Here is a 72,089-nt window from a genome sequence, read left to right as displayed (position 1 = left end):
TATTGGGAACAGGCACAAGAGGAGGAGATACACAGAAAAGAAATGCCACAGAATTGATGGTACCTGACACTGTCTGTTGTTCAATGTCTTGGATTAAGTATGAGAAAAACTTAAAAAGAGGAATTTGAAATTTTGAACCTGAGAAATCGATAGGTGATGGCATTGGCTGACTTAGGGTATGCAAAGACAACACATGTAGAATCAAAAAATAGATTTTATAGGGCATTAAAGTCAAAATTCCTGGGAAGTAGAATTTATTGATGGTTTTAGAGCTTATGGAGGAATGGATTAGAACTTTGTGGGATACCCTGTGAAGAAGTCAAGTGGTGGTGCAGCTTCACCACAGATAGCTCAGGCTCCTGGGTGTTCAAAGAGTATAGAACTGAGTCATGACCTCTGCACAGCATTGTCCCACTTGAATGCCCAAACCCCTCCTTCCTTCCTTCCTTCCTTCCTTCCTTCCTTCCTTCCTTCCTGCCTTCCTGCCTTCCTGCCTTCCTGCCTTCCTGCCTTCCTCCCTTCCTTCCTCCCTTCCTTCCTTCCTCCCTCCCTTCCTTCCTTCCTTCCTTCCTTCCTTCCTTCCTTCCTTCCTTCCTTCCTTCCTCCCTCTCTCCCTCTCTCTCCCTTTCTTTCTTTCTTTCTTTCTTTCTTTCTTTCTTTCTTTCTTTCTTTCTTTCTTTCTTTCTTCTTTCTTTCTTTCTTCTTAAATTTCTGTTCAAAAAAGTCATACATATTTCTCCTAGCAAATTTGGAAAGAACAGAGTTTAGTAGTAGAAAAAATTTCCCTGAATCTCTCCATTTAAAATTTTGGCATATTTCCTTCTCTCTCTCTCTCTGTTTGTCTCTCTCTCTCTCTCTTTTTTTTTTTTTAATTTCAAAACAGTTGATGAAGCTGGGGGTTGGTAAAAAGGGTGAACATGGTCAAAGGTGCAAACTTCCAGTTATAAAATAAATACATCATGGGCATGTAATGTACAACATAGTAACTATAGTTAATAATACTGTATTGCTAAGTTGCTAAGAGAATAGATCTTGAAAGTTATCACAAGGAAAATAATTTATAACTACTTGTAGTAATGAATGTTAACTAGACTTACTAGGTAATTATTTCACAATGTATACATACGTCAAATCATTATTTGTATACCTGAAACTAATATCATGCTATTTTTCAATTATATCTCAATAAAAATAAATAAAACCTGGAACACACACACACATGCAGTTGAGATGTCTATCATTGCATATACAATTTTTGTATTAATTTTCCCCTTGATGATACAGCATAAGCATCAACAGTGTTATTTTAAGCCTTTTGTATGAAGAGAAAAGAATGCTAAGTAAAGAAAGAAAAGAGGAAGAAAGAAAAAAAGGGGAAGAGGGAAATAACACTGAATCTGTTTTGTCTTTGTTATATAATAAAGAATTAATTTTGTCCCAGTTCCTGGCACAGAACTTCTCAGGTGATAGAAGAGTCTTTGTTAATCATGAGCCCATTGGATCGCTATGCTTTCACTATCATTATGTTAATAAAGTAAGTTAGGGTTGGCCTCTAGGATTGGGGATTTAGTCACCAGGAAAACTATTCACAGAACTAGAAGATTGGAACTTTGAGCCAACCCAACCTCCAGGGATGGGGGTGGAAGTGGACGTTGAGTTCAAACAAGGGGCCAATGACTTAATCAATCATGTGTCTGTAATGAAACTCCAGTAAAAGTCCTGAACATGAGGCTCATTAGGGCTTCCTGGTTGTTGAACACACAGGAGAGTGATATGCTGCCCTGATTTAATTAAAAGGCTTAGAAACTCTGCATCCCTCCTCGACCTTGTATTATGCATCTCTTCATTTGGCTGGTCCTCCTGATTTGCATCCTTTATGAATAGAGCTGTAAGTGTAAGTATAGCATTTTCCTGAATTTTGTGAATTGTTCTAGCAAATTATGAAACCTGTGGGGGCTATAGTAACTCCAAAATTTATAGCCAGTCAGCCAGAAGCATGGGTGGCTTGGGAACACCTAATGTATTCCTGACCCATAAAATAAGGGCAGTCTTGTTGGGGATCTTAATATGTGGGGTCTGTGCTTTCTCTGGGTGGTTAGTGCCAGAATTGAATTGTGTTACAACCAGTTGGGTTTCTACCAGATTAGCCTATTTTAGGAAGGACCAGGAGAAGGAAGTCAGGCTAACATATGAGGTATATCCAGTTTTGAAATAAAGTCACAAAAAGAGATTTCTTTATTTCGACAGCTTCCTCCTTGCTTTAAAATACTCACTTTCTAAATACCATGAAAGTGCATGTCCTCAGGGCAAAAACGCCTTCAGAAATTGCATATTTAGGTATACTGCCTTCAAAATGTTAGTTTCCACAATGAATCCTAATGTTCATTTACTGCAGCTTGAGTTGGAAAGCAGATGATTTTATCCGAAGAACTGACAGCATTTCCAATCTACGTAACATCTAGGTTTTTCTTTTTCATTATTAAAAATAATCGTATAAACCAGAAAATCCAGCAGGGGGGTGTAGAATTCCAGTTTCTGAGATATTACACATTTCTTTGAAAAACAAGTTCTTTCTTTATTGCTACAACTCAGTAATCCTGCTAAATATTGACCACAGAATAAAACGAGCTTCTTAAATGTCATTGTTCCTGAGCAGTGATTGAAAGGCTCTTCTCCCTAAAAGGGCTCATTTCCTTTTTTTAGTTACTATTAACAGGTGTGTTCTTGTAGCTGCTTTGCAAGCAAATATTGGTCAAGCTGAAATTTCTTGTAAGTATTCATTACTAATACTTATGAAAATAATTGAGTGTAATACAATTTTTATAAAAGCAGAGGCTCTTTTCAGAGAGGAAGTCCTATGTTACTTAAAATGTATCACATTATGGACACATACTATATTCTTAATAAGAAACTTCTTGGATACATACCTAAGTGTGTATATGTACATTTATCAAAATAAATATACAGAGGTAAAATAAACTATTTCCCACAAAATATTTGCAAAGGAAAAAATCAAATATTCTTCAGAAATAAATAATATTTTCATAATAAATGTAAATTAGAAAATTGAGAGAAAGTGTGGTCATATTCCTGGGAAACAAAACTGTCCATTTTTAGAAATGTCTCCCCTCTGGACCATTAGAGCTGTTAATATTCCTTTCTAATATTTTATCCTCCTGGACCAACAAAGTTTAACTATATGGACTATCAATACAAGCTAGAAAAATAATACTGGAAGGCTAAACCAAAGCAAAGTTAAGGACATGCCTGAAACACATGCCCATAATCAAAAGCTGAATCCGTAGTCGTACCATGTTTTTGCTTCGCATGTCTGTCCCTCTTTTCCCTCGAACACAGGCATTTATAAAGAGCAATATTATAAGTGATAAAATTGAAGGAAGAATCAATTACTGCCCTTTCTTTGGAATCAAAAAGCCCCACTCAGGCTACCAGGACAGTTTCCTGCTCTTATAGCCACCTCCACCTGGGTGCCCTCACTTCACATTTCTGCTATCTGCCTACCTCGGTAATAGGGTTATGCCTGGCGTCAAATGGGAAGAAGTGGGGGAAACTGAAGAGAGGAGGAATTTGCTAGGTCTTAGTGAGCAGCCCTGGTTTGTAGGGAGGAGACTTGGAAGACATAGACAATCCTTTCCCGTGCCCATCAGGTTAGAAGCCAACCGTTGTCTAAAACCCACTCCTTCCATGAAGTAAGGTGAGGAGGGATCCTGATTCCTTGGGTATGGGTAAGTCTTAATTTCTTGTCTTTAGAAGAAATGTGCTATTTCATACTGTATTAGAAGAAATATATCTTTAGAGGTCTCTATAAAGCATTTTCAATTATTGTATCACACTTCAATTATTTTTCCCTTTGGTCATTTGGCTGGGGCCAAGAAGTGCTCTAAGCCTGTCTGCATTCTGCCCCTTGTGTATTCCACTACCTCCTTATAAGACTTCTGAAGTTTTGATAACTTCCCAGCATCTCATTTTCTTCTCCTATAACATCTTCTCATCTCCTGGGGTTTATGAGAATTCAGTGAGTTAATCTTGAATGTGAAACATTTGACACAAGGACAGACATGGAGTAATTATTCAATGAGGTGAGTTTCCCTCCTTCAAATGGAAACTCCTTGTGGAGGGGATACACCGGTTCTCAAGGAAGTCCTTGTTTTGGAGCCCAGTGTGTGGTGGTGGGGAAAACATAGGAATTAAAATCACACAGCCCTGTCCAAATTCCGCCTTACCAGCTCTGCAACTAGAGAAATGTAATTTAAGTTGTTCGGGTTTTGACATCCTCACCTTTAAAATGGGTATAATAATCCTTATCTCTCAGATGGTTGTAGAATTTAGTGAATTTGTAATGTGTCAATGTGGCTAAGCTCAGCTATGTGCCCCAGAATCTCTTCATATGTTTCCAGCTGGAGTGGGCATCAAGGAATATTTTGCATGGATTTGGAGGGCAGAAGTGAAGCAGTAGTTGTGTGTTTCTGTATAAGCTATTACACTTCCAAACTATCATGCTTGGGTCACTTAACTGCTGGCTTTCTTGTTGGTGTGCAGCAGCGGTCAAGCCTGCAGCTGATTTTCCATTAGCTTCTCCAACTCCTGGGTCAGGTAGATGTTTAGTTACACAGCGAAGGGTGTCAGCTTCTCCTTCACCACCTACATCATGAAAATTGGAGGCAGTGAGAAACTGATACACAGAGGTATATTAAGTGTTTTAAAGTCAACTCTCCTGAAAAAAACAAAAGCTCTGATTTGCTGTGTTTGCCAATTTACATCATGTAAATACTCCCTATTTGGATGATTTCAAGCTACCAATGTGGTCTGACTGAATGCGAAGTTGGGAAGAGATATGTACAATGGACTCTGGTGAGCTGGATTGAGAGGGCTTGGGCACACCACTTCTGGCATGGGCCCAGTCCATTTTATCATTTTCAACATATGCCTGTGATTTCTGGCTTGTCCTTACCCTTCCTATCTTTGCAAGCATCTTCCTGCTCTGCAAACTTTAAGCTGAAGATTTAGATGAGAAGACACAAGCCTTTCAGAGACTATTAACCAATTCTCATAGTTGCCTAAGATCAATCTCTAGACTAATCCCTTTTTTTTATTTTTATACATGGATATTTCCTAATGGTTTCACTTCTCTGATTGAACAGTGACTCTTGTCTGATACACAAAGCTTGAGAAATATGTGAAACACGCAGCAGTGGACACTAAAAAATGTTGACTTCATTTATGAGCAATTGCCAACTATTTTAAATTTAGTGATATGCACATTTCTTTTCCTGATATCACAGCACTCAGAAATATTTATTCCATATTCCATATTCATATGGAATAATGTTCCCTTTATATTTTTTCTAAGGAGATGAATGATGCAGACTAGCAATATCTAAGAAATATAATGTAAGACACATATGTAATATGAAATTTTCTAGTGCCCCATTAGAAAAAGCAAAAAGAAATAAATAACATTAATTAATATATTTAATTGAACTCAATATATCCAAAATATTATTTCAGCATGTAATAAATATAAAATACTATTAATGAGATTTTTTTCTTCCAAGCCAAACTGTATCCGGCTTTATTAAAGATGCTTTTCATAAACAATCATGGTATTTCAGGCAGGACATGGGCAGACAATCGTTAACAGTATACAACAACTTTCCAACCCCTTTCTTCAATGGACTACCAAAATCAGAAAGCCACTATAAAACCCAGTGAAGTCTTCATGTGATGCTCTGAACAGGGAAAGTTTAGAGTGAGGGTTGACAGTTCTCATTTAGCATGTTGCTTAACAACTTTTCACAAGCTGACACTGACTGTCAGGAAACGAAATGAAAATTGTAGAATTATCAATCTGAAGATCCCCAAGCTAAAAGAGGAACTCTTGAGGGACGCCCTGTCAGTGGTGACACTGTAAAGTCCAGATTGCCTAACATACTGGGAACCAGTAGGTCTCTGGGTTTAAGGGAGTCAAGTCTATGTTGAAGGCAGAGAGGGAGCAGAGGGCATAAAAAATGAATTTTAGTCTTTCCATACCACCAAGGTGTTGTGCCAAGGTGGCTCATGTGTGTCAACCTCAAGGAATCCCTCCTCCGCCAAGGGGAAGTTTCTCAAAACTAGAAGAGAAAGGTGTTTTTCCCTTTGTGTCAATCTAGCTTCAGAGATATTCTATTAGTGACATATGCCCTTCACCCCAAAACAACAATGCAGTGTTCTGTGTGCTAACAACATGGCTTAAGAAAAAAAAAAAGTAAAACAAGGTTCTGCATTTTTATAAAACTTGATAAAAAAATACTATTTCAAATTGTAGAGTCACCGGAAGTACACAGTTACCAAAAATGCACACATTTCACTTGGCATCTCCAGCACCTTCAGCTTTCTGTGCCTGGTCTGTTTTGGCATCTCTGTTTTTTGCAGGGTTATTCCCCTCCTTGCCAGCATCAGCTTTTTCCCTTTGGATACCTTCTCTCCCTTCTTTGCAGGGGCCTTTTTGGGCTTGGGCTCTGGCTTTGAAGCAGCAGGGTTAGCAGATAACCTTGCAGATCTTCTCTGTAACTCATCCTTCACCTTGGCTTTACCTCCTTTAGCATCCACTTCAGCCTTTCTCTTGGGCATGATCCTCAATTTCAAGAAGTCACAATCAAGAACTACACTGTGGTGAGTGACCACCATGGGACAGTGTAGATACAGACCCATATCAAATGTAAATAGCAGGTAATACATTTTTATCATGTCTAATTATCTGTGTATTTAAAATGTATGTATTTGATCTCAATATAGGCTACAAAAGTGGTAGTGCCATTCATTGTGGGGTTACAAGGGTTATTAGTAACTCGTACCAGGTTTTTCTGGCTTCAGAAGGGCTGCCTTCTGCTGCATTCATGGATCACAGGTGTCGAGAATTAGAACACAATGGGGCACCTGGCTGGCTCTGTTGGTAGAGCATGTGACTCTTGATCTCAGGGTCATGAGTTTAAGCCCCGCATTGGGCACAGAGCTTACGTAAATAAATAAATATTTTTTAAAAAAGGAGTTAGGAGATATTAAGCTCTCTCATCCCTCCAACCACCCTGCAGTTAATGTATTCAGTAATTTGCAAAGCACATCAGGTCCTCCTAGCTATCTGGACAGAGCTGTGGACAACAAAGTTTTTGGCACTGGCCTGAATTCCTATTAACCTTAATCATGCTCTGAAAATTGCTTAAAAACAAACAACAGCAAAAACCACAATTTACATGTTACTTGTTTAGTAAAAGTAGAATACAGTAATTTTTTATCCTGTTTTACCACAATATACAATGGCATATGTATTTTTTTGACTGCCAATAAGATTTGGAATACAGCTATAGTATATCCAGAATTGTGTCACATCTGTGCAAAACTTCTTCCCTGTTATCTCTTTCATCTTTGGTTATGTTAATGTAGAAATCTCACCACCAATAATGACTGCACAATAAGTCTTTCTTGTCCTAAGCCATCTGCAGAGCTTGCTTATTTGCCATAGAGACTCCTATGGTGAACATAAGTTTTCGTGTTACAAACTTCGGTGTGAAAAGGAAAATGTGAGCTATTTTACCATGGTTCAGTTTAATCCCTATTTCAAGTCTGCATTTTATTTTATGACTGCCCCTTCAAAAAAAGAAATACATCAATTTTGGGTTTTCAAGATTTCTTCTCCCTTTCTTCTTTGAAGAATAGATTTAATTGGTGGGGGCTTCCTGTGGCTTGAGGGGCAGGGCTGAGGCTCTCTTCCACACTGTGTCTGCATCATGGATGTTTTCACCATGAGAACTCCTCCAACTCCTGATGAGTATTCATGGAATGGATCGTCTGTAGGGCATGGTCAACGCCACTCTCTAGGTAGTGTGTCCTGGTCTTAACTGGAAGGCCTTCCAGGATGTTGGCCCTCAGCCCCATACTTGAGTGCCTCCAGGTGATGCAAGAAAATGTGTGCCGTTTTCCTACACCCTTACAGAGAGCTGAGAAACTCCACAGCTTTACACTGTGATACTAGTGTGAGTAGGAGAACTGTGGGTGTCTTGGCGTAGAAGAACCCCTCTACAACTAACCCTTACTCAGCTCTCTTGTTTATTCCCAAATACTTTCTTTGTCTCTCTTTCCAGTTTATAAGATCTTTTGCAAGTATATTCCTAAAGCCTTTCTGTCTTCATATGCCTCTGGGGTTTCTTATTATTTCTAAATCTTAAAAGCCCAAAAATTGACAGCCTTATGTCTTGAGCTGGCCAAGCTCAAGGGCCATGGCAGACTCATGTCCAGCTGCCGGGGCCATGGGGAAGGGCTTCAGACTACTGCCAACTAAGGCAATGAATGAAGCAATGGGGTGGGGTATGACAGTTAATCATTGTAAGTTACAATTCAGGGGCACGAAATCAGGTGACTCATTCATCTTCATAAATGAGTGCTGCGCAAATAACTGAAGTTATTGATGGCATTGTACTATTTCAAAACTAGGTCACTGTAGCATGCAAATATATTTCAGTAAACCATTTTATTATGATCAAATTTTGAAGAACAGTTTCAGAAAATCATGGCAAGATCTACAGTGAGTTGACTTATTCTGCTCTGGCAAAATAGAGGCTATTGGAATGTTTCTGCTTTAGTCAAAATAAACTTGGATTTGAAATAAAAGATGGTTCACTCACTTTTTCACATGAGCAAGAGATTGACTTGAACAGGTTTGCTCCTGGACCTGGTTTTAAGGAACTCTTAAGTTTTCTGAGCAATTTTACACTTCCTTGAAACAGTAATGGCTGCACGAGACATTTAGGTTGAGGTTGGCTTGGGTGTCAGAGCCAGTGTACAATTGTTTCCTTGATGTTTCCTTAGTTCTGTGATTCTCACAGATCTTGAGAAACACTAGAATTTCTGTGGATCTCTAGTACCACATTGATAGCCCAAGTCAAGCAAAATTTGTTATCAGCCTAGACAAAATAATTTTTGATTTAGAGAAATGATACTGATTTGATTCCACAACTATTCAGAAATGATGTCACTTTCTGTGCAATGTCCTCAGGTACTTCAACCTGTCTGCAGGTATATGGGTTTGAAGGAAGAACTGAAGACCAGAGATTCCTGTTGGAACCACTTTGGATGCCCATTTTTTGTGCTAGTTCCATGATTTGAAATCATGGTTGTTTTTTAAACTGAGGTTGCAAAGGAACATAGTGAGGAGCCTGAGAGAATGGGGTCCATTTCTTCCACTTGGAGAATGACATTATCTTAGAGTGGCTTACTAAACTTTCTGTACCTCTGTACTAAAGCTAGTGTACTGTTACGCATGATTCATCCTTTATGGGTTTGGTTTTGTTCTGCAGAAATGGATTACTGTGTTCTCTAGGTTATTTGCTATCCTTAGGATTCTACAGCTGCCTCACGTATATTCAACCTTCTCTCTGAAAACATGTAGGCATTGGTGTCCCTATCCTCTTGAGAATGTGGTTGAGAAATCAAATGCTGAACTGCAAATTTTCTTATCCATCATTCTTGGCCTCTAGTCATGGGTTTGTGCCTTACACAATGAGGGAGGGGCACAGCTGCAGCATTGAACTCTATGGACCCATGTCAGGTGTCCTGCCCTTGGAGGTCAGGAGGGGAAGAACACATTTGCCTGCTGTTTGGGGAGAGGTCACTGAGGCCTAGCTGCTGGCATACACAGCCCACCTCTTAAGCTGGGCTTCAAGGTGTCATGTTGCCATTGCTTCTTTTTGCCGTATATTCTTTTGTCCCTCAGCTTGCCTTATGAAACCTTGCACACTCAACAGTCAGCTAGCATTTTTATGGGCTCTAAGACCTTGGTTTAAGTCCTGTCTTTGTGTTGATAGTGTCTGTGGAGTGCTCTAGCACCCGGTCTTTCTCTCTGTAGTCCATTTTTTTCAAGGACTGACAGAAGACCTTTAAAGGCAGATCTGATCATGTCCCCTTTCCTTCTATTGCACCATGGGCACCCCTGCTTGGCCTCCTGTTCACCAGTCTTTCTCTTTCTGAGTTCTAGCCACACTGGCTTCCTTCGATGTGCTCATACACTGTGTTCCCTCCTCTCCAAGCTGTTTCTTCTGGACAAAAACTCCCCTTCCAGGGGTTCTTATCAGATGTATCTTAACTCAGGTGTGATCAATCAGGCCAGCTCAGATCCCTCCATTACTCATTCTCCCAAGTCCCATTGATTGTTCGGATGACGTTCAACTAACCAGTGTGATAATATCACATGAGCTAGCTGGTGCTTCTTCACTGGCCTGAATCCTTTCTGAGGGCAAAGACCACATCTGTTTTTGCTCATGACTGAATCCTTTATGCTTGGCATTGAGTTTGTCTGTAATAAATGTCTAGTATATTAGATGGAGGAGCCAGTACACTGTACATTGTATCCCAGCACAGCGTATACCCCACTCCAGGCCTGGTGTGCTTGGAATATCTTGGTTGCTTGTAAATTAATTGTACCACTGTGATGAATACATGATAAAAATATTTAAGGAATCACATATGACGCCATCAGATATTCCAAAGTCATTTATAGTAAATGCTATGTTATTTGGTATTCTATTATTAGGACTTCTAAAAATCCCCTTCTCCCATCAATATGTAATAGTTGCTATCAGAAGCCTCATGAACCCAGTCGATACCTAATGTATGTTTATTGATGACCATGATGACAGCATCTTTAGTACAGAGGTGATTGATTTTCACAGTGACAAGCCTGAGTCTCCATGATGAATGAGCAGAGGAGGCACTGAAGATGCTGAAATGCTTTCCAAATAAAAGCAATTGTTTCCATGTGGTTTTACTAAGTGCTTTCATTGGATTTCAAATTTTTTAAATTAGTAATTCCTATGGGGCATACACAGCAACTGCACTGAGCAGGATATTTGATTGATGTAGTGACTCGGTCTTAGCTGTGCCAGCTCGCAGCACTGGTGCCAAGCGCCGGGCACAGTCACACATTCACACTTGAACTTTGCCCTGGAACTCAAGGTTCAAGTTCTAACACCTCCCCTCAGTTCTCTGTTGCAACTACTGGCTTTCCTGAACCTTTTTGTGTTTTTAAAAATAATCACTGTAAGACTGGGCAGTGGTTGACAAATCAATGATTTAATTAATGAATACCTGCTTTACACTTTCCTTTTCTGATGGTTATCTTAATGAAGTGGGGCTTTTTGTCGACAATTTCAGAGTGAATAGGGCCAGATAGAGTGCCTCGGATTAAATTCAACTCCCCCTGCCACAAGGGTGCTTTCTCCAAATGCACCATTCCATTCAGTCCTTAGACACCCTGGTGATCAGGAATCCCTGTGCACATTTTTCAAGTGCGGAAGCTGAGAACTGAAGGTCAGAGAACTTACCAAGGTCAGGTCTGGTAATTCTGTCTTCTGACTGAGAGGCTTCCACTGCTCAGCTAATCCTTGCAATTTTTTTTTTTTTTTTGTAGAATTCTAAGAGACATGAGTGGCCTCAACTTTTACCAAAGATGAGAGAAAGTGACCAGAGGTATGTAAATCTTGACTTCTCAAATACAGAGTGAGGGTGGTTCTGTTATGGCGGTATACAAACTGAGTCAATAAAACTCCATTTCAACCACAACAAGAGTGCAGTTGGGTAAATCCTTCTAGCATCTTAATTGTTCATGCAGTAATTGGTGGCTCTTATCTGCTATAATTTGTCAATTGAAAAAGCAAACCATTTGAATTCAATTGTGGCAAACTGCAGTCAGGAAAGAGTAACAGAATAATTATGAGGCAAAATGTTATTGGAAACCATTAAGCAAGAATTTACAAGAAGACGAAAGACAAGCTGTCCCCTAATCCTACGCTATTGAGTGTTCCCTGGAAACGGCCAGCTGCCAATGAAAATTAAGTTGGAATGCAAAGTCAGCCAATCAAATAGCTTATCAGTAAGGAAATGCAGGCAAGATGGTGGTATTCTGTCTGAAGGGAACAGGGAGGGGAGATGCCTGGGGGCTCAAGTTGCATTGTGTGCTGAATCTAAACTGGCAGAAGGGGAGAGAATGTACTGGCTACTGAGCAAAAAGCAGTTATATTTCATCTGAAAATTAGGACAGAGTACAGGGCAAATCCAACTTAAAAACACTTCCTTCTGCAAAACACATTTTACAATAAAAGGTAATCAAACCCAATGACATCTGACACATGTTTTAAGAAATAGACTTATAACATTTTTCTTTCTGTTCTCCCCCCCCCACCTTTCTCTCTCTGTTCCTCCGTCCATCCATTTCTTTGCATAATTCTCTCTCTCCCTCTTCTTAACTCTGTCTCTCCATCCATTTCTTCATCTATCTGTCCAACCATTCATCCATCCATCCATCCACCCACTAGCATACATTCAACAATTATCTTTTTATTGCCTATGATGGTCCAGGGACTAGGTTCTAGGAATACAACAGTTTATAAGAGCATCGTGGTCTCTGGTCTTCTTGGAGTGTACAGTTTCAGGTGGGTACAGACACATGACCACCCACTAGAGTTCTTCCTGACATGTGCAGGATGTACCTCCTTGGCAGGGATTTTATAGCACTAAATGTAGAGTTCCTAGCTACTGAAGCTATTGCTGCTGAAGGCTGCACTTGGATAAAGCCTCTGGAATGCCTCTCTGTTCTGAAGACTTCATGTACAGTGATTTATTTAAGACTATATTAACCCTATGTAAGTTCGTTCTGTTTTATGCCTTAACTAATAAGGAAACTGAGCTGCAGAGAGATTGAATGATTTGCTGAGGTGCCCTAACTCATGGTAGAGGGGCCAACACACTGGATACAGGTGGATCTTCTTTCTGTTCTCCCTTCAGGGCTTTGTGCTGTATCTCTTCCCCAGAGGAATTTGGGACGTGTGTACTCACTGCATTAAAATACTGTTGAGCTAGCTTGAAAAGAACATAAAATATCATCAACATTGTGGTTCCCTGTGTAAAAATTAATAAAAGGAAACTTTACTCAAAATGGAGTCAGGAGGCCAGAAGGGGAACTTTCATGCCCTACCCTCCTAGTCAATTGCAGACCAAACAGGAAGAGAGGTATCTTGCATTCCCAACAGGAAGAGCCTGCACTTTACTATCTTAGCAGGAGGAAGAAAGATTTTCTCCTGGGGGGAAACAGCCCAGCCAACGACAATCTGTCTCAACTCAGCTAATGAGAAGCCTCTTGAACTCCTAGTTGACTCCAGTGGGCTTTCGTTTGTAACAGTCCCAGTCCTTCCTAATACCTCCTTTCCTCTATAAAAGAGCCTTCCTCTCCTTTGCTCTGTGGACTTGCCTATGGTTTTACTGTAGCTTGCTTGTCCCAGATTGTAATTCTCTGCTATTCCTGAATAAACACATTTTTGCTGGTATAATAACTAATAGTTTTCTGTTTAGGGTTAATACCCACAACTCATTTTGTGTCCTTATTCTTATAAATTCCTCCTCTGTATACAGTGGAAGGGATTGGAGAAGTGACATGTTCAAGTCATGGGGCAAAAGCCTTCAGAGAACTGATGAAACCTCCCCTCAGGAATGCCTTCTGGCAAGTCCTGATCAGCACTTGCCAAAAGCAACATCTGGCAAAAATAACCAAGAAGCCAGGGATCAAGAGCTAAGCAGGGGTTGTTATTACCACACAGGTGCCCTAAAAGGTAAAAGGACTGCTCACATCCTACTGCCACAGGTCAACAAAGCAAGAAGGAGATTCTAAGCCTCATATTTCTAGACAGATCTTCTGCACAGGCCTGCTCGCAATGACTCCACCCCACAGTGGTCTGCTTATTCTTGCATCATCTTACCTCCTTCTGTCTTAAGGACAGAGTTCTCTGCTCTCTCTGTGCTTCACATGACTCCTCACTTCTGCTGAGTCCTTATCACTCCTGTCATTCAAGCATGTTGCTCTGCTTGAGTACAGATTGCATGCTCTCTGCCCCCTAAGTAGAACGTTTTTGCTTTCCTGATAAACCTTGGTCCACCCTCTAGTTTAGTCTGTCCATCTCTTTTCCAGGGAGAATTCTCCATTGACTAATCTCCATATTTACCATCCTCTGATCTGCATCCCGTACCTATAGAAACTATACTCTCTCAGATCATCTGTGACACATATTATCAAATACTATGAACTTTTCCGTGTTATTTTTTTTCTTATTTGTTTTCGGCATTCAATCTGATCTTTGAAATGTTTTCCATTCTTGGCTTGAAATTATGTTACTCTGGTGGTCCAACTAACATTTTAAGGGTCCTTCTTTGCCCCTTCTTTTCTCCTACTTCCTGACTATGGGCATTCTTAATGAGTCTCTTTTACTGGTTGGTTGTCTCTGTGTGTGTGCCTTCCCTCAGAAACAGTCTCACAGCTTAAGTTATTATTTCTATGAACATGATTCCAAGATTTCTATTTCTAGCATGTCTTCTTTTTAAAGCACAAGCCCTGTACTTCCTTTCTGTTGTGTTTTTGCATTAGACTCAAAATAACTACAAACCAAACTTCCCCTTTCCACTTCAGCCTGGCTTCCTCTCTAGAATTCTGTTTCTGACGGTTGTGTCATTCTTTTCCTATGGGCTCATGTCTTTATTTCTCTAGCTGTTTGCCCGCATGATCATGCATCACATCTTATCTTCCCTGTCCCACTCCTCTTGCTGCTTTTGCTTCTTCCTTTCCATTCACTGACACCACACTAATCTGGGATATCATTATTTCAAGTCTTTATTGCAATAAACTTTGTGTTAGTATCTCTGCTTTGAGCCCTGACTATACACCTTGTTATCAGATTTACACTTTAAAACTCCCTAGAATAACACCTTCATCACACATATCCCTCTTTTTTTAAACACCATTACCTTTTTTGTCATTGAAAGCTCTAGGAAATACGGCTCCAACTCACAATTCCATCCATGTCTTCCTCAGTTACCTCTACCTCATCCAAATTGGTAAACTCTCTCTGGTCCCTACATACCCAGTACTTATTCCTACCATTATGATTTCACAAATAGTTCATCTTACCTGAATGCTTTCCCCATTCTCCAAATCCCAACTGTTTTTCAGAAACTACTTTACATCTTCCTTCTTCCATGATTACTTTTCTCATTTTCCCATCCATCAGTCTTCTAAAATATTTCTGAACAGGTAGCCCATTTGCTCCCTAAATTAGTCTGTGGAACAGCCTGAACTGTTATATAAGTACACCTGAGATCTTGTTAAGAATATAGTGTTTGTGGTTCTATTGTGGGAGCTGGGAATTTTATTTTTTATGAACCTACCTACAGGATTCTGATGTGCAGTATGCAGAGACTTATTTGACAATTATTCTCAATCTAATTTATGTTTAACTTTTTACATATCAGATGTCATTTACTCAGCTAAGGTGTATAAGTTGCTTCAGGGAGGAGCCCATGGTTCATTCACAGTAATGGCATGCCACTGGGAACACAGAAACCACTAGGGAGAGAGGCTGGAGTTAGTTACATTTACAAAAAGCCCCCAAATTGACTTTGTCCTTATAATTCTTATTGTCTATGAATAGTACTATACATTAATTCATTTGTTTTTCCATTAATTCCATTCATTCACTTAGGAAGCACTTACTGACCATTGCCATACGCCCTGTGAGAGTGACGGGAGACACTCCCCATTCCATGTGATAAAAATTCTGCTGCCACTATGAACAGAATGCTATGGAAACCCAGAAAAGAAAGCAATTAATTTTTTCCCTGGCAAGTCCATAAATTCTTCAAAAAAGAGGTGACATAGATGACATATGAGCTACGCAGTGAAGGTTGAGCAGAGAGAGACAGAATTGGCAAGCATTCCAAGATAAGAAAAAGCATGATAGAAAGGAGCCAAGGTCAAAAGGTGACACTACTTGCAGAGAAGAATGAATGGTTCCAAGTGGCTAGAGTGAGGGTAAAGGGGAGGATGGTACACAGAGAGATGGTAATAAGAGAGGAGGACAGGGATCCGAGAGAAGGAGAGGGTCAGACTATGGCCTTCATCTTGGGGGGGGGGGGGTCATCTAAAGGTTCTTAGGAAGGATAATTATTCTATTAGAAATGTGTTTTGGGTTTTTGGGATCGTGAATTTGGCCACAGTATAGAAAGAATAAGTAATAGGAGAGAACTTGTTGGCTCAGAACATGACCATGAAGGTGTCACAAGCAACCAAAGAAAGGCAGATGAGGTCTTGGTCTTCTGAAGTGACTGTGAAGATTCAGAGTAGAAGGTAGTGGTCAGATGGACTGAGCTTTGTCCCTGCTTCTCTCCTGCTGCCTCTCCATCCATCAGCAATCCCTAGAGATTCCTCTCAAGTTGTCAACTTAGGCTACTGGGTGAATAATGATGTCATTAACCAAGACAGATACCAAAAAGAAGTACAGATTTGTGGAGGAGAAATATGAGCATGGCTTTTGAAGAAAAGAACTTTAATTGCCTGTAAGACACCATGATGAGATGTTCAGAAGGCAAGAGGGAGATGAAAAATGAATATGTGTACTTGGAGTTACTAAAAAAGAGGAAATAGTGGGAGATGGGATTTGGACATGATTTTGAGATGATTTGAGTTTAGAAAATTTTATCTACATTGAGCAAGAAGAAAATGGATGAGCTAGAGTGCTATTTTAGTTTGTTTCTTCTGTTTCTTCTGCTTGGGATGCTAACGAATAAATGAGTCCCATGAAGAAAGAGGATAGGTTAGGTTTATTAAGAATTTATGAGTTAAACACCAACCAACCAACCAACAAACAGTGATGGACTAAATGGAGGTGTTGGGTGATAGGCCATGGAAACAATAACACATCACTGCTCCAGCCTGTAAATAGGACCTCTGAATCCAGAATTTGGTGCGAGAACCATTATCCATTATCCATTATTGAAGGAGAAAGGAGACAGAGACTTACTGGAACTACCAGGAAGATATTCTGTATAAGGAAGAAACCGTTATTTATGACGTACTCTGGTAATTATACATCCAGAATCTATCATTACAGTGAATTTTATTATCCTTTTAATTTTTATAATTTTTTTTACCTTCTTAAGAGCTCAACAAACTTTCTCATATAAATGAAATTTTAATTAAGTTAATAGCTATACCTTATACATCATTTTTAAAGATAAGGGCTAAAGTAAAGTAAAATAGAGGAGAAGAAACACTTTGCTGGACTTGCCCCAATTTTCCAGAAAGGTTAAGAAATGATGAATGATAACACAACAATCTTGGTCTCCACCAGAAAGTTTTCTGAGCTCGTAGTTATAGAGATTGTTTTATATGGTTGTTTAAGTCAATCTGAAAGCGGAATGTTTTATATACGTTTAATTCTAATGAGACTAAAATCCTCAATATTTATTTGTTATCCAAATTTTCTTTCAAGTATGAATAAAACTTTAAAAAATCTAAGTATTATTTAAATTGATGTGTATTTTATACAGGATAAGAGAAATTTATCTTTAGAGACTTATGTAATGTCAAAGAACATTTTTTTCTTATATAGCTTTTAGGCTTTTTAGGTCTTTTGTGAGGAAATGACTTAAATATAAGATTATTAAACTGACTTTGATTCCTAACAATTCCTTATTTTATACCTGCCACCACCATACAATAATTGAAAAGCATTAGAAGCATGATACGTGTGGGATAAATGTCAGGATATATGAGGCATAGTGTTACCATCAGAAAATCTATAAATTTAATTTAACAAGCATTTGTTGAGTGTCCATGATGGAAAAGACATATACTAGGTACTTGGTAATACTCCACATGAGTAAGGCATAGCCTCCCACTTCAAGAAACATATTGTCTAATGTATTAGCTACAGATCATGGTATGCTAACTCTAACACAAATATGACTTGTGGTATGGGAAAACAGAATGTTTTTACACACATCACTTCATGCAATGTTTTTAAGAAGACAGTGAGTGAGTTGTATGGTCTTAGAGCTGATGGAGGTAGAGTCGAGCTATCACCCACGTTCTCTGCTGCCTTCAGTTCAGTTATAGTACTCAGTGAATATGCTGTAAATGGTGTTTACTCAACAACAGGGTTCTTCAATGAGAAACAAGCATGAAAATTCAGAAAGTTAATTTAGAGGCAACTGTGCTTTTAATCTACTGAACATTGTGCTAATTCAAAACACAAAAATGTAATTCTCCTTGCCCACAAATTAATTTCTAAAATTGTAATAGTAAAAAAGTTTTAAAATTCCATTAGAATTCCTTGATATTTTTGTATGCTTTGTGATTTTTATTTCATGTCTCTGTGTGCCCTCTGTTGTCCTGTTATATATTGGCCTTTTCCTCATTTCTCTTGTATATCACACTGTCCTTGAGTGTTTCTCATTTCTGCACCAGAGCAGATGACGGTAGGTAGTCTAGCTCTACTCTCATGGTGCAGTGGATGTACTCTAACCCAACCACCATGTACTGGAGAGTAACAGATCTTCATTACCTCCTAAAGTCAGTGGACTTCACAGTAACAGAATCCTCAAAGCCACTAGGTTGTGTCTAACCTCTAAGTCTTGTATGTATTATTTTCTTATATTGCACAATTATAATTAGCATATATGCTATTGTAATTGTGCTATATAATGAAATATTACACAACCCCAGAAAAACAATCATAAAAGAGTTGTTTTTGTGAAAATTTAATTGAATGTTTTTAAAAGACTATAATGCTGCTATTGAAAAGGCAAGTGTCAAATTCAGGGAAAACAAGATTCAGGGAATCTTCAGAAAGATTCTACACTCAAATTGCTTTTCACCTGTCTGTAAATTGTTCACTTCACTGGCTGATAAACAGAATTTCTATAAGTGTGGTCAATGCAAGAGAAACAAAGAGCTACAACCATACTCAAAGAAAGGATCTTGGTCTATAGACAAGATTTGTGGATAAATACGCATTTATTATTTATGTGTTTAAATCTGATCTTTTTCAAAGTGTATTTCAGTACTTTTGTTAACTTCTTGCCTTATGTGACTGTTAAATTTAGTTAACTAGATGCTGATCCCAGTGAAGATATCTGGCAGGTCAGGCAGTGGGGGCTCCATAAGTGTTGACAACCAGTTCGACAGGTAACTCTGATTCCTCCAACTTTCCATGAAAAACAAAGGACCATCCAGAAGTCCTTGGAAAATGGTGCTAGAGTGCTAGCAATTTCTCAAAACCTGCATTTGCCTTCATATCTCACATTTATTTTAATAATTTGCAGATTTTTCCTTTAAAACTTTTCAAGGATTATTCTGAAATAGCTCCCCCTTCATCTATTGTCTTTATTTGTCTCCCTTATACCTTATTTATTCTTAATTTACTATTAATGTTTGTGTCAATATATGCTGTCTGTTATTTTCTTGTTTAAGGCTTTCCCTGTCCCTATTTCTTCTAAATCTATCATGGAAGAAAGACTCATTTGCATAATTTTCTGTTTCTGACAACCAGCTCATTTCCCCAGCGTTACCCTGGGATGTGGCAGTACAAATAGCCAAACTGTAAGAAGGACCTGAACAGCAAGAGCTAGAGAGGCACTAAAACGAAATAAATACTTGTTTCAAACAAGAGGACTCAAAATAGCATGGGAAAGAAATATTGAACTACAGAGTATGATTTAGCCTTGAATGACATCTGAAAAGAAACTAGAATGACTTCTAAATGAAGTCTGAGAAATATTTTAAACAGGACTAGAGACACAAACTTCAACACTGGTCAAGAAGGCCCTGGAGTGTTGGGAACTATACTGAAATTTGCCTCTGGTCTGAGTATGAAACGCAAAGTGAACTCCTTCAAAAAGGGATTTTGCCACAGGAAATCTGCATATGCTGCACACATCTTTCCAGCTAGGGGAGGGTTCAGGTTTTCAGGCGATTGGGACAGGATTTTTTTTTTTTTTTAATAGAAAAATGTAAAAAGGGCTCTGAGCGTTCCTGGAGAAGAAATATTTATAGAACCTTTCTGTTTATTTTGTGGGTAGAAAAAATAATCTCATTTGCTTTTGAGACTTGTCAACTCTCCTGGTATGGTTTTGCAAATACCAACTCTACCTCACAGAGGAATAAACAAGTCATAAATTTCAAGGATATGGCAGAAATAGAACCAAAGCTACCTTATTTAACCTCCTCCTGTCTTATTATATATCTATCCATCCTACCCCACAAGAAGCTATGTAATTAATATATTGCTGAACCACTGTTGAAGAGAGTGAGCTTTATGTTGTCACTTTACATTGTGTGTGGGGATAACTCTGTCTGGAAAAGAAATGTGTTACCCTATACCTGGAACTCCTGTTGCAAGAATGAAATAAGATAGGACAACAAACTTGGACTTACAAAGCAAAGGATTGACTTTATCTATTTCAAGCCCAATTAACTTCTTTAAATTTCTGAAGGTACTTTACTCTGGTGACCCACTCAATTTACCACAATTCAACACCACCTGGTCAGGTGAAAACAATGTTACATAGTTGGTGGAAGTGGAATCTCTCTTCAGTGTTGCACCTTACAGAGCCCTAGCCTACACTGGAAGATTAGTTGGCACGGTACTAGATTTGTGCATTTACGTAAATTTTTCAGGGTTGAAATTTCTGCTTTGTGTCTTTGGACAATGGACACATTACTAAAAGAACACATGAATGGAGTAAAATAAATCCTTTACTACATGAGGCACCTCAACAGGTAGAATTAGTATTCTAGAACTTCAAGGAAAACTCTTTTGGATCTTCCAAATTCAGTCTCTTATGAATCTATGATTTTTATGATCTTCTATTTCTATTTACCTTCCATCCTTCCACACATACTTCCAAGAACACACACACACACACAGAAATAAATTATGTGACTTTGTTTCTTGACTTCTGCCTCTATATTCCTCATTAACAAAGGGTAATAATGCAAGAGCTGAGACTGCTGTTACAGATTTCATTGTGTTGTCTTAGAAAGTATTGGTCACTGAGGGAATACCTCAGCTATAAACACATACCTTTGTCTTGACAGACTTAGGCATATACACAGTAGTTTCACTTCCAGACTAAGAAACACCCCCCATACAAATTTAATTTCATCGGTATCCTCAGATTTTACGAAATTTTCAATGAAAAAAAAATGGACTTAGGTGTAAGCAACAAAATCAGGTGTCAGTTAATTCCATTCATTCACTTTCTGGTTTACATTTTGGTGCTTTCTTTCCATACCTATAATATCAGTCTTTTGACAGATGTATTAATGTAAACTTAAGTTTTTCATCTTCTAAACTTAAAAACTGGAACTGAAGATTTTGTATATATAATTTACAGGGAAGTCCTCTACCAAAATGGCTTTCCTCTGACATTTGTCAAAGCCTTGGGAGAGAAAATGAATAGAGTAGTTTTCTTTCTTATTACAGGAGGATCCATACTCCAAAAAACAAATTGTATTCTCAGTTTTTTTGAATGTTACAAAGACAAATCCAATGCCAGAGATTTTTGTGGAATACATCTTTTTAGTTCTACGTAACTGCGCTGTTAGCATTTACAAATGAATATGGAAAATAAAAAATATATATTTCACTGATGAAATGGAATGAAAAATTGTAATTGTTAAATAAAAACTTCAATAAATGTTTGAATATCTATAAATGCAGACAAAGGTATACTTAATGAATTGGATAAATTAAAACGCAGATTTTACAATCTGAGTGTTTCTTCACACAATTCTTTTTTGAAATACAATTATGCTCCATTTTGTCCAGATTTTGTCATTTTTTCCCCATGAGTCAACCATGGAATGTCTCGCAGCCATCTTCTGCATTCTACCTGGATTATTAGGGGCTTGTATGCAGGGACAAAGAATTGTTGCTTTGTTTTTTAAGCACACTTTATTTTTCTGGCGTACTAATCAACAGAATATAATAGCACCAAGGTAATCATTTCTTGGTCTTACTTTCCCTGATTAAGCCTCTTAAAATTAATGTTTCTCATGAATGCTTAACAAATTCTGATTTGGTAAAAAATATTTTATTAATTTATTTGAGAAAGAGAGAGCACGAGCAGGGTGAGGGGCAGAGGGAGAAGCAGACTCCCCCAGGGAACCTGAAGGGGTGCTCCATTCTGGGACTCCAGGATTATGACCTGAGCGGAAGCAGATGCTAAACCCACTGAGCCACCCAGGCACCCCACAAATTATGATTAAATAACTAATTTTTATAGTTAAATCATACATGATCCTTGGTTTCTCATCTGCATAAGAAAGGTGTATAGATTGCAAGACACAAAAATCCATTCAAGTTACTTACGTGAATAAATGAGAATTAAGGAGGGTTACAGGGTTTCTCACGGAACCGAAGTTCCACCGAGCAGCCAGGTCTTAAGAAAGAACTGCTCCAAGGAATGATTTATAGTCAATAATTTCTTACTTTCTTTCCTCTCTGCTCCTCTTTGTAAACCTTCTTTGTCTTTCTTACTCTATAAGTTTTCTCTACTCTGGACTCCTGATAAAACATAGGGGAATATACCATCCGCAGCGTGGGTCTACGTTTCTTCCATTGAAGAAGCCAGCCAGAATGAAACTGAAATGTCCTCGCACAGATTCCGAATTTTAATATGAACGTGGTCTCTGGTTGACCTGTCTGGATCACATGCTCACTCCAAGATTATTTACTGTGGATGGGTGTTGGTGTCCAGTTGTGTAAACCCAAATGTTCCTATTGAAACCATGGGAATGGGAATTGGGTGGAAAGAAGGGAAGTAGAAAGTAAATCCCCAGAAAAGTGTTAAAATAGCTAAACAATTACCCAAAAATAACTTCTGCAAGGGTCTTGGACCAGAGGCTTCTAAAGTTGCTTTTGATTCCAAAATTTATAATTCCTTTTTCAGATAAGACATTTCTTTTAAATTTTTAATTTCTTTTTTCATTGAAGTGAAACCACATAACATTAAAATTGACCACTTTAAAGTCTAAAATCAATGGCATTTTTATACAACTATCATCTTTGTCAAGTTTCAAGATATATTCACCACCCCAAAAGAAAACATACCATGCACATTAGCAGTCACTCCTTATTCCCCCCTTCCTCTGTGTCTGGTAAACACTCATCTGTGTTCTATTTCTATGAATTTATCTATTCTGGGTGTGTCATATAAATAAAATCATACATTATGTGACCTTTTGAGTATGGCTTCTTTCTTTTAGTGTAATGTTTTTTAAGATTTATTCATATTGTAGCATTCTTTTTTGTCATTTAATAATTTTCTGTATGAGTATATACTACAATTTATTTAATCTGTTCATCCATTGATTGAGATTTGGGCTGTTAACACCTTTTAGTTATTGTGCATAGAGCTGTTATGAACTTGTGTGTACACATATTTGTTTCAGGATCGTTTTTTCAATTCTGGGTGTACATCTAAGAATGGAATTGCTGAGTCATGTGGTAATTCTACATTTAACTTTTTTGGCAACAACCAAACTGTTTTCCACAGCAGCTGAAAATTTTACATTATCACCAGCAATGTATGAGAATTAAAATTTCCCCATGTGCTTGCTAGACTTGTTATTTTCCTTTTCTAAAAAAATTTTATGCCAGCCATCCTAGTGAGTTTAAAGTGGTACCTCACTGTGGTTTTAATTTTCATATTCCTGATGACTAGTGATTTTGAATATCTTTTCATGTGTTAGTTGGCTATTTGTAAATCTTTGGAGAAATGTCTATTCAAGCCCTTTGTCCATTAAAAAAATGTTTTGTTTTTGAGTTGTAATAGATCTTTATATATTCTGGGTACTAGACCCTTGTCAGATAAATAATTTGCCAATATGCTGCTCCATTCTGTAAGTTGTCTTTTTACTTTCTTGATAATGTCCTTAATGCTTGAAGTTTTTCACTTAGTAAAGTTCAATTTGCCTAACTTTTTTTTGCTTATAATTTTGGTGTCATATCTAAGAATCTATTGTCAAATCTAAGTTTGTGAAGATTTGGCCCTATGATTTCTTCTTAAAATTTTACAGATATATCTTTTACATTCATTCAGTTCTTTAGTCCATTTTGAGTTAATTTTTTATATGGTGTTAACTAAGGATCTAACATTATTTTGCATGTGGCTATCCAATTTCCCCAGCACCATTTTTTGAAAAGATAATTCTTTTTCCCATTGAATTGTCTTGGCAAATTTATTGAAATTCAATTGGCCATAGATATGTGGCTTTATTTCTAGACTCTCAACTCCACTTCATTAGTCTGTATGTCTACCTTTATGACACTGCCACAAGATTTTGATTACTGTAGACTTGTGGTAAATTTTGAAATCAGAAAATGCAAGTCTTACAACTTTGGTGGGTTTTTTTTCAATATTGTTTTATCTATTTGGTGTTTCTTGTAATACTATATAAATTTAAGTATTGTCTTTTCTATTTCTGTAAACAAGACCACTGGAGTTCTGATAGGGATTGCATTATATCTGTAGATTGCTTTGGGTGGTATTGCTACTTTAATAATACTGAATCTTCCAATCCATGAATGCAGTATATCTTTCCATTTATTTAGGTCTTCTTCAATTTCTTCTAGTAATGTTTTGTAATTTTCAGTGTGGTTACAGTGTTATTTGGTTAAATCTATTCCTAGATACTATATTCTTTTTGATTCTATTGTGAATGGAATTGATTTTTTATTTCCTTTTTAGATCATTTATTACTATTATATAGGTCTTATATCCTACAACATTGCTCAATTTTTTTATTAGCTCTAATAGTCTTTGGTGAATTCTTTAGGACTTTCCATATATGTGATTATGTCATCTATGAATAGGGTAGTTTTACTTTTGCCTTTTCTATTTGAATATCTTTTATTTATTTTTCTTGTCTAATTGCTTTGACTAGAACTTTCAGTACAATATTGAATAAAAATGTCAAAAGCACACACTCTTTTCTTGTTTCTGACCTTAAGGGAAAGTTTTCAGACTTTCACCAGAGTATGACATTATTTGTGGGTTTTTTATAAATGCCCTTTTTATCAGGTTGAGGAAGTTCTTATCTATCTAGACTGGTAAATGATTATCTCACGAAAGGGTGCCGGGTTTTGTCAAATGCTGCTTCTGCATCTTTTGAGACTATCATATAGGTTTTTTTCCTTCATTCTATTAATATGAAGCTTTACTTTGATTTATTTTCACATGGTGAGCCACTCTTGCATTCCTGAGATTGATGCCACTTGGTCATGGTATAAGTCCTTTTGTTGGATTTAGTTTGCCAGTATTTTGTTGATTTTTTACATCAATATTCATAAGGTATTTTTGTCTATAGTTTTCTTGTGATGTTTTTGTCTGGTTTTGGTATCAGGGTTGATGCTAGCCTTATCAAATAAGTTAGATAGTATTTCCTCCTCTTGTATTTTTGAAACAGTTTGAGAAAGATTGGTGTTAATTCTTTTTTAAATGTTTGATAGAATTCACAGGTGAAGTTATCTGGTACTGAGTTTTTCTTTTTGCCAAAGTTTTCTATTATTCATTCAATCTCCTCACTTGTAATAGGTCTTCTCAGATTTTCTATTTTTTCTTGAGTCACTTTTTGGTAGTTTGTGCATTTCTAGGAATTTGTCCATTTCATCTATGTTATCTAATTTGTTGGTGTAAAATAGCTCATAGGGTTCTCTTATATTCCTCTTTTTTCTCCTTTAAAGTCAGTAGTAATGTCTGATTTTAATAATTTGAGTTTTCTCTCTCTTTTTTTAGTTTATATAGCTGAAAGTTTGCAAATTCTGTTGACTTTTTCCAAGAATCAACTTTAGGTTTTGCTGATTTTATCTATTGTTTTTTGTTTTCTATTTCAATTTTCTCTGCTCTAATCCTCATTATTTCCCTCCTTCTGTTGGCTTTGAGGTTAGTTCTTCTTCTTCTTTTTTTTTTTTTCCTATTTCCCTAAGATGTAGAATTTAGGTCATTGATTTGAAATCTTTTTTAATGCAGGCATTTACAAGTATAAATTTCCCTATAAGCACTGTCTTCACTATATCCCAAAAGTTTTAGTCAATGCACATTAGATATATATTTTTTAAGATTTTTAAAATTTTGACAGAGTGAGCACAAGCAGGCAGGGCAGCAGGCAGAGCGAGAGGGAGAAGCGGGCTCCTGGTTGAGCAAGGAGCCTGATGTGGGGTTTGATCCCAGGACCCTGGGATCATGACTTGAGCCAAAGGCAGATGCCCAACCAACTGAGCCACCCAGGCGTCCCCCACATTAGATATTTTTGATGATAGGCTATTTCAGTTCATCATACCTTCATATTTAGGGCTTTTCCGCACACTACTCTTGTGGCTATCTCAATAAGTCACAGAAAATCAGGGAGAGTTGCTTTTAGAAGGTTCATATATTTTTAGAGTTCTTATTTTTATATATTCTAAATTGTGGTATAGATAAAAGAAATTAAAAAGCAAATTCTGTTTTCAAATTCCACCTAATCAAAGCAATAAAAGTTATCAATATACCAGGAAACACTGACAGACTTAGGAATGTAAAACACCCTAAGCCAAAAACAAATTCAAATACGTCATTCCCAAACCAAAACCTTTTACTCTTTCTTATTTTCCAGATGAATCCCAAGTGCCTTTTCAAGACAAGCAAAAACCTTTAATACATGCGTGCTACTCACCTCTCCAACTCCCCATCCCTCCTTTTTATTTTCTAGCAATACCTATTGTGTCTTCCTGCACAGCCTCCAATGTTCCCTGCCTCTAGGTCTTTGTCTGTACCCTTCTTTTGCCAGGAGTGTCCTTATCCTTTTTCTTTCCTTTGCTAATTTTTTTTCGTTTTTAAAGATTCATTTCTGGCATTTTTTTTTCTCCAAGAAACTCCAGATACTCTTAAGTATAGTTTGTACTTTTGCCTGAACTGTAAAAATCTTTTTTTAACCGAAGTATAGTGAAATTACCTGTTTTCATGCTGGTTTCCCCCCAATAGACTGAAAGCTCTTAAGTCTGAAATCTGAATTTGTTCATCATTTTCTCCATCGTGCCTCTTAAAAGGCTTGGCACATAGTAAACGCTCAATGAATACATGTAGAACTAAATGAAAGGTGACCATATATTTAATTGCTAAGTAGTATGGAGACCATAAGAGTAATCGAGATTAAAAAACAAGTTAAGAGGCTGCCAAGAACTAAGGTACCAGGAGGAGTCAGCAAGGAAACAGGACTTAGATGGGAGGGAAAAAAAGGGGAAAAAAAAGGAAAAAAAAAAAAAGGTAAGGGCAGGCCAGGGGTTTACAATGAGAAAGCGAAGTTAAGTGAGCAGAGACCTGGATTATCCTGGAAATAAAGAGACTAGGCAGATTAGAAGGTACAAGGGTTTAGGGAGAATTGAGAACTGCCTGTGGCCATACGGTGGGCTGGCTGAGGAAGTTGGCTGGCTCGATACTCCGACCAGACACACTCCCCTCTTGTGGTGTGTCTTCCCTCTCTCTCCCTGATGGCAGGTAGTTAGGAATCTTGAAGGATGTCATTTGTACCTTGCAGAAGACTCCTTTTTCCAAACTTTCCATCCCAGAAAGGTTTTGCCCTCAATGAATGTTGGAGTTGGTTTTAAGGAAGTGGTGGGTGGAAGCACCAAGAATCCCAGGAGTGACCTGGGCTGGGTCAGTGAGCCCCATAACTCCTGAGTGAATGAGGCCAGCTTAAGGCTGAATATTGCTTGTTATGCACACCTGAATTTCCCTTAAACCTGCAGTTGTTTTGTTTATCTGCTATTTTATGGGATACTAATTATATCCTAGGGCTCTAGGCTTCTAATGAGCCAGCACCTGGGAGATTAAACCTGGACTTGCTTCTTTGTAGAGATTTTATTTTTTAAACAGAGCATTTTAATATACAGCTGAAAGATAATAATTTTTCATTTAACAGGTAATATTCCTTTGTGGATCAACCTATCATTATGCCTGATTATTCTACCACATTATGAGCTTTGTTAAAAGAAGAAAAAAAAAAAAAACAGCTTGTCTTCCTGATGGTAAAAAAAAAAAAAAAAAAGGAAATAAAATAAACCAACTGAATATAAGTGATGCTATATATAAAAGGGGCCATAGGTTGCCATGGTAACCAAAGTTCTAAAAATGACAGAAAGAAAAGAACATCAGGTTGTTGTGACAAATGACACTTGAAGTGACAGGTTTCTTGTGGTGCTTGCTTTTAATTAATGCAGCTCTGTAAGGAATGTTATTATTGAATAATAGATTAATGTGGAAATCAGGAACCTGGCTGGAAGATTTGTTTTTCCAGCACTGGGATAACTAATAAGAGGATGCAGAAAACAACTGGAGAGTGAAACTCTACTGCGAGAGAAGATGCCTATGGTGGTTATCCAAGATCACATGATGCATGTATGCACCATACGCTCTTATAGATTGTGGGAACAGCTGTCTCCAGCAGCAGCAAACTGAAGCTAAAAATACAACAGTCACCACAAAGGAGAGCAGTTGTGTAACCTAAAAAACCACTAGCTTAAATTTTTTTTTAATACATCATTTGTATTGTTGGTGCTTTTTAGTAAGTGTTTCAATGTCTGATATGTAAAATACATATGTACGTAGGTATGGATGGATATGAATGTATTCCTATCCATGCAAAGGGTGTGTGTAACCTATTTCTTTCAACAGAATGAGAGATCCTGTGAATTGTTAAATAATAGTGCACCCCACATCAGGAGGCTGATTAGACACCTGATCAGGTATTTATAGATATTAAAATGTATAGGCGATATCTAGACAAAACACTTATGATACACGTGGAAAAGAAGATATACAGACTCTTCCTATAATTGTAAAAATTGAGGAAAATAGAGATGAAATAACACGTCCACACGATATGAAGCTGAGATGAAAACCCAAGTCTTCACACTCCCAACACCCCATATCTACACTACCTGTTCCAGGCCTGGTTACAGTTGGGCTCCTTGACCTGGATCAAGGGAATTATTGGTGTATCTATTTATTTATTAGAGCCTCAGTGCAGCTCCATAAGGACATAGACACAAAGGAAAACAAACCAAAACAAAACTCAAATGGCCTGGGTGGCAGGCTCCTTCTTTATATGTAATTCAAGCTACAGAGTTTTGAGCTGGTTCAAATCCTAGTCATTTGTTTTGTTTGCTTCTAACTCCCACCTCCACAACAGCCCCATATACACTCACCACATTCTCTGGTATTCGTTAAGACCTCATCTTACCTTTTAGACTGTGAGGTCCTTGAGGGCAGGTAAATATCTTTCCTCCCACTTCATTTCTTGGTGCATAGAAGGGTTTCAATACATTTTTTATAGTAAGCAATGAATAAATGAAACAAAACCTGCATGTCTAGGTGACCTCAGCTGAGTTTCACCATTTTAATCATGTTAGTTCATTCATCCACCAAGCTTTTTTAGGGACAGACCTTATTTTAATGGGTGGGTGGGTGTGGTGAAGACAATGAGATTTAGTGCCTGCTTTTGTCTTGGCATCTAGAGGGCAGCACAGACAAAGCGATGATTAAGGCGGCAAGGTAACACTACAATAGAGGTACCTGCACAGTTGAACATGGTAAGATAGAGGATTCTTAGAATCACAGGCTTTAGAAAAATTTTCCATGAGAAAATGAATTTAAAGAGAAGCCTGAGAAGTTAGCTAGACAGAAAAGAGAGAAGATTGTTCTAAATCAAAGAGACAGAAACCAGCACAAGATATTTGTGGAAACTGCTAGAAATGAAGTGTGGCTGAATGCAGGAATATGTGGAGGAGTGGCAAAGGATGAGGGGATGAGGCTGTGAGCATGCAGTTCATGGAGGGCCCTACTCATCATGCCTTTACAGGAGGACCTAGTTTACAGCTAATGGGTAACCTCTGGGCCCTTAACACGTATATTTCATATAATGCAATTAAAACCAGCTCATTATGAAAATTGGAAAGTATGACTAGAAGAGGTAGGGGAAAGAATACCAGTTGTCTCATTACCAGAAATACCCATTGTTAATTCACTTCAATATATTTTTTCCACAACCAAGTAGGTATATGTAGACTTTTTACGTATAAAAATGGTAAAATCTAATATTTTTTTTTTATTTTAAAACAATCACCAATTAAGAAAAAGTTGGAAGTACAGTACAAAGAGTTTTTTACCTTTAATCTTTGGTGAGGAAGTTGTCCACTGGGTACATCCAGCCTCTCACCTTCCACCCAAATACCTGTCAACAAGGACATTCCCCTACCTGACCTCAGTTTAACACAATTCAACAACAACAAAAAACCATAAAATTAACACAGCACATAATCCTAGATCCTCGGGCTTAACTTTTTTCCAGTTGTTCCCAAATATCCTTTTAAGGGTCAGGTTCAGAATCACCTCTTGCACTAAGTCTCCTATAGTCTGTAACAGTACTTTTGTCTTTCCAGGACTTTGATGACTTTGATATTTTCAAGTCTTGGGGGAATTCTGGAATAGAATGTCCCTCCATCTGGTTTTGTATAAAGTTTCCTCATGATTAGAATCTGATTATGGATGTCTGGCAGGAATAACACAGAAGAGATATGCATTCTTTCTATTCTATCAGGTGGATGCTTAATTTTGGTTTGCACCATTACTGATGATGTTCATCCTAACGGTTTGATTAAGTGGCCAGCTAGAATTCTCCACTGAGGGTGACTCCTGTAGTCCTGTAATTGATAAGTATTTTCCGTGGAAATGCTCTTGTTGGAAGACAATTCTCTTGCATTTCTGCACCTCTGAAACGCACTGGCTACCTTTTGTTCTGGTCTGTCTTTTTAAGTATATTTTTATGGCAAAGAGCCTTGTTAGACAGAGGTAATGTCTCCCTCTGGAGCACAGGACAGCTTTGTTTGCTATCCAGAGTAATAAAGATAATGTTTCACTCAGGGGCAAATGCTGGGCAAATTGCTTGGAGGCCATTATAAAGTTTGGGGTTTTCTAAGCTCAGGGCTCCTCAGTTGTGATGCAAACCTGCTGTGTATGCAGCATCCTCCTGGGCCATTTCACGTTGTTCCTGTGGAACTTAGGGAACAAAGGGAACCAAAAGAAACATGAAGTTCATGCTGTCTGCTGTGCAGTGAGTAATAAAGTCCTCTGTCTTCTAGCCTCCATGAATCTATCAGCAGCTAGCCTGTAAGATTGCAGGGGTAAAACCTCAGAGCTCTTGAGAACTTTGAAACTATGTAAATATCACTTCCTCATCAAACCTTAAATTTACTTATTTGTTATTATCTGTACAGGTCTTCCTATTTTTATAAAAGGTCGTAATCCACTACTGTTGTTTTTTCTTCTGATGCACAGATCAAATCCCCTGATTTGGCCAATAAGAGCCCCTTTAAGTTGATTTCTGTATCTTTTTGACATATTCTCATCCTTCTTTGAGCACTTAGTTTCTGGCACAAAAAGGATAAGTTAGGTCATCTTGTACTTTTCTTGCCCTTGCCCTTGCCCTTGCCCTTGATTCAGCCCTTTCTCTAAGGAGCTCTGGTTCCATTTAGTGGAGCATGGGATTTAGAAACTATCTTGTGGGCCTTGAGAAATGGCCAACTACAAAGTTAGAAGGCATGGTCCTGCAAAACCATCCTAACCTCTGATGCCAACTACAAGTTCAGGGGTATCCTAAATCATCCCAGATTTGATGGTTCAATAGAAGGACTCACCAAAATCACTGAAAGCTATTACGCTCATGGTTATAGCATATTATAGGGAGAGGATACAGATTAAAATCAGCCAAGGGGAGAAGCAGGGCCTAGGATAGTTACCAGATATAGAATTTCCATTGTCCTTCCTCCATGGAGACAGAATGAGTTCTTATGCTGGCATTCTCTGTATAACAGTACACAAGAGTTTTGCCAATAAAGGAAACCCACCTAAGCTTTGGTATCCAGAGTTTTTATTGAGGCTTCATCACATAGGCATGATGGATTGATTGCCCACCCACATGGTTAATCTCAGTCTGATACCATGTGGCCCAAGGTCCTCACCCTAAGTCATATTGTTGGTCTTTCTGGCATGGCCAGCCCCCACACTAAGATGATATGGATATTGCCAGCTCCTCCCCTAACTCCCATTGTTTGACTATCCAGTATGATCCAAAACTCTCTGGCAAACAGAAACAATCCTATTAGGCATAATATTTCAAGGATCTAGAGATGACCTCCTAGAAGCTGAGGGGCAAAGCTCAGACTTTTCTTTGGACAAGATCAAATTCTTCACTACACAAGGGCACTCTGTGTGCTTATTGGTACTGTGGTGCTAATGCTCTTAGGCTCTTTCAGGGAACAGAGCTAGGGAACAAATGTATATACACACACAAACTTACATCTTTACTAATTCCTCTGTTTGACTATCTGTTTATCTAACTATCTATCTTTCCACGTAATCTATCATCTTTCTATATTGAAAACCTTGAGTTTACATTAATACATTTAATACCATATAACTGAACAGAGTTCATGAAAGTTTTCTCCCTTTCCCATATTTGTAAGTCTTCTCCCCAATAGTAAAAAACCTCTCTCTCTTTATCCTATTTACTTATGTGACCAACTCCCTGTATTAATCAATCTCCCATCCCTGCCACCATGTTCTTCCTGCCAGGCATAGTTGCCTTCCTAACTCTGGGCCATTCCTCTAGGAGGAAAACTTCTCACCATGCTTGCCCTCCAAAACCATGTGATAGACCATCATTCTGTGTGAATGTCATTCTCATCCTACTCATGCTCTGAGACTCCATAGGAAGGGAAAGGAAGGAAGACAGGAAGAGCTCCCACTGACTCATTAGCATACCTTTTGCTGACTATAAAAAATAATATTTGCTCATTGAACAGCATTTAGAATATACAGAAGAGTATAGAGAAAAAATTTAAAGTCATCCACAGTTCTGTTCAGAGAGTTCCATTAACATTTTTGTTTTCCATTTTGTCCCCTTCCCAAGAACATTTAAAAATAGTTGATAACATAATTTAAAAAAAAAAAAAAAACAGAAAAATTCAAACTTGTTCAAGATAGTAGTCGATGTAACGAACACAAGAACTGAAACAACAACACTAGTAATTTTAATTCATTATGAAACATGGTGAGAAATCACATTTAAGCTGTATAGAAAAGGTAAGACTGGAGAAGCATATTTTCTTGTACTGAATAAAGTTGAGATATGGAAGTAATACGTGGAGAAAAACAATTCAGGATGAAGATTTACCATAATGTTGCTGTGAAAGAAAAACATTCCTCTAGTCTCAATATTCTTCTCTACTCTAGCACTTCTGACACCAAATTGGTGGGGCTGGGGGGGGATTCGCAATGTCGAGCAATTCTGGGATAACAGTTGGGTATCTTACAATTTAACTCAATTATGACTACCTGGAGATAGCATCAAATCCCATAGGTTGAGGGCTCAGTCCCACAGGATTGCTCTCCCCCACCTTTAGATGCCAATGGCAAGTCCAAGTTGTCACCTGTGCTTCTGGCCAACTGGCTATAAATTGGAGGTTCCCCCTGCTTGTGTTCAATTAATTTGCTACAGCAGTCACAGGACTTAGGAACTCAGTTTACTCACTAGATGACCGGTTTATTACAAAGGATATTAAAAGGTACAGATAAACAGGCAAATGAAGAGATTTATCGGGTTCTGAGCACAGGAGCTTCTCGCCCTGTGGAGTTTAGGTTTCCCACCCTCCCAGAATGTGACTGTGTTCTTGTCTACCAACCTGGAAGATTTCCAAATTATTTTGGATTTTTATGGAGCTTCATTAGGTAAGCATAGTTGATTAAATCATTGGTGGTTGGTGACTGATTTAGCTTCCAGCCCCTCTACCCTCCCTGGAAGTTAAAGGGGGTGGGACTAAAAATTCCATCCATCCAATCACAGGATTTGTTCTCATGGCAACCAACCCCCATCCTGTAGTTATCTAGATGCTTTCCAAAAATCATCTCATTAACATAAACTCAGGTATGGTTGAAAGGGATTTGGTACGAATAACAAAAGACACCCGTTCACCATGATCACTGCAGCTGTTTTAGAAACTGGGAACAAAACTAAATATTATAACAAAAGATGCTTTATGGCTCTTGCATAGGGAATTACAAGGGTTTTTAGGAGCTATGCAGCAGGAGCCATGGAAACCAGGGAAACCTAACACACACCGGTCATAATCCTCCAGCTCAGCTTTAACTAGGTTACCTTATCCTAGACAGTAGGACCTGCTACCCTGGTAAGGAAATCCCTGACCTGGCCAGTCATGCCCAGTTTCCACCTTCCCTCTCCTAATGCTCTATAAAGCTTGATCTTGCCCAAAATTCCTTGGGAGGAATGTTCCATTGCTCATGAGGCACTGTACTCCCCCAGTGCATGGATTGTTTTCCCTTGGATAAACGACATCAAACTCTTTACTAAATTGCATTGTTTTTGTCGCTTGACACCAGGAATTGCACTTGCAGACTCCCTTTTGCTGAATGGTTCTGGGTTAGAGTTTCCCAGCATGAGGAAAGGTGAGATCTGGAAGGCAGAGGAAGAGAGATTCTTATTCTTGTTGCTCATCACAGTTCACTGTGGTGTGGTGACTTCTCTGTGAGGTCCAGCTTCTCAGCTCACCCAGAACCTGATGCCAAAGTTGTTGGTGACTGTTTTGCCCATTTCTTGGTGGCAGCTCCTCAGACCTTCATCTTCTCAACATTTACACAAGCCCAAATTCCTATGTTAAACCTTTTCATGCCCTTAATTTTTTGCAGTGACTCTGTTTTGTAAACCAAAACTAGATTGATACATCAGATAATGTAATTTTTCCACGTAGAAGTTGTTAAAATAACTTTCTAGGATCAATACAGAGCTGCCCTACCCACGTGCATGTCAGCGAGTCAAAACTTAGCTTTCGTGTCCGTGTAAATGCTTCACTTGATCAGAAACACAGAGTACCCAGGCAGCCAATCCCCATTCGCCAAGCCAACTCTGGACTCCATATTTTCTTGTTCCTCTCACCCCAAATAAGGTTGATTATGAGGCCCCAGAGGCAACCAAATATTTTCTATTTTTCTCTTCTTTGTTCCTTATTCTTTTTTTTTTTTAAAAGATTTTATTTATTTATTCGACAGAGATAGAGACAGCCAGCGAGAGAGGGAACACAAGCAGGGGGAGTGAGAGAGGAAGAAGCAGGGTCATAGCGGAGGAGCCTGATGTGGGGCTCGATCCCAGAACGCCGGGATCACGCCCTGAGCCGAAGGCACACGCTCAACCGCCATGCCACCCAGGCGCCCCTGTTCCTTATTCTTTACCATATAAGAGCTTCCTGCCTTTCGCCCCATTTGGCAGTTCTCTGGACCCTTGAGAACAGAGACTGCCTGCTTCATGAAGTTTTCGATAGAGTTTGTATCACCTAAATTGTCTTTTAAAATCATTTTAAATAAAGTTTATGAATTTTTAAGCCATATAACATGATGATTAGTTTTGGCAGAATGTGGAAGTGTCTTTTTATCATCTTTGCCTGGAATTCAGTGAGCCCTGTCCAGCTGTATGCTCCTTATTTGTCTTCAATTATTTCTATGGTTTTTGCTTTTCTTCCACTTTCTATAGTTTCTGCCTGTGAAAAACTTACTAATTCTTAGCTCCAAGTTCTATTTTCTGTCCTCTAACTAACAGCACTGTCTTCAGCGTTTTCCTGTCTACACATTGCCTGTTTCTGAGACAGCCTTCAATTTGCCCTTTATGATGGGTTCCGTTTTCTGCAACATTGATTCTGGTTTTTCTCCCCCATTCTAAGAAGGTTTTCATTCTGCATTTGACACTGTTTCCTTTTTAATACCTTCTTTTTTTCATATGCTTTTCATCACCCTCTTTTCTCTTCCTGGATTGCTGTTGTTTCATAAACATTGTATAGTTTTACAAATAGTTTAAGGCAGCAAGTTGTTGTCTAGGTGAGTTTGTCATTTCTAAAATTAATTTTCAGGGGTCTGCTGCTTTTGAAGTCTTCATGATATTATTATTCCCCTTTTATAGTGTTTCATTATAGGCCACATGTTGACTCATTCTCAATAATGAAAGACGTACCTACTAATAGGCATGGAGTCCTCTTGCCCTTCTTATTCTCCAGCTGGACCACAGCCTGGCATGTGGAGCTCCTGGCTCAGTTTCTAGGGGTGGCAGGGTTTTTTTTGTTTTGTTTTGTTTTTGTTTTTTTTTTTTTTTTGGTGCAACCTAGCAGGCCTGCACCGGTACCTTTGCCTTTTTAGGGGCTCAGCTGAACTGGAGAGAGTTGAACTGCCAGATGTCTGAATAGGTGGCTAAGACAAGTCATACAGAAAGTAATGCTCAAGATTTTAATCACCTACCATGACTGTACAAGCATGAGGTTAAGCCATAGAAAGTGCTAGTTTCCTCATCTTCTATTTTCCTTCGTGGATCAGCATTCTGGCTAAGGGTCAGATGGATCAGCACAGACATGGTATGGCAGGTGTTGATCATCTCACTGCTGGGAAAACCCTGAAAAAAACAGCTTCTGTTGTTTTATGGACCCAGGAGAGAGAATGTGGGAGGGCAGGAAGGAAGGACTAGGAAAATTTATCTTAATTGGAGAAAAGTGTTTCAAGTCTCCTCTCTTCCCCCTCTCCCACAAAGGGATCTAGCAGAGGCACTGCGCCATGTCCTGATACACGAATTCCTAAACCCTTATCATTTTCGATATAGGCATAATAGGGGCACTTTTTCACTCACAATCTGCATTTAATCAATCATGATGTTCCCTCGAGCTGATCTTCTATAGACCTCCCAGAGATTCCCATCTCCCCCTCCTCACTACCATGGTCTTAGTTCTGAGCCCAAAACATCCCACCTAAAAGATCATCAGCGTCCCATTGGCTTTCTTAAACATTCAGCAGGGAGACTTTTGGATCGGTATGGTGTTAAGTGGCAAGTGCCAAGACATCTTTTATGATTTTTCTATTACTTCATCTATGAAGATGCATGAAATGGGTATACCATGGTCAGAAACAATGACTCTGCAAACTCAGCAAGCACTTTTTACACCAAAGAAACCAAGCATGGTGGCCCTGAAAGAGGTCTGTGAATGCGGATGCCTGGCTAGGAATGCGGATGTATGTAAGAGTATGGTTGGCCAGGTAGCAGGGCAGGGGAGGGCATGAGTCCTTGACTGCAACTCCCATGAGAGACTGCCATGCCCTGGCTATCACCAAGCCTGATGTGGGCAGGGCAGCATCCCCTGAGGCCTGCCTGGCAGAGCCTTGTAATTGCCTGTAGTCAGGCCTGAAAAATCACCTACCTATATGTTTCTGGCCTTGATTTTTTCAGGACGCAACTAAGAAGCACAGGCTGCCCATTATGAATCCAAATAGGTTAGACTTTGAGGGGCTGTGACAAGAATTGGTTGATCAGTTTGAGGCAAGGCCAAGATCAAGGTTATTCCATGCCAATTGACCAGGCCTGCCTGTAGGATTGAATGTAACCATGAGTCCCAGTAGTCACCAAGTCAGAGAAACATGCCTCATGGCCTTTTAGGATCTACTTTAGAAAGTTAGCCTTTAGAAAGGCTTCTTCCTTAAGTTTTTATAGGATCTCTTTTGCTTGGTCCAAGACATCAGTTCAAGCACTGCACAACACTGATCGGTAAGTTGAAGCTGATCTGAAGGCTTAAACACCTTCTAGGGCTGGGGCAGTGTCCTGACAGGCAGGGCACGCACACAAGTACAGTCTGGAAGGGCACAGCACCTGGGTCAGTAACAGGGACAGCCCTGAGGATTTGGCCACAAGCTATCTGGGGAAGGAGAAGGAGGGAGAGCTGGGCAGTGCAGTGGGCCAGGTAGACAGCTGTTTCCTGGCTGCAGGCACAGGTTGGAGCTGAGCCAGCATCCTTGCAGGGAAGGGCTTAGTGCCTAGGAGGCTGTAGCTGTAGCTGGCATCCAGTTATCCTGGCAAGACTACTGTCATGGCCCTCTGAAGGAGGTACAGAGGATGCTTGTCCCACACTGTGGCACTCTCCCTTACTAGCTTTAGCAAGATTACCTCTAGAGGGGTCTATGTCTCTAAGGTTTTTTAGGGCCACTGAGCAACCCCAGAGGGCTCTATGCTCGCTCTCTCTCTCTCTCTCTCTCTTCTAAATTCCAACAGCTTGCTGTATCAAGGGTGTTTACCAGCACCAGGGATCTGCTTAGAGTCATCAGGCCCATAAGAACTCCCACCACCCACCTCCCACCACCATCTTTTGGTCCCATTGACTGAGTGCCATAGTGGTGGCTTGAGAACCATTTCCCCAGCTTTCTTTGAACCCCTCTTTTACATCTCTGATCTGTCCCCCCTGGCTGGTGAAGCTCAGCCAGAGAGTCAGAAGCCAAAAAGGAGGATCAGTGGTCCCTCTTGAAACTGAAAATCTTGTATGGACAATTCACTAGCAGCCTGCAAGAATTCCCCATAGAATCTGCTAGCATTTCCCAAGACCCATTGGCAACATGCTCTGTGGGACCCTCAGATTCTTGCAAATGATTCACTAGCATTTCTTTATAATGCCCTGCAGACTCCAGGCTTTTTGCAATTCCAGAATGGCATTGTGCTTAATAGACTTCCCTGTTCACTGCAGCAATCTGTCAAGAGCTCAGCTCAGCTGATCTGGCTTGTTCTCTGGGTCTGCAGTCTAGAAATGGAAAGAGAGAAATGAAGAGGGAGGTGGTAGGAAGCAGTTCTGTGTCTAATTCAAAAAACTACCCCCATAATACTGAACATTGTCAATTTTTTTTCCCTCCCAACTCATCATAGGCAGGCAAGATACTACTGTTGGTGATGGCAGTAGCACAGTGTGGGGAGTGTCCTGGCATATGCAGGAAAAAGTACTTAAAAATATTACCAGTCGCTTTGATCATGCCTCCTGCAGGGGACAAAGCCTCCCTCTGAACAGGCAGTCCTCCCTTGGGGAATTATTACCACTGAAAGATGCCTATCCTATTGTCCAGTCCTGTGTCTTTAACTTGTGTGGAAGCAGTAGCTGAGGGGAGTGGGATGGGTTGAGAGGGCAAAGGTGGGGCAGCAGGGGCCCAATTGTCATATATGTCCCAAATGTCCCACTACCTGAAGGAGGTGAGCCAACTCTATCTCCAGTGGTCCAACCAGGGACCTTTTTATCCTTTTTTAAAGATTTATTTATTTATTTTAAAGAGAGAGTGGGGTGCAAACACATGATTGGGGGGAGGGGCAAAGGGAGAGGGAGAGAGAGAATTTTAAGCAGACTGTCCACTGAGCACAGAGCTCAAAACATGTCAGGGCTCTATCTCACAACCCTGAGATCACAACCTGAGCCAAACCAAGAGTCGAATGCTCAATTGACTGAGCCACCCAGGCACCCCAACTGGGGACCTTCTGATCATGCTTATATGATGTTTGGAATCTTTAGTTGTAGGAGATAAAAGTGCAGCTAAGTTTGTAAAGAGTCATAGTTTCTGGCCATGATATCCCATTTTGAGAAGTCTTCACATCATTCCAATCCCAAAGTCTCCCTACCAATTGTTTAAGAGACAATGGGAGGCTGATGATCTTTTAGGTGGGATGTTTTGGGCTCAGAACTAAAGTTATGGTAGTGAGGAGGGAGAGGAGGGGATCTCTGGGGAGCTCTTTAGATGAGCTAAGAGAACACTGTGATTGATTAGATGTAGATCACGAATGAAAAGAAGGAAAAAACAAAAACAAAAACAAAAAACACCATCAGCTTTTCCTGTGTGAGTGAATGAAGAATCAAGGGGCACATTATCAATATTTTTACTTTTTTTCCCTCTAAAAATTACTCCTTACAAAAACAGCCTAGAGAGGAAGAATTAGGCCATCTGTTTTGGGCTGTCTACCAAAGCGGGTTATGCTAACCAATTAGAATAGCCATTGCATTCATCTTGGGTGAGGTTTTGGTCTTACACTGCAATAGGTATCAATGTAGATGTTCAGCTCCACCAGCTTAATAAGTGTTTCCAGGACATATTAAAGAGCTCAGAGCATGTTCACCAGGATTCCAACCACCTGCCTGATCCTGTCTAAAAGGGAATGTGTGCTCTCAGGGCTTTGTTCCTTTGTAGTCAAAGCCCAAAGTGTGAAGTTTGGACACAATTTAACCCTCAGTAAACATTTATGCTTTTGCATCCTTTCTCTCTCTCTCCTTTTTTATTTCTTTTCTTTTCTTTCTTTCTTTCTTTCTTTCTTTCTTTCTTTCTTTCTTTCTTTCTTCTTTCTTTTTTTTTTAGAGAAAGGGAGGGAGGAAGTGGCAGGGAGAGAGGGAGAGAGAGAATCTTAGGCAGTCTCTGTACCCAGCAGTGGAGCCCAACTTGGAGTTTGATTTCATGACCCTGAGTTCATGACCTGAGCCAGAAGCAAGAGTTGGGTGCTTAACCAACTGGGCCACACAGGCGCCCCTACATCCTTTCTTTATTAGCATATTTTCTGTATACTTATTTATATCCTAAGGTAGATCTAATATTAACTTCTTATTAAAGAAACAAAATTTAGCTGGGTAAATTTTAAGGATCTTATTGGCTTTATTCAATGACTTGTGAATGGGACAGCATCCAATCTAGCAGACAGAAAGGAGCTCTGAAGAGCTGTACAAAATGGAAGACTTTTATAGGCAGGAATGAGTGGGGACAAGGACACTGTACAAGGTAAGAAAGCAGACTGGTTAGTGCAAGGGTACTTTCCTTTCCTATGGCAGAGGTCTGTCAGGCAGATTACCTAACTAGTGCTGATTAGGTGGTTCCTGATTGGCTGGTTTTAAGATTCCATTTCTGAGAGAGCCAAAGTTGTAATTAAGTTAAGTATTGGTTTAGTGATGTGGGGCTTAGTCTAACCAACTACATTTGGGGTCTCTTGTTATGTTTTTAATACCTTTTTAAAATAATTAATAGGATTTATTAATACATTGACATGAATGATTTATTTTTATTAACAAACAAACCAAAATAAAACAAGTATAACACTATAAGAGAAAGTGTGATAGGCAAACTGAGAGTGAATCAGCTGGTGAGAAACTAGGGTTTTTGCAGTTTCTATAAATATTAGGAAAATGGGTACAGCCGATACTCTCACACTTTAGGTTATATGCCACAAGATGTTTTGGTCGGACTTCAGGAACCATTAAGAAGTCATGCCTTTTAATAAAGCAGGCTTCAATGAAAGGTAAATTGCTTTTTTGTTTTTTTATAAGCATTTTGCTTTATCAACAAAAATGAAGCTTCCTTTACTGAGGCTGAAAATAAAGCCGGTGTTTCTATCTGCACAAGGCACTCGGAGACAAAGTGGGAAAAGGAAATCGGGGCCTAGAGAGGACAGTGGGAGACAATGCTGAGAAACTGTGGCTTACGCCTGGAAAATATTTTAAAACCTTCATAGATGTCACAGCTGTCTCAAAGATGGCTGCCATCATTCCTCTCCCTGTGTAAGCATATGCTTCTCTGTATTGCAGAGGTCTAAAATCTTACATACAGTTCCAGTTTACCTGGCCAGCTGGCTGCTAATTAGGCTCAGTCAGTTGAAGACACTGACAGGAGGAAGGGGTATTTTTTTTCTTCTTCTCTAAGAACAGTGACTGATTGGCTGCAGTGTCTTTGGGATTTCCAACAGTAGTAACAGGAGCTGCCCATTAGTGTCAGTAGTTCGAGCAGCTGAGGCAGTATGTGTAAGTAAGTGGCATGCTTCTGCAGTAACCAACACAAGTGGCTGAATGTTTGAAGAATTAGCTGTCTGGGTGGTTCCAACTGTATTGTCAGTAGGCTCCAACAATGTCAGCAATGAGATGCTCCTAAGTTTTGCTAAAGCCACCTTTTTCCTCTTTGCTCCTCTACCCCTTCATCTATTAGGAATACCTGAAGTGTTTTCTGATTGTCTAACTAGACATCCATTTACACAGTTCTTGTAGCCAACAGTGCCTTCAGGAAACAGACAAAGATGAAAATTTGAGACTGATTGTCTTTCCTTGGACATAGATGCAGTAGTGACCTCATTATCAGTAGAAAATAAGATACTGGTAGTTCATATATGTAGTGGAAAGATATTTACTAAAATTATAACCTGGCATTACCTGAGATAAAAGGTCTAACGAAGGTAAGATGTTGGGAGACCAAGAGACTGCTACAATCAACTACTGTGATGGCAGGCTGGCTATTTCTGACTCTACAAGAGAGTTACATAAAGAAAATGAATCACTCAGGGCTTTAAACTCTTAACTCAATATATGGTCAGAGACCTAGAGATCGCATTTGATGGCCCTCAGATTACTCCTTATCCTTTACACAAATAAGTCATAAGAGGTACAGCTGAAAATCAAGCCCATAATTTGATTCTGCCAATTGTGGAATTACAATGTAAGTTCGACTCATAGCTTCTCCATATTACTTAAGCAAAAGTCACTGTATTGGTTAAGAAAAAAATAGAACCCCAAAACAAGAAATAGGAAGATTTGAGTTGGCTCAGATGAATTAAGAATTATGAAGCCCTAAGTTTCCTTGAGCTTTTTCTTGCCACAGAAGCAGCTTCCCCCCCTCTGTCTAAGGAATCTAGTCTTCCTTGCTTGAAGACTCAGTGCTTTTCAGATGTTAATATGCATAAGAATCACCTGAGTATCTTGTTAAAAATGCACATTTTGACTCAGTAGGTCTAGGATATTGCTTGAGTTTCTGCATTTCTAGAAAGTGCCTTGATGATGCTGATGCTGCTGGTTCACAGACCACACTGTGCACATCAAGGGACTCAATATGGATTTTAACCATGGCAGTTACCTTGCAAGGGGATGCCCATTCTATACCAGTCTACCCTCATCACCTTCCAAAGTTTCCAGATACAAAACTGGAACTCAGTCCCAGGCCTGCCAGGAGGTCTGGTATATAGTCTGACCCATTATGAGACAGTTTAGACATTGAAATAATTATAAGATTATGCCAATTTATATTGGAAGAAAGTTGAGGAATCAATGTAGAAATGAATCCTTAGATTATTACACCAAGGAGGCAGAAGATAACATTGGATTGAGCTAAACTTGTGGATATGGATTCCATGGGTTAGTTTGAATATCTGGGAGTGGCTCCAAGTCCAAGTTTGCTTGGTTAATTAACTGAAACCTGGACCAACTGTGGCCCACCTCCATTGAGGTTGTAAAGCTGTACATCCATGATACAGGATGGACTAATATTTTTAAAGATTTAGGCAAATAGTCATGTTGGGAGTGGAATTTATCAAATGAGACACAAACAACTGTATACCAACTATATCCCCCAGAGAGGCCCGGAAAATAGTACCTTCTTTAAGGTATTGAGAAATGCATTGGTGTAGAGAGCACCAGCAGCTTGAAAACCCCTTGGTGTTAGTCTTCCATGAACCAGGGTCACTGCAAAAAAATACAAGGGTTCCTGATTCAGTGGGAATCATGGAATCCCAGAGTAGCAAAATCCAAGAAACAAAGCTGCCAGGAAAAAAAGTGGGCTTGGTTACGGAAGCAGTGCTAGAGCAATAGGGATCTTTGGCAGTAGTGTCCTAGCAATGAAGTAGATGGGCAGTTTACTAAAGTATTATTTGATATATACAATTAAAAAACTGTAGGTTTGGTGACCAGAAACATGGCTTGTCATTACAATGGGGATGTATTGCCTGTGGTTGGGTACCAAGAGGGAAGTTATTTCATAGTTTGGAGTCCCCCTGAAGGAAGGGTACACTGGTTCCACTTGAAAAAGAACCCCCTTCGACCCTTCCTCCAAAGGACCTATGGCCATTCATTCTGTTGACTTACACTGGCTGATTGAACACTAATCCCTTCCTGCAGTTAAGCAGGTAGGAATTACTAGTATTAATGTTGCTATCGTTATGTGTTCCTCCTGGTCCTTCAATACTTTTGTGGGATTCATTGGAGCTTAGGAGATAAATGAAATTTGGGCTTCAGTCTATCTCAGAGTTGTTCTAATGGGTCTGTGAATGCACCTGATTCTGTTATGTCCTGTTCAAATGTATTACCTGGCAATCGGCATTAACATATTGCTCCCCAAATCTTGGAATGTGGACTGCTGTGGCCAGAAAAGACAAGTGGTAGCCCCTGGAAGTTCCCTTTCTTACCAAAAGAGTAAACCAAAGGCAATTCTGCATCTTAAGAAGAATTAGAGAGATTAGTGCCACCAACAGAGACCTGAAAAATGCAGTTTTCCCATCATATATTTAGTTATTGACTCATTTACTTGACCTGGGCAAAAAGCAGACTGATCTTGAGAATAACTTGACTCATGTACATTTACACATCCCCTCACCTTGCTAATTCATCCTTTAGGTCTTAGCTGAATATTATTTCTCCGAGAACTTTCCCTGACACATAGAATAAGTGTTATGCACTCAACTCCCCTCAAAAAAGTCAGTAAGGCTAAGAGGATAAAGATGGATGGCAATTACACAGTAACAACACTTGTATTCATTGGTCTGCAGTCAAGAAAAAAATATTTCAAGCAGGAATTTTAATAGTGGGAACTGGTTACAGACTTTTGGAAGTGCTGGAGGAGCTACAGCAGAGAAAACATTAGATTATTCAGAAACTAGTAATTGCAGATAACCACAACTCACTTAGGGCTGAAAGAATAAAAAAAGAAGAGTTGGTGAAGAGCTCCTGAAGGCCGGAGACACCACTCTGCATGTCACTGCTGGGCATTGCCATTGCCAACAGAGGTACATTGCGACTTTGGAAACTTCTCACTATACTCTGTGGAAACTTCCAGGGGTAGTGGAGTCCATTGCTGCCCACTGTGACACTTCTGGTGGCTCACAGCTGACAGTAGCCGCTGTGGGAATACCCGATGCCATGCTGCTGGAGTCTGAAGTTGCTGGCAGCCATCATGGATGCCCACCGCTACCAAAGACATCATCAGAAGTATTAAAGAAAAAAATGACTCTGCTTTCTTGACACATTCCAATCTTTCAGCCAGTACCTCCCTTGGGCCAAAGCTAACCAGAAATCGACTGGGAAAGGGGGTCTGGGAAATGAAGTTTGTAGAGATGCAGCCCTCTCAGAAAGGGGAAGAATATGAAGGATGTGGAAGAAGGCAAGAGCAAATAAGAAAATGACCAGAACAGCCCACCTTTTTGGCTATTCGACATGCATTCTCCTCAGCCTTCCACCTGTTTTTCACCTCTGTACAAGGACATAATGCTCAGGGCAGCATGATGAGATTATCTTAAATGAGTGAAACATTTTCACCACTTTTTCCAAAGGTTCTGAGATATAAAGTCCTGTATATCTATCACTGTAGCCAGCCCTGGGTGAGGCTGTTAAGATAGTTCTGGCCAAGGCCAGTGGTACTGAGGAGATGCACAGTGGGAATATGAATGGAGAGAGGCAGTCGGTCTGAGAGATATTTACAGAGGACACTTTTCAGAATTAAATCTTAAAAAAAAATTGCCATATGTCACATAATGAACAATGTCTGAAGCAATAATTTGTAAAACAATTTTTTTTTTTTTTTTTTTTGAGAGGGAGAGGAGGGTGGGGCAGGGGCAGAAGGAGAGAGAAAGAGAGAGAGATGAAAGAGATTCTCAAGCAGGCTCCATGCCCAGCGCAGAGCCCCGCAGGGCTTGATCTCAGGACCCTGAGATCATGACCTGAACTGAAATCAAGAATTGGCTGCTTAATTGAGGCACCCAGGCACCCCTCAAATGATTTTTATGGTCAAATCTTATATTGTTTCCAATACAAACTGAGAATATAAAATTCAATCAAGGTATGGAAGTCACTGCCTCTCCATGAATAGAAGAATATGCACAACATCCCCATGAAAATCTTATCTCCATCTGTGACTCATGTTGTTTGTTTATGGATGGATCAGAGACCCTGGATATTTTCTCTACTGGTTTTATTGTCCAAATCAAGCCCAAGATATCTGCAACTGGTGTAGCATGAGTTTGCCTACATGATTTGATCAATCCCAGGGAATGTCGTAGGACTGTTTCAAACAACAGAACTTTCAAAGAAGATGGCATTGTGTTCTTTAACCAGTACTCATCTAGACTTAACATTATAATTAAAAGTATGTAGGCCTATTCCTAGAAAAATATTTTATTCGTATCCTGGAAATGGTTTAGAAACTGAGAAGGTTTCAAGGCCCTTCCTGCTTCTGAAAGTTTGAATTTGACCTCAACCTAACGACAATGTGTGATTCTATCCAGAAGCTGATTCCATGCTTCTGTTTTCCCACAAGGTGTTCTGTGAAAGTTAGCTAAGTGAATGGATTTGATTTTTTTTCCTTCACTCTCTACCCCTGTTAAACCTCTGTTAAGCTATACTTCTTTTCAGAGACCTCTCACTTCTTTATATCCCAGTCATAGTGAGTATTGCTTCAGCTTCAGGAAGCACCCCACCCTCCCCACTGAGTCCTCAAATATTATATATATATATATATATATATATATATTTACCACAGTGTGTATATATATATATATACATATATATAATCATGTTGTGCACCTTTAAACCTACACAATGTTATATGTAAATTATCTGAATAAAGGTGGAACAAAAAATGAATTTCTTTGTCTAATAGAGTTTGGCCATTAAAATTAATTATGATTTTTTATGACTTTTTAAATAAATTTTATGATGGGCAGAAGTGACAATGTTGATTACACAAGCAACCTTTCCAAGCTTGAGAACCACATTATGGGTCTTCATGCCTCATCATTCCCCCTATGAAATTACAGCTTTCACCAACCACATTAAATGCATTCTTGCTAAGAAGGATCCAAACATAAGAAGGATCCAAACGTACTGTGGAAATATTTTTACGAGGGTTCTAAAAAAAACCTCTGCGTTCCCACACCGGGAGTCGAACCCGGGCCGCCTGGGTGAAAACCAGGAATCCTAACCGCTAGACCATGTGGGAGGCGATAAGAAAAAGCTGAAGTGTGAGTAAATTGAAACACTCTCGTCTGCTTCCGCTTTCAGCGTCCGGCCCCGCCTCCTATTGCACCAGCTTCTTGCGCCTGCGTGGCTTTTAGGCATTCTGCAGGGGCGGTGAGCTCCGTGCTCTTCCTTTATGCTCAGGGGTCGGATCTTGAGCTGTGTCGCGTGCGCACCGCAGCCCGCCTCTCACCCTGCCCAGGGAAGCTGTAATTTCCAGAAACCTCTGTTAAAAAGCTGCGGCGGTGAAATTTGGGAAAGAATGGTTTGAATGGCTCAAGGAACACGTTATGAGATTGGCTTCCCAGGTCCCAGTTCCCCCGGGTTGATGCTGGGAGTAACCTCTTATTGGACCAGATTTTCCCAATCGTGAGGCTTTAGGTCATAGGAATTTTGCATTTAGAAGTCTGCTTACCCCGAATAACCCGTGGGGGAACGTTTTGGGCAAAAAAGCCTTGGGAGACTACTGGTTTTACAGTCTTGTTTACGAATGGTCTTACAGTATTAAAATCAGAACAAAACTCCTAGGACCGTAAAGGAAAAATCCACACACTGCACTATGTAAGCAACTCACACTTGGGCAGGGGAGGGGGCGGGGGGGAGAGGGGAGTAAAAAAACAAACCACAGACACTGGGAGATAAACATATAAAAGACTGGTATTGTATAAATTACACATGATTTATAATAAGACAAACACTGCAATATAACAATGAGAACTTGCTATGAATAGGCCATTAGTTGGAGAGGAACCCCGTGGACAAAAGCCATTTGAAACAAATCTCAACCTCACTGGCTCCCAGCTAGCATTTGGACAAAAAGCAAGTGTGAAAATGTCAAGTGTTGGCAAGTATGTGGGAAAAAGGAAGTTCTTAGAAACTCATAAAACTTGATCAAGGAGGCGCAGTGACAGGATTTCCTAAATGTGTTTATGACCAAGCATTTCTATTTTTTTTAATTTTTATAAAACCAGTATTGTTCTTGAACTACTTCTCAGACACCAAGACACGCTGCTGTGAAAGTAACAGACACACTTTAGGGGACTTGGGCTCAGCTCATGATCCCAAGGTGCTGGGCTGGATCCCTGGGTCTGGCTCCCTGGTCAGTGGGGAGCCTGCTCCTCTTTGCCCCCCCCCCCCCCGCCCCCCGCTTGTATACTCTCTTTCTCTCTAAATAAATAAATAAATAAAATCTTAAAAATAAAAGAATTGAAAACTTTTTTTTGGCATCAAAGGGACCATAAATAATATCAATATGTCAACATTCTAGCTACAAGTTGGAAGAAAACGTTTGAAATACGTTTGGTAGGAAAAGGTGACTATTATTATTATGCAACTGAATCTTAGCATCTGGGGAGACCCACAGGGATAGGGGTCAAGGACATGAATGAATAGTGGATGGAGAGGCATGGAGTTCTGATTAGTCAATAAATTCCAGGAAAAAGCACAGGCTTGTGTGTAACCATGGCAACACAATGTAAACCAATGCTAAGATATCCAGTTTTAGGGAGGAAGTGAGGATGCAAACTCAGAAGATGAAATTGGGCTGTGGGAATGGAGAGGAACAACTTGGCAACTATCTATCAAAATGTGGAAAGCGTATATTTAATCCAGCATTTTTAATTCTGTGTTGCCCATAGCCAGGCACCCTACGACCCAGAGTATTAGGGAGGATTGTATTGAGGCAGTGCTCCCACTAGAGAGTCTTGGGACCTCTTCATACTCCCTGCAGATCCCACACAGGAGAACAAGGAGCACACCACAGACTTCAAGGTCATTCACTACCATTCTGAAACATGAATAGTGATGGCTGGCTGGCTTTCCCCTGCCATGCTGGGCGCAGTATCTTTCCCAGCCCCTCCAGCTGAGGCAGGGGGACCAGAGCCACATGATGGAATGAGAGAAACCCTGGAAGTGCAAGCCACTTGCCAACCACCAACACATACATCACATTGTTACATTTTGAAATTAAGATTTGTTGCATTAAGTCACTGTAATTTGGGGTTTGTTAGTAGTACAAGCAATGCTTAGGTTCCTAAACTGATAAGGGCAAGGCACACGGAAAAGAACTTTCTAGTAGATGATTAAGTGCCTCAGGCAACGGTTATGGTTTTGTTTCTGTTTTTGGTGAAAACTGAAGTATAGTAGGAAGGCTCAAATATTTTGCTTTGTTTTACAGAGCAGAATCCTTCCGTTTGGTAGTTTTAACTCAAGTAATTAAAAAAATTGGAGTTAATATCTCACATTTTTTAGATTTTAGATTTAAGATCCGAAAGATAAACTTGGGGATTTTCAAGGCCAGAACCTCAAAAATAACCAAGAATTTAAATCATCCAACTAATAGATTTAGTGAAATCCTTTTAGGAGATCATCTTGTGTCAACTCCATGATAGGGATAATATTGGAATATGCTGAAATAAATAAAAACTAGAAAGCATTTTCTCTATAAAGGAATGGAAAATTCCAAGGACAATATATATTCTGAATAAAAGGTATTAAATTCTAATGTCTTTCTATGAGTTGTAATTTGGCAGGTATAATATTACTGATAATAAAATTTTTATTAACTTGGGTAACTTGAAGTTTAAAATTAAATAATATAAATAATGTGTGTGCATGTATTTGTAGATATAAATTTCTCCTGCCTTTTGAAGTCAGATATACCTGGCATAAATCCTAAATCCAAAAGTTGAGCAGCTGTTAATTTTTGGAAAAACTACTGAATCTTTGAAAATGAGTGTTCCCCCCACCATGCCCCCATCTCCACCCATATATAGCTCTGTGAATCATTATTAGGGCAAGTTCTAAGCATCCTGCCTGAAGTGAAGGTGGTATTTTCTCAGTGTTAATTCCCAGTGGCCACTGTTGCCCCCAGCTCTGGCAGAAGGCTCAGTCTGGCCAAACTCACTCAGCTCCCTAACAATGAACCATGCTTCTCCATTGATGGATCTTGTGGACAATGGCTTTTCTAGCTGGTGTTTGGTTCTGACTGAGGAAGTTAATGCATTTCACCAGGCTGCCCAGACCTCTGTGCCCAAACCTCTGTGAAGAAAGCTCAAGTGACATGCTTAAGCATACACAGCCAGTATTGGACCACATTCCTTGGAGAGCCTTTCATGTGTTCTATCTGCATTTGGATATATGTTCTTTTTCTTCTGCTTTCACTCTTTTGTTTTGTTTTGTTTTGTTTTGTCAGAGAGAGAGCACAAGCAGGGGGAGGTGCAGGCAGAGGGAGAGGGATAAGCAGGCTCCCCGCTGAGCAAGGAGCCTGATGTGGGACTCCATCCCAGGACCCCGGGATTGTGACCTGAGCAGAAGGCAGGCAGACGCTTAACCGACTGAGGCACGGCGGTGTCCCTGCTTTCATTCTTTTTCTGGAATCTGGCAATGCTTCTTCTCTGTACCATTTATTTGACAATTGTTTAAGATTATGCCGTTTTTATCATCTTTCTGTATGCAGGTGTTAAAAAACCTCGAATAGAAACAAGCACCTTGGGATAAGAACATGTCTGAACTTTTTCTCTACCCTGTCCATACCAAGCATGGGGTCTAGTACACAATAGATATGCAACAATTTTTCATTGGTTTATTTTCTTTTGAATGGTAGTAAGATTATGGAAGTAATTTTTTGGCAAGTTCACGTTCCTCAACTTGTGTTTCCAAAAATGTGTCCCAGTTGGAAAGGAAGTTGGTAACCACCCTTATTCTTGCTCTAACAAACACATGAAACAAAGAAAGAAAAAACTGGCATTGTTTCCATAAAGCATCCTTGATTATTCTCTAAGCCAAACCAAACTTTTATTTAAAAAGTAATTGTTCATTATATTACGGCTAGCCACATGGAATTGCCAATAACCCCACTGGTTTTGATTTACTAAGATGGAAATTTCATGTTTCAACACAATTCTTCCCCTGTGAGCATCCAGATTTGCCTAATAACAGGAAAGACTTAAAGAAAGCATGCTATTTAATTAAAATCTGAGTTTTTCCAATATCAACAGCAACAACAATGATAAAAAAAAAAACCAAAAACAAAAACCCCCACAAAACTATACTTGCTTCCAGGACATAGATACTTTGCTTTTTAAAGTCACCATGGAAAGATGAAAGCCTAGTGGGTAATATTTATTTTAGAGGGGCTGAGGGGTGGGCAGAGAGCAGTCATAGAGTATCTGTTTAACAAATATATTCTGGGTGTGTCAGAGCAAAGTTGAAATGTGATTCAGAGCTTCAGCCTTATTTAAATCAATGAGAACTCCTGAATTATTAGGGGCAGAAAAAATTCCTTTCAACATATAAAAAGCATTTATGAATCCTCTCTAAAATGTGGACTCCTTTAAAATAAGTTGCATTTCCAAATATGTTTTAAAAAAAACAATCGGGGCGCCTGGGTAGCGCAGTCGTTAAGGCGTCTGCCTTCGGCTCAGGGCGTGATCCTGGTGTACCGGGATCGAGTCCCACATCAGGCTCCTCTGCTGTGAGCCTGCTTCTTCCTCTCCCACTCCCCCTGCTGTGTTCCCTCTCTCGCTGGCTGTCTCTCTCTGTCAAATAAATAAATAAAATCTTAAAAAAAAAAAAAAAAAACAATCATTGCTTCAGAGAATTAGCGCATGATTAAAGAGATTGCATTGACCATTAAAAGACCGTGACCTTAATGGTGAAGGTGTGCCTGGTTTTCAGTACGAATATTGTCAGGGAGTGACTGAGTGTACACAGTCTTAGATTTTTACTGGTTGAGTGGAAGCCTGTTCAATTGGGGCATTGAGCTTACACAAATGTTGGGATCTATTTTTTAAAAAAGGTACACAAAATCATGAATACAAAATTCTGTATGGAAGTGAGTACTTATTTAGAGTAAGAAGAAATCACAACATATCACACATTTAACAAATAAAAAATACCACAAATATTAAAAAATCTAGAAAAAAATTTCATTTTTTTAACTTCTAATGCCCCCTATGTTACTTTTTTTTTCCCCCACATACTCTTTGGTCTTCTCCTCCTATGACAGAGAATGTAATATTTTCTATGGAGGGAATAGAAAGATAATGCAGTCTTTAGCCTGATTTTTGAAATTTGTTCTTTTGTTATTGATAGTTGAGAAAATGTCTTTTAGTTTCTCAATCATTATTGGTAATATCTTATACATTTTTCACAATGCTGGTAAATTATGGCAACCTCTGTTAAGGTTCTCTCATAAACGAATCGGAATACTCCAGGATATTTCCAATTCCTTGGATGCATGACACGTACTTAACAGTTTGCTACATGTATTTCATTGCACTGGCATCTTACAAGGTTTTGTGGTTGTTGCAGTCTTTGTCGAAATCAATATTTTGTGTCAAATCAGTAGGAAATTTAAATATTTTCTGACCAAATTCGTATGACTTGCTCGTTTTTATTGACTGGATTATCAAAGAATCCAAGAGTTTATTTACCACTTCTTTTTGAAATTTCTGTCTTCCTCTTAATGAATAATTACTTTGGTTTGATTGATGTGACTTTCATATGATGTGTCAAAGATTTGTCAAAACCCCACGACGTGATCCATTGTGTTGGAATGTGTAAAACATGACTTCACACACAGAGGAACACTCACAGCTTGTAGGATGGCTGTGAATTTTTGCCTTGCAGTCATAGGACTTCTTATAAACTCTATTCCAAATGATTCCTATCCAGATAAGTATCTGGGAGAGTTAGAATGTTATCAAGTATATTCCTAAGAGGAGACCAGTCTTAGTGTCATACTCTACTTAAAATTTTGCATGTCTGGTAATTGGAAGAATTTTCCACAGGCTAGCTTCTGGCTCTGTAAGTATCAAAGCTGTTTTTCTTCCACTGCAGACATGTTCCAGTGCCAGAGCCATAAGAAATGTTCTTATCAAGATAACACCTCTAGCTGTTTGTGTCACACTCCTGGGTGATTAGCCTGGCAAGGTTCAAGTCTGTGGGGCTTAGCACTTATACAAATGTTGGGATCCATTTAAAGAAAAAGAATACAAACTCATGCATACAAAATTCTGTATAAAAGTGAATATTCATTTACAATAAAAAGAAATCAGAATTAATTACACATTTTAAAAATACCACAAATATTTTAAAATCTAGAAAAGAGTATTTTTAGTTATTAAATTCTAATGCCCCCATATTACTTTTTTCAACCAGACCCTGAATTCATACAGCCATCCAATTCCGCCTGACCTGAGGGAAGCTGTGAAGGAGCAGAATTCCAAGGGGAAAGAGGCATTTACCTGATTGTAGTTGAAATATCTTATTTTGTAAACTTTACAAAAATATATGACTACAAAAGACAATCTGTGGGCCACTCCCAGGGACTTGAAAAGAGCCAGTGCAAAGTGAGGCTTCCTGAAGCTGAAGATTTCATGGAAAATTCACCTCTGGCTTTAAGAAGTCAATCTAAAGTCTCCATCACCTTCCTCCCTTCTGCCCAGTAAAAAGGGCCCGAGTTCAGACTTTCCTTGGATCACTTGAATGATTGAAAATGCTTCTTTGCTGGTCTCTCTGCACCTGGGTTTCTCTCCTACCTAATATGGTTATGTTAGTCCACTGCTTAAAACCTTCCAATGGTTATTTATCATGTAAGGTCAAATTCTTTAGCAATTCAGAAGGGTCATTAATATTTGACTCATGCCTATGCATACAGCCTTATTTCTCTATGCTTTGGATTCTTTGTAGTTTCTCCTAATGTGCCATCCTGAAAACTTCTTTCCTTTGTATGTGCCAATTCACTTCTGCTAGAATGCCTTCTTCCCCTTACTTTGTGCATGTCCCTCATCCACTTTACCTAAGGAATGTCTCCTTATCTCTCAAGACTTAGCTTAAATATCACCTTTTTGTGGACATTTTTCTGGAACCAAGCTCTGTTCATGGTGGCCTCCATCCATACCCCAAATGGATGACTCCCTACCCCATGCCACCTCTCTACCTTGTACACATCCTTGTAACTCACTTCTTACTCTATATATGATTAGGTAATTCTAGTCGTTTGCTTGTGTCTATTTCCTAAAACTTTAATTTTGAGAAAGGAAAACTATATAGCCCCAGATATGCAGGGAGCTGGCCTGGTACTCAGAGCTAGATCATGTTATTTTCAGATTAGACATAAGCAATCTTACAGAACACAAACCTCAGACAAGGTCCCTCTGAGGCCATGATAAAGTGAGACAAAGCAAGGTCCTTTCACAGTGTCATCTAAGTATAGATGAAAAACAAGGTCCCTATGCCCTTACAAAGTACCAAACACCACTTTTTCTTGGCTAACATGAGGAACTACAATTTCTTGATCAATCACAACTTTTTCCTTCTCTCGTCTGGTGGGCCCTCCCCTAAATAGGATGAATTTGGGATACCCAGTTGCCTAGATTTTCTGAAGCATCCCAAATAGAGCAAACTCTTCTGATTCTTTCTCAGTGTAGCCAACTAGAACCCAAATTATATGATAGGTTCTTTGGAACAGTGTCCTGTGGAGATGCCATGGTTCCCTATGGTACATGTTCTCTCTCACTGAAAAGAGTGATAAAACCAATTTGTTTAGCTATGGGTATGTCCCTGAGGGTCTTTGGCTGAAGGCATTGACAGAAATAGAGGCTCTACTCAGGTGCACTGCGAGCTTCCTGGCTGGGCCTGGCATGCTCTACCCAGTGATGGCAGACACATCTGGGACTTTCTGCCTCTACCTGCACCAGCTGCCATCTGTGTCTGCAGGGAGGTGAGTTCATGGTGAATTAAACTCCCCTACTTTGTTAAAGCCTTTTCAGCATTGGGTTTATTTTGTTTTCTTAGGAGTTAGGTCTTTTGGGATTTTTATTTATTAGACTAGATTTGCATTGTTCTTTCATAAAATTGTTTATTAGCACCCAACACCTGCTTGCCTAGTGCCCTGTCTGCTTGTCTTGTGTCTTAAAATTTTTTGTCTTTGGGTGGTGGGGGAGAGTCCATAGATCTAGACCTGAGAAATCCATCATCAAGCCAACTCAGGGGCCTAAAATTGAGGTTTCTTCTCAGACCAGTGTTCTTTGGGCAAACTTTGCCCTGGGTCACTGTCTCAAAACCTGGTAAGAAGAACTTCTCCCATCTTGTTTTTGTTATCTCCCCAAAACTGCTTTTATTTAATTTTGTCTGCTTGAAACCAGATTTTGTCTGGTGCCGATAGGTGATGATTGGCCTTTACCAAGTTCCAGAGACACAGAATCATACAAGAGCCATCCTTATAGACATTTTGCAATTTTTACTTGGTCTCTTCAATATAAACTGCCCTTCCTCCAGGCAGACCCCTTGCTTTCCTTACGTTTTATCACTATAACTCTAATTATTGTGCATGTCTTTCTAAGGCACAGTTTTACCAAGAGATTTGAAACCACAGACACCACTTTAGAGAATTTTTAGTATGGGCAAGATAGTTCACTTGAACAGCACTTTATTTATTTATTTTGTCCTTTGTTTATATTTTATTTATTTTTTAAATTATAATCATATTTTTTTATTATTTTATGTTAGTCACCATACAGTACATCCCTGGTTTTTGATGTAAAGTTCGATGATTCATTAGTTGCGTATAACACCCACTGCACCATGCAATACGTGCCCTCCTTACTACCCATCACCAGCCTATCCCATTACCCCACCCCCCTCCCCTCTGAAGCCCTCAGTTTGTTTCCCAGAGTCCATAGTCTCTCATGCTTCATTCCCCCTTCTGATTATCCCCCCTTTCTTTATCCCTTTCTTCTCCTACCAGCACTTTAGAACAAAAAGGAAACAGAATTCCAACTCTCCCATGGTCTGCTTTCTTTAATTGGTATAAGGAGACTTCTGAATGCAAGTTAGGCCCCAAATTTGCCTCCTTAAAATATTCTTTAGCTAAAGCTAATGAAAAATGTGAGAAACTGTCTCTCTGAGCAGGATTTTTTTTTTTCTAAGCAGCATTTTTAATCAGTATTCGGGATTAGCTACTATTGACATTTCCAAAGACCTTCCCACTTTTTTCTTGATGGTTTGAAGTCAGAAATTGGAGAATATAATCGTAAATAAAGAAATGACTGGCAAATCACCGCTTGCATGCACTTTAACGTTTGAGCATTTTCCACAGACTTTAGAAAATTTTAAAAGGTGTCATGAAGGAATTGCCTTATTTGTCTAGAAGAGACATCATTTTGTTTAAATGGGAGGATCTCCTCCTTCGTTTTCATCCATGGAGATTACTAAGTGTGGGCTTTTTGATCAGATGACTTGATAAAATTCTCAAGGACCCACATTAGGTCAAAATCAGCTGCATGACACTCTCATTTGTGTGTGTATACGTCAAACTCTTTTTTTAAATACGTCTCAACTTGCTTCCCTTTCCTTACAGAAGAAGCTAATTAGCAATTTGTCTGAAGATTTCTTCCGCACATTTTTTTGTCCTACTCTTTTACCCTTTCTTGGGAAACTTTACAGATTAACAGATAAAAAAAGTCACTCAGTTGTTATGTGTATACTCCAGGAATATTTAGTTCAGATCAACTGTCAAAATTGTTTTAAAAAGAAAGAAAAAAGTTATCAAACTATGTTTTTCTTTGTGGACACTGAAAATTATATTTACATAATAGCCTTTATGACTCTAGATAGGAGACAAGAAAAGGCTTCAGTTTCAAAATAGAAGAAAACCTTGGTGTGATTCAGCATCTTTAACAATTAGTTCACCATAAAAAACATCACTACAGGGGCGTCTGGGTGGCACAACAGTTAAGCGTCTGCCTTCGGCTCAGGGCGTGATCCTGGCGTTGTGGGATCGAGCCCCACATCAGGCTCCTCTGCTATGAGCCTGCTTCTTCCTCTTCCACTCCCCGTGCTTGTGTTCCCTCTCTCGCTGGCTGTCTCTATCTCTGTCGAATAGATAAATAAAATCTTAAAAAAAAAAAATCACTATAATATTTTGGATCATTCAAGACCAAGGTTAAATTTCTTGTGACTCAAACTTTCCGCATTGGTTTTATGAATTAAGTTTCCAGTATTTCCATATTTTTTAATTAAAAAATTTATGTATAAACTTGTATTTAACTAAATACAGTGATAATGTTGATGTCTTTTTTATTAATACATTTTAATTTTAGAATAGTATTAGATGTACAGAAGAATTGTGAACATAGCACATAACATTCCCATATACCCCATAGCCAGTGTCCCCTATTATTAACATTTTATATTAGTATGGTATGCTTGTCACAATTAAGGAATCAAGATCGGTACATTATTATCAACTAATGTCCATATTTTACTCAGATTGCCTTGGTTTTTGCCTGATGTCCTTTTTCTGTTCCAGGATCTCATCTGGGACACCACATTACACTGGATCATTGTATCTCCTTAGGTTCTCTGGGTTGGGAAAACTGCCTTGTTTCTGATGACCTTGACACTTTTGAGGAGTACTCATCAGCTGTTTTGCACAATGCCCCTCAGTTGAGAGTCAACTGATGTCTCATGATTAGATTGGACGTATATGTTTTAAAAGGAAGACCACAGAGATAAAGTGCCATTCTCATCACTGTTGATCTTAACCTTCATCAGCTGGCTGACGAAGTTTTGCTAGGTTTCTTTAAAGTTATTCTTCTCCCCCCTTTGCATATTGTACTGAAGGGATTTGGAACATGACTTCCCAAACTGTGCCACTTTGGCATGTGGACAATTTTGAGCTGAAGGCAATCAAGGCCCAGCAGACTCAGGAAAAACTTTTACTTCTCCCTTAAACTACCTGGAAGAATTTAGAAAGGGGCCTGGCCAAGAAAGAGAGCTATTACCAAGAGATAAATTTTTTATCCGAATGACTTATCTGTATAGCAGGAGAAACATCTAATTACCGAACATCTGGTCTTCTTATTGTCCTGTGAATCACCCTCCTCCCTTAGAAACCCCAGGTCCCTATCGCATTTCTTAGCACAAGGTGGCCTATAAGCCTCAATTCCCTGGCTTGTCCTCGGGTCTCATATTCTTAGGGGGCCCCCGTATGTATGTAACTAAATTTGTTTTCCTCCTGTTAATCTGTTTTATGTTAATTTGATTATCAGACTTATCAAAGAACTGACAGCACTCTTTGGAAGGAAGTCATAATGCCCAGCCTTCACTTAATGAAGGGACAGTTATACTCTACCTTCTTTAATGTGGAATATCTGCATTAATTATTTGAAATTCTTCTGCAAAGGAAATTAGCCTATTATTCCACATTTATTTATTTGTTTATTTAGTGTGTGTGTGTGTGTGTGTGTGTGTGTATGTGTGTGTGTATTTTAGTACTTCCTTGTTTTAGTACTTTCTGGCACAATAAGATGTTCCAGATTCATCTTGTATATTCCCTGCCTCAAGAATAAACCATTTCTCCAAGGAGTCCTTGGACAATGGTATTAGAAACAAAGATCTGGGTGCTGAGTGTGTTCATTGCTACTGGGATGTCATTGCTTCTGGGTCTTCTTGGCAGAAAGAGCGAGGAAATGTATGTGTGTCCACATACGACATATGTGTATGTAGATATTTATATTTATAGATCACTAACAGATCTATAACTATTTCTACATGTGCCCATCTAAATGAAGCTAAACATAAGTTCATACCGATGTCTCCAGCTCTAATCCTTAACCTGTAGATTATTCTAGCCTTCTACCCTTGCTTATAAGTAACATTCTGCTTCAATAGTGAGAAACTGACATTCTCCATTCACCATCCACTTTCTTTTCAATTCCATATTTGTGTATAGTAGTTTCAGATGTGTTAACCCATATCCCGAAAAAAAAATTCCACCTAGAGTATAATACTTGTGTACAGATCCTTTTGCCTTTAGTCTTATATACTCATTTCTAAAATTACTTAGGCCCCCTTTTTCTCCCTGCTCTCTTCTATGAGGTTGTGTCATACATTTGTAATACAGTTAAATTCTTCTGTCACAGCCTGCATTCTATTTTGGGAGCCCCTGACTTCCTAAATGACTTTTAAACATTTGCACACATAAGGTTCCTCTTTGTGTTGTAAAGTTCTATGCTTTTTGACAGGTGCATAGTTTCATGTACTCACTGTTATGGCATCATACAGAATAGTTTCACTACCCTAAAAGATCCCCTATAATTCAACCATCTTCCCTCCCCAAATTCTTGGCAACCACTGTTTGTTGTCTCTACAGTTTTGCCTTTCCCAGAATGTCATATAAATGGAATCACACAATATGTGGTCTTTTCAGACTGGCTTCTTTTACTTAGCAATGTGCATTGAAGATTTACATGGTTTTGCGTAGCTTGATAGTTTATTTCTATTTATCACTGAATAATATTTCATTGTACTCCATCCAAAGTTTGTTTATCCATTCACCTACTAAAGGACATCTTGGTTGCTCCCAGTTTTGTCAATTATAAATAAAATAGCTATAAACATTTACAGGCAGTTTTTTGTGTGGGCATAAGTTTTCAACTCACCTGGGTAAATACCTAGGAGTGCAATTGCTAGATCAGTAATTACAGATAGTAAAAGGATGTTTGGCTTTGTAGGAAGCTGACAAAATGTCTTCCAAAGTGGCTGTACCATTTTGCATTTCCACCAGCAATGAACAAGAGTTCCTTTTTTGTCTATATCCCTGCCAGCAACTGATTTTGTCAGCTTTTTGGAATTTAGTCATTCTAATAGATGTGTTGTGGTATTTTTTATTGTTTTAGTTGACATTTTCCTAATGACAAATGATGATGAATACCTTTATATATGCTTATTTATAATTTGTGTAGATTCTTTGGTTATATTGTGACCTTTTGCCCCATCAGCATTCAATGATCTCACTCCTATGGCAGAAGGGTGTTCTTGCCTTATTGCACATACGTGATTCTATGTACCATTTCTAATTCTGTTACAGTCTCCAACAGGCCAAGCCAGGGCCTGCCACATTTGATTTGACAATCAAATGACATAGGCAGAAAATTTTGAAAACACGCATAATTATAAAAATATATACTTATCCACACCTTCACCAAGGAATAGCCACCTCAACCAATTTGTCACAACTCCTTCTGGCCTGTTTCCTCCTGTGGGATTATTTCTTTTTACGTACTTTTTTTATGTTGGACATTTAATTTTTCAACTTTTTCTAATCTGAAATCATGCTGCAACAAACCACATGCTTCATAAACCTTTGACCTCATTTCAGATGAAAACTCAGAATTAGAATTATCATACAAAATTCTAACAGCCCTTGAAAGTTCTTTGATATGCACATCCAAGCGTTTTTTCACAAAATTGCCAGAATTTTACTTCCACTGGCAGAGACTGAGAATGCTCATCATTATACGCCCACCAGCACTGAGTAAGGTCAGTGGTTTTCATCTTTGTCAGGCTGTCATCCCAACATGGTATCTTATGTTAATGTAGATGTATTTAATTTACTCATGAGTTTGAACATTTTTTATTATACTTGAAATTAGTTTCCTATAATAGTTTTTGTGAAGTACTCATTTGTGGTCTCAGTGACGATTCACTTCAGTCTGAGTCACAGCCACAAATTGCTTCTCTAGTTGTCTTGGATATGTGTCCTTTATCAGGGATCAAGACCAAGGGAGGATGTGGAGCACAGAGCCAGTTCTAAGCTCAGACAGAGCTCAACACCACAGCCTTTCCATGTCCTACGGTTCTGAAATGAGATAATGGCCAACATTTGGGCCTCTGTTTCCTCATTTGTGGACTGGGGACATCACCTATGCTTCCCAGGGTTTTTGTAAGGATGACATGAGATAATACTTGTGTCAGGCCTTCTGCTTTTCAGCTCTTTGCCCAGGATTGCTTGGGGATTTAGCTGTTGTATAAATCTATTCATTGCTGTGAACAGGGAAGTTACTATTTATAAAAGGAACGTTACCTCCAGGAGATGAGGCTGACTGTACTGAAGAGTGCACGAAACAAATCTTCGTATAGGGTTCAGGCATTAGAATATATCTGGGTATACAATTTTTGTTTCTTTGTTGAAGGACTAAGTTTGAGGAACTGCAGTTCACAGGCATATATATAAAACGCTTCATCCTTCTGTCTCAAGAAAGGCTTACTAGTTTGCAAGCTTGTTTACCACCAGTTAGCATGAAGGGAAGTAGATTTACCTACGTTGGTTTACCACTTCTCGACAGACTTTAAATGAGCCGGCAGCTGAGGGCATGTACAGGGTCATAAACAGACAAAGAATAACAACACACTTAAGGGAAATTATGCCACAAGTCAACATGAGTGAAGCAGCCCTGGCAGAAAAACCAGTTGACAATTTTAACAAAAAATTATCCTTTAGAGGAGATTCAATTAGAGCACAAAAATGACTTTCTCAAATTTAAATTTTATAGACAAACTGAAAAAAATGTGTAACAATTAGAACAAATGTGCCAAAGGAACAGAAATAATGAAAGAAAAGATGTTGGAAACCGAGAGTAGTTTTAGAGAATAAGTAACAAGCAAATACTTCAACAGTCCAAAGAGATAAAAGTAAATAGTTCAAAGACAGATGATAATTAAATAATAGAGAAAATTTCTGTGATAAAACCTTGTCATAAAAAACTGAATATCCACATGCAAAAGAATGAAATCGGACCCCCTATCTTATACCATACACAAAAATCAACTCCAAAATGGATTAAACACTTAAACATAAGACCTGAAAATATAAAACACCTGAGGAAACATAAGAGAAAATCTTCATGACATTGGTTTTTGGCAATGATATCACGGATATGTCATGAGACGCACAGGTAACAAACACAAACAAGTGGAACTATATCCAACTTAAAAGCTTCTGCGCAACAAAGTAAGCAATCAACAGAGTGTAAAGACAACTGACAGAGTGGGAGAAAATATTTGCAAGACATATATTTGATAAGGGATTAATATATAAAATATGTAAGGAGATCCTGTGACTTATCTGTAAAAACACTAATAACCCAATTTTAAAATGGGCAAAGGACCTGAATAGATATTTCTCCAAAGAAGATACACAAATGGCAAACTGGTACATGAAAAACATCACTAACTGTCAGGGAATGTAAATCAAAACCACAATGAGATATTATTTCACACCTATTGGGATGGCTATTATTAAAAATGCAGATGGCAAGTATTGGCGAAGATACAGAACCCTTGCACGCTATCAGTGGGAATGCAAAATGGTGCAGCCATTATGGAAAACAGAAAGTAAGTTCCTCAGAAACTTAAAAATAGAACTACCACACAACCTAGCAATCTCACTACTAGGTATTTATCCAAAAGAATTGAAATAAGAGACACTTGTACTCCTATGTTCAATGAAACGTTATTCACAATAGCTAGGTACAATTTTGAATCTAGTGTCAACAATAATGTATTGTATACTTGTTAAGAGAGTAGATTTCATGTTCAGTGTTCTTTCCACAATAAAATAAAATAAAAAATAAAGACAAGTCTGCAGACTGAAAAAACTCACTGGGTGGGGAAAAGATTACTTTAAAAAATAAAGAGATGCCTAGAAATATCTTTTTGAAATTCTGATAGTCCAAATATAAAGAGAAAATTGTTTCCATTTCCAAAATGAATAAACAAACACAACTTAAATTAAAGTAGCATCGGACCTTTCTTCTCTGGCACTCAGAGACAATGAAATAATATCTAGAGAATGCTAATAGAAAAGAGTTTTGGCCCGAGAACATATTCCCAATAAAATACCATTCACTTGTCAGGGTTAAAGATGATATTTTTGGATATCCATTGATTTAGACCAAATTACCTGCCAATTTATAGGTGAATAAAATATTCGTGAAAATTTCTGAAACCAGTAGTACTTCAATAATAAGAGAAATCTCAAGATAGATCGGAAGGTTACTGATCCCTGAATCTTGCAATATCTAAAATCTAAAAATAATAATAATTATTATAAGGTGATGGAGAACGAGTACCAAGTGTTAATTAATGATTGCTGAAAAATAACAAATATAATTTAAGGACAAACCTATGGGAATTTTTAAGAATATACTTAAAGGAAACATTTTTCATAAAGAAATACAAATTTCAATCTATAAACTATCCAGAAAACACTGACACAGAACATTATATATTACATGTATTTTAACACAATTGCTGAACGTCATGAATAGAGAAACAGTCCCTTTGCAACCATGTAGATGATTAAGTCACATTTAACGAGAAAGAAACACACACACACACACACACACACACACACACACACTTCTTCATTCAAGCATTAGACCTTTCCATATAAACATGAAATCTTAAAAGACAGTAGAAGAGTATTTTCTAAGATCTAATGAAATGGAAGTATGGCCAAAATTCTATTCCAAGGCAAATAGCCTTTTAATTATTATAAAGGCTGCAGAACAAACATTTAAAAATTGTATAGATCCTTCTAGCTGGTCCTAAAGAAAGTACTGAAGACAATTTCAGATAATCAACAGATTAATGAATATACTAGGGGGAAAAAAGACAGGCAACGGGGATTAAATCTGTTGAATGAACTAAAGTGAAAGCCAGTGTGAGAATGTGTTGTGAGTGTTGCAGACGCTAATGCTGTAGAGAAACACCCAATTAGGCACAACTCCAAAGAAGAAAGAGTAAAGGATGATTTGAATATTCTCATGCCGTCTTTTAAAATTGGCACCCAGTTAACCATTTCAAAATGGACAGATAAGACAATAGAGGGATGAGTGCTTTTAAATTTCAAAGGTAAACACAAAATAACTATCAAATAAAATACAGTGGTGGAAGACAGACAAGGGGAGGTGCTTAGCGCTGGGAATAGGCTAGGGTCATTATTACAGTGAGCAAGTAATGGACGCTTTAAAAACACAGAGGGTTGAGTTTTTAGTGGTGTTAAAACTATAACGTTCATTGTTGGAACAAAAATTAAATAAAATCCTCCAGGTTGGCTAAAGATACACAAACATAAAACCAAACAAAGCAAACACTGCAAATGAAACACTAAATGAAAGTTATAAGCACAAAATAAATTGCAATAACAAAATTCACTAACAAAAATTTTACCCCAGCTTTAAAGGATAGGTAACTCTATGTAAACTGTAAGAACAGCAAAAAAGCAAAATATCTCTCAAGTTATTTAAATAAGATGTATAAAACATAGAACAACAATAGAAAGAACAAAACAAGAAAATTACTGACTGATCAAACATAAATATTGATGCAGCATCCTAAATTAAATACTAACATTTCATATTCCATCAGACAATATTAAAATACTTGATTAATTTTTGGTTAATTTTTTAAATGCAAGTGTAATTAAATACTGGGAAATCTCTGAATATAGTTTTCTGAATAGGATGCAATTTTGTTAATATAATTGATACATTTATATACAAAAATGTGATTATTTCTATAGATGCTGAAAAGATATTTTTAAAAAATTCAATATTTGTTTTTGATGGAATACCTTTAAAAAATAGATTGTCCTTTAACATAATTAAATTTCATGTGTGCATGTGTATAATCTTAAATAAAGGCCAATATCATGTTCGAGGAGGAAACACATGAATTTCTTCCACTAAGAGTAAGTAAAATGTGGGGCACCTGGTTGGCTCAGTCAGTTAAGTGGCTGGCTTCAGCTTGGGTTGTGATCCCGGGGTCCTGGGATCGAACCTGCTTCAGGTTCCCTGCTCCGCGGGAAGCCTGCTTTTCCCTCTCCCCCGCCCCTCCCCCGTGCTCATCTGCTTTCTCTCTCTCTCTCTCAAATAAATAAATATTTTTTTTAAAAAAAAGTAGGTAAAAGGCAAGGATGTGAAACATTACCACTAGTATTTAATATCGTTCCAGAATTACTAGCTAATGCCAGAAGCCAAAGACATGAGATGAGGTAAAATTGTCATCATTTGTAGGTCAAAATTTTTATATTTGAAATATGTAAGAAAAGTGGAGGAAGAAAATATTACAAGCAAATGAACAATGCAATCAGCTGGTTAAACATAAAATTAACATTAGAAATTAATTGACATCATATATACAAACTACAACTAGTTAAACAATTTAATGGCAGAATAACTTATCTTTTACCACTTAAACATTTAGGAATAAACTTAATGCAATATCAATATGAAGAAATATTTAAAATGCTTCTGAGTGATACAAAAAGAAGCATCAAAAAGTGGAAATGTTACCAACTCAGGACCTTGGGCACTCCGAGCAACAGAAAGTGACTGGAGACCAGTGGGTATTCCAGGCAAGGCTTTTATTGGGCCTTGTGCTTTGGGTTTTATTTGTTTGTTTGTTTGTTTTCCTTTGGAGAGACAAATACAGCAAGAGTGGGGGCTGGTGCGGGGATGTGCAGAGGGAGAGAATCTTAAGCAGACTCCCTGCTGAGTGGAAGCCCAAAGTAGGGCTTAATCCCATGAACCTGAGATCATGACCTGAGCCAAAATCAAGAGTTGGTGGCTCAACCCACTGAGCCACCCAGGAGCCCCTACTGGGGCTTATGTTTGAGCACAGGGAGACAGCACAAAGGAAAGGGTCCTTTGGGCTGGTTTCAAAGGCCGGGGAAAGTTTTTTAAAGTACTGAGACAGGAAAGGAGTGACATTTAAGCAAGTAGAGACGGAGATTTCTTGACACCTGTGCACTTTAGATTATGCTTTTTATTGTTGCATGTCTAATTAGCATGTTAGATCTCTGTCCCTAGGTATGATTTTTAGTATTATAATGAGGGAGAAAGTCGTGAAAGGTCTGCCCTGGGGTCTGCCTTGGCCCTTTGGTTCTATCTTTGCAAGTCTTCACTTGTCATAGTCCAGTCCCTCCTTTAGGTAAGCATCCTGTTTCCACGTTCCTGCAAAATATTTTACTCAAGGGTATAGGGTTTCAGCTATCAAGAAACGCTGGATTTTATGGTTAGGCTTATGGGACCTGAGTCTAGTCTCTGCTCTGTCTCAGGAAGATAGACCCTCGTCTTGGATAAGAAGAATTAGTATCATGATGATACTGATTGCCACTTTAGTAATTTATACATTTAACATAATTGCAATAAAATACCAAAAGAATATGTTTGTGGAAACCAGTCAAGCTGATTATAGTTTGTATTAAGAAATAGATAATTGCTAAGAAAATTAGAAGTAGCTTTACCAGAATTTAAAACATATTTTAAGATTTCATAATTAAAAGAGTGATGCCTGCTTTTGAACAGAAAAATAAATGGAAAAAAATAGCAAGTACCCAAATACACTAAACTCATATGACCATGATCGAATAAAAATTGGTAGGGAATAGATTCATAAATAGATTGGGAAAACTGCATGTCCAAGTAAATGTATATGCCTCCTTTACATCTTCACCAAAATAAATTAAAAATACATTGAATATTTAAATCTAAAAACCCAAACCAAAAAATATCTCAATAAAATATGAGGGAGTGTTGATAGGGAATGCCTTTGCAAGTGTGATGCAAAGATACAGCAACATGAGGATGGTGGTTACTGGGGCTGGAGCAGGAGGGGATGGAGAGTGAGTATTCATCAGATGCAGAGTTTCTGCCTGGGTATGAGACAGGAAGACTGAAGGGACACCATGAAAGAAAAAGCTGTTGTTTTTTTTTCTTTTTTCTTTTTGCTTCTTTCTGGCTATTCTTGCTAGGACCTGCACCCCCACCCCACTCTACACACAGCCTGCAACATTCTTCTTAAAAGGAACAAGGAGATAATGATATCTTTTGAGTCTTCCAGGACAATAAATGATATCTAAGGAATGAACCAACAGAGCCATCATATGCCTATTACAGACCACTGGCGCTGGATGTCTCAAAGACAAGGCCCCTGGCTTCAGATAAATGGCTTATGAAGGACACCTGGACCCTGTCCTTGCTCTGACCAGTTCCTGGATACCTGAAAGGGCACATACACCAGACCACAATTGCCAGTAAAAACCCTAGACCCTAGGCAAAGGGAGACTCCCTCCTTTCCTTTCTGAGTCTCCTGGACACTCAGTTCGTCTGTATCTGCTCTCTCTCCATCTTCAGTAATCTCTGCTTTCACCTCCTACTGGCTCAGGTTTGATTTTCATCCTGTGTGAAGCCAAGGACCCTCTTGGTTGGTCCTGTGGGACCCCCGCCCCCCCCACCCCCCAGCCAGGTCCTCGGACCTGGCCTGCCTGCATCAGGAAGATGAAAAAGTTCTGGAGATGGATGTTGGTGATGGTTGCACAACAAAGTGAATGTACTTTTAATGCTATAGAAACTGTAATTGAAAATGGTTAAAATAGTAAGTTTTATGTTGTTTATATTTTACCCTAAAAAAATACAGCAACATAAAACAAAAGTAACAAAAAAATCAATAGCAACCACTCATCACCATAAGCAAAGTCAGAAGACAAATAACCTGGGAAGTTTTTTGTTTTGTTTTGTTTTTTAAGATTTACTTACTTATCTGAGAGAGAGAGAGAGAGAGCAGAGGTGGGAGGGGCAAGGGAGAGGGAGAGAGAGCATCTCAGGCAGACTGCCTGCTGGGTGTTGACCTCAATACCATGTCCCTGAGATCATGACCTGAGCCAAAACCAAGAGTGGGCTGCTCAACAGACTGTGCCACCCAGGGGCCCCTGGGAAGGTCTTCAATTCGTATCACAGAAAAATACAAATTTTAATCTATAATGAACATTTTTAATCAACAGAATCCTCACAAAGCAACAGAAAAATAGAAAAAAAAATTTAACTTTTTGCAGGAAATAAAAGTTACTCCTACATATGTGAATAGATAGTGAATTGAAATCATAATGCCATTTTTCCTTAGATCGTCAAAGATTAAGATGGTTGATAACACTCTTTGTCCACATGAGTGCAACGACAGAGGCACTTGCATACGATGCTGGGGATAGCACAGTTTAGCCATAACTGCTGTTAAAAAGAAAATCATAGGCCCAAAATACGGTGTCACTTAGGTTAAGGCCCCAAGTCAGTAAACTAAGATTAATACCTCACCTAATTGCACACGCTCCCCCCCCCAAAAGTAGTCTTAACCTGTCAGTCAGGAATTTATGGTCAGCACCAATAAATTAATCTGTCACATGGGCCCTCTCCATCCCCCAAAGGAAGATGAAATAATCGGCAAGAGACCCCCGCCCTTCCCCTTAAGGGAAGATGACCTTGCCTAGAACAATCCTTTCTTTTCTTTTGCTTATATCTCTTTTGCCCCACCTTCCTTCCTATAATAACTTTCTATTTTGTACAGCTCCTCAGAGCTCCCTTCTACTTGCTAGATGGGATGTTGATGGATTCATGAATTGTTTAATAAAGCCAATAGACCCTCAAATTTACTCAATTGGATTTTGTTTCTTAATATGCTAAAGTTTAAAAAGCCTACATCCCTTGTCCAACATTTGCGCTGCTAGAAATACAGTCTATAGATATACTCACACATGTGCAAACAAAAAATGTATGGGAGCATTCATTGCAGTATTGTTTGCAGCAAAAGATTGGGGGAAATAATGAAACGAAGAGTGCGCAGCTGCTAAAAATAATGAGACACTGGTGAATGAACCACTATAAACTGAACTCCAAGATTTATCATGAAGAGAGCAAAGTGAGGTGCAGAACAGTGTACTGCATCCTGCCATTCACTGAAAGAGCACAGAGAGGTGCATGCGCTCGTTACGCATCAATTCTTTCTGGAAGTATATCTAAGAAACTAGTGGCAGTAAGTATACAGAAAAGGACATTGGGAACATGGGAAAAGGATGGGTGGGTTATCTATTTTCCTTTTGAATTAGTTTCCTGTGGCACCATAATAAATTATCACAGACTTTTTGGCTTTCATACTTCTCGAGGCTAGAACCTGAAATAAGCAAGCTTGAAATCAAAGTATTGGCCAAGCTGGGTGCTCTCTGAAGGATCTAGGGAGGATCTCTGCCTCTTGCAGCTTCTTGTGGCCCCAGGTTCTTCAGCTTGTAACAACATAATCCAGGCTCTGCTTCTGTTTTCACCTGGCCTTCATTGCTCTGACTCTGGTGTCCTCTCCTCTTCTTACAAGGACACCAGTGAATGGATTTGGGGTTGACCTTAATCCAGGATAATTTTATCATGAAATCCTAAAAAGATCTGCAATGATCCCATTTTCTAATAAGGTCACGTTCCGAGGTTCTGGGGGGAATAAATTTTTGAGGGACACTGTTCAACTCAATGCACTTGTGTATACTCTTGAATCTTTTCAAATTTGCACTATGTGTATTTATCACTTATTCAAATAAGTTAGATGATTAAAGCCACCAACAACACAAGTCCCCATTTGTACATGTGAATCTACGATGGCATTTGTTTACAGGTATAAGTGTACTAATATTTGTATACGGTATAATCAATGGAATTTTAGAGTGGTGTGCACCAGGTTAAAAGTGGCTATCTGGTGGAAAGACTAGAGGTAAAAATGCAAAGGGGGATGGAAAGCTCAAGCCCATGGTCTCTGCAGGACTCTGTAATGGTTTACTGAACACAATACACAGTTTATACTGTGATTTGGGGGGGACATTTTATGAAAGATTGTATTTTTAAATAAATGTATTTGAGTCCTAAGGGTTAAAGAGACACATCCTTATAATTTAGAATAAAGTCCTCCATTGAATTTTCAAAATGACAATAAGATTGACACTGTTTTTTTTTTTAATCAGAAACAAGTTATTACAAAAGCAGAAACACAGAGGTGACTTTCTAGTCTTGCATACTAAAATTAAATCTGGTTAGGGCACCTGAGTGGCTCAGTCAGTTAAGTGTCTGTCTTCAGCTCTGGTCATGATCTTGGGGTCCTGGGATGGAGCCCCATATCCAGCTCCCTTCTTGGTGGGGAGTCTGCTTCTCCCTCTCCTTCTGCCCCTCTCCTGCTCATGCTCTCTCTCTCTGTCTCTCAAATAAATAAATAAAATCTTAAAAAAAAAAAAGAAGAAGATGAAATCTGGTTATACTGCTCAGCTAAAAGGTCACGTATGAGCATTGCCCTGAGCTTTTGAACAAAGAGATTGCAAGAGATCAGAGAGCTGGGTGCTTCAGCTAGTATGATAAAGGGGAGAAAAAGCTTTCTTCAACCCTCGTAGGGTCGCTGGCTGGGTCGGAAGAATACACCACCAACAAAGACAGATTCACAGAAGAGCCTACACATGTGACTGAATGGTCACATGTGTACCAGATTCTTCACAAGGCAATGAATACTGAAAGAAGTGGCCAGAGCAGGAAGCTTTTATATCTTTAGACAAAGAAATAATATATTGTAAACAATTGGCAAAACAAAGGGATTGTGGTAGAGGAAGTAAACGGTGAACATGTAACCAGGAAGATAAGTTAGTTTCACAAGGTTTGTTTGTACAGACTTCTTGGTCCCCACTTCCCTGTTTCTGGTGATAAGAACACCTTCCCTCCTGGTATATGGAAGGCACCTTCCATACAGGAGATTTATGACCTGTTTCAGGTGGAGGCGGGGAGGTCAGAGTGACCTTCTTGCTTCTGCCATTTTCTCAAATTCCTTCAGCTTAAGAATTCAACATGCCAAAGTGCCACGTTTGGAGTAACATGTCCTGAACCCCATCAATGGGCACAGTGAGGATTGGCCATCTGTTTTAGGAGTGGGGATACCTGGGGGCTCTCATGGCAGAATAACCAGGTGACGCATAGGCAGATGTGGGACAGGCCGAGAAAGTTTGGGAACCCTCAGTTCATCAGGCAGCCTACTCTCAGAGGGAAAACACAGCAGGCGAAAATTCCCCAGTGATTATTTTCAATAAAAATCTCTTTCTGGCAAAAGAACTCTAAAATACACACTAGGTTGATCTAGAGTTGTTTTTTGAATAAAAAATATAGTCTTTCTTTCTCTCCACCCTTGGTCTTGGGGGTTTATACTTATTACTGTTCAACATTACAGGAGCAAAGGCATGCACCATTTGTGTGCGTGTGGGGGCGGGGGGGGGGGGTTCGCTTCCTCTGGGAGTGGGCGGAGCCAGCTGGAGGGCCAGATGCTGCTCCTTTGTGGGAATGTTCCTGGCCTGTTCCTGGAGCCTGAACAGGGAACACTGTCCTATCAATCAAATGGAGGTCACAGGGTTTGTTCAGTAGCTGAAAAGGAGCAAGGGGGACAGCTTGTTAATCTTTCTTCTGGAGTTTAGTGTGTATTGAAAACTCAGGAAGCTCAAACACAGCCTGTGCCCAGGAGATGGTCATTGCTGGAACAAACTCTTATCAAGGTAATCCTTTTGGGGAGCTACTGTCAGAATCACATTTTCCTTCTTCAGAGAAACTAGATGCAGAGTCCCAACAGTTGCTAGAGAAGGAGGCCAAGAATCTTGGCAGAGATGTGAGGGTGCACAGTGGACCCTCCTGAGGCTGTAAATGTGAATGTCCACTGCACCACGACCAGAGTTTCTGATGACCTTCTGAGTTGCCATACCCCAGAGAGATGGTGCAGAATACACCTCATCTTGCCAAGATTCAGAAATGTTTGGTTTCTGGGAACCATGTGCAATTATCTTCCCCTTCACACAGTGAGATGGAAATAATCATTTTCTGGGCTTTCATTTTTCCCTTGGACTGGAAAACTGCAGCTAGAACCATACTAGGGGTGCAGTGTTTCCTTCTGAGGCACATTGTAGGGTAATAAATCAGAGTACTGACTGCTGGGGATGACTTACGGTGTGGGTGCCTGGTGCTCTCTCCTCCTTGCTGTGTGAGTGATATGTAGGTGGGTGGCAGGAAGAGATGGGGCAGCTTTCAAAATCACCTTTTATGTTCTTATTGGCATACATGCATGTCCCATTTATTTAAACTGCATGTAAATGATGAGAATTAATCTGAGCAGTGTTATTTTTTTTTCTCCTTGACACAAGCGCCCTAGTGTACATACTTTCCCCTTGCCCCCTTCCTAAGGGCTTGAATTTTCAATACTACTCTTCATTTAAAACGTCTACTTTTCAGTGTGGGTTATCAAGATTCACATTTCATGGCTATCAACTAGGAAATCCTCTTGAAGGAATAAAGTAGGATGCACAGGAGTTGCCAATATATGCCACGGTTCCCAAACCAACCTTTATTTTTATTGAATTAAAGTTGCACATTAATCATTTATACCATATTAATCCTCTCTGCATTGGCGCTCTTGTGTGCCATATTGGCTTCTTATATAACTTGTGTCCTGCTGTTGTATTGTTGATTTTATTTGCCAAAAGTTCGTTTTATTGGCGATTTCATACAATATATTTTTGCTGCTGCTGATCATCTGAACGTATTGTGTGTGGGTCTATTTTATTGCATTAAATTT

The 72,089-nt window shown here is 39.0% G+C and overlaps 1 non-coding gene and 1 pseudogene across 1 annotated transcript; both read right to left on the bottom strand.

Moving 5' to 3' along the window:
• Positions 1–6,317: 6,317 nt before the first annotated feature.
• On the bottom strand, positions 6,318–6,630 carry LOC113263537 (non-histone chromosomal protein HMG-17-like; annotated as a pseudogene).
• A 40,116-nt stretch (positions 6,631–46,746) lies between these two features.
• On the bottom strand, positions 46,747–46,818 carry TRNAE-UUC (transfer RNA glutamic acid (anticodon UUC)). Its single transcript has one exon. It is a non-coding gene; the product is annotated as a tRNA-Glu (tRNA).
• Positions 46,819–72,089: the final 25,271 nt, after the last annotated feature.

The sequence above is a fragment of the Ursus arctos genome, unplaced genomic scaffold, assembly GCF_023065955.2.
Source record: "Ursus arctos isolate Adak ecotype North America unplaced genomic scaffold, UrsArc2.0 scaffold_28, whole genome shotgun sequence".
In the NCBI taxonomy this organism is placed as follows: Eukaryota; Metazoa; Chordata; class Mammalia; order Carnivora; family Ursidae; genus Ursus; species Ursus arctos.
Note: the sequence above shows the minus strand (reverse complement) of the source record. Positions and strands in the feature narration are given on the sequence as shown.